The sequence below is a fragment of the Salmo salar genome, chromosome 11 (assembly GCF_965601325.2).
Source record: "Salmo salar chromosome 11, fSalSal1, whole genome shotgun sequence".
In the NCBI taxonomy this organism is placed as follows: Eukaryota; Metazoa; Chordata; class Actinopteri; order Salmoniformes; family Salmonidae; genus Salmo; species Salmo salar.
Genome location: NC_138301.1, coordinates 120,860,817 through 120,932,905, shown reverse-complemented (window position 1 = coordinate 120,932,905; position 72,089 = coordinate 120,860,817). Strand labels below are relative to the sequence as shown.

At 47.3% G+C, this 72,089-nt stretch overlaps 2 protein-coding genes across 2 annotated transcripts in view; both read left to right on the top strand.

Annotated features, from left to right (window-relative positions):
• Positions 1 to 16,916, top strand: part of map3k7cl (map3k7 C-terminal like) — a 43,650-nt gene extending 26,734 nt beyond the window's left edge. Inside the window, exon 5 of the mRNA XM_014129849.3 lies at positions 15,255 to 16,916. Within this exon, the coding sequence (XP_013985324.1) occupies positions 15,255 to 15,447 (193 nt within the window). The 3' untranslated portion in view covers positions 15,448 to 16,916. The remainder of the gene's footprint in view (positions 1 to 15,254) is intronic.
• A 10,424-nt stretch (positions 16,917 to 27,340) lies between these two features.
• LOC106596432 (transcription regulator protein BACH1) lies at positions 27,341 to 71,870 on the top strand. Its single transcript, XM_045690250.2, has 5 exons — positions 27,341 to 27,542; positions 56,569 to 56,823; positions 60,168 to 62,255; positions 66,700 to 66,906; positions 67,673 to 71,870. Exons 2-5 carry the CDS (start codon positions 56,569 to 56,571, stop codon positions 67,913 to 67,915), a joined length of 2,793 nt encoding a protein of 930 aa, XP_045546206.2. The 5' UTR covers positions 27,341 to 27,542; the 3' UTR covers positions 67,916 to 71,870.
• Positions 71,871 to 72,089: the final 219 nt, after the last annotated feature.

Here is a 72,089-nt window from a genome sequence, read left to right as displayed (position 1 = left end):
AAACCTAATGACCCCAGCCCAAACCTAATGACCCCAGCCCATCCCATATCTAATGACTCCACTCCATCCCTAATCTAATGACACCACTTTAAAATCTGTAAAATGTAGGTATTTAGACTGACAAATACGCTTCAATTCACATTGTCATCTTTCCCATCGAAATGAATAGAACCAATTAATACATTTACACAACAACATTATTTTTTAAATTTCTCAGAAAAAGGGTTATACATTGTCCCATACAATAATCTGTAGTCTTATCCTCTCTATTCTTTCCCTAAATGTGGCGACCCCACTGTAAATCCCTGGTTACCCCAACTTTTAATACCACTGCTTTTACAGGGATAGTTGAATATGTGTGGCTTATGGTTTAGTGGGCTACAGTAGCTGTATTACTGGTGCTGTAATCCAGGACATTGAGGTATATATATTACTGGTGCTGTAATCCAGGACATTGAGGTACATATATTAATGGTGCTGTAATCCAGGCATTGAGGTATATATATTACCGGTGCTGTAATCCAGGACATTGAGGTATATATATTACCGGTGCTGTAATCCAGGACATTGAGGTATATATTACTGGTGCTGTAATCCAGGACATTGAGGTATATATTACTGGTGCTGTAATCCAGGACATTGAGGTATATATATTACTGGTGCTGTAATCCAGGACATTGAGGTACATATATTAATGGTGCTGTAATCCAGGCATTGAGGTATATATATTACCGGTGCTGTAATCCAGGACATTGAGGTATATATATTACTGGTGCTGTAATCCAGGACATTGAGGTATATATTACTGGTGCTGTAATCCAGGACATTGAGGTATATATTACTGGTGCTGTAATCCAGGACATTGAGGTATATATTACTGGTACTGTAATCCAGGACATTGAGGTATATATTACTGGTGCTGTAATCCAGGACATTGAGGTATATATTACTGGTGCTGTAATCCAGGACATTGAGGTATATATTACTGGTGCTGTAATCCAGGACATTGAGGTATATATTACTGGTACTGTAATCCAGGACATTGAGGTATATATTACTGGTGCTGTAATCCAGGACATTGAGCTTGGCCCTAGAGCAGGTGTCCGGCCCACGAGGGGGTCCCATCAAGCCAGTGGGTGGTTTGCGTAAAAAAACTCTATATACTTTCAAAATGACTCAAACAAAACTGTGTAGAATTGATAATGTACCTTCCTTCATACCCTTTCTTGACTGTGTCCAGCTCGCTAATAAATCACTGAAATCAAAGTTAGATAGTCAGGGAGTATCCTAAATTCTCAAAATGATGGATAGAGGACTGTCTTTTTCAATTTTGATGGTAAGGAAATGGACCCAATTTTCAGTCCGGCCCCTGGGGGCAAAATTAGTTTGACACCCCTGAATTACCGTTTTACATATGTACCACTTCGCGGCCTGCCAGTAGCGCAGACCGGGAGGCCATGCCAGGTGTGCGCTCATGATCTGAGGAGGGTGGAGGGAGGTGGGGATGTAATAATGTAATATTTAATAATTAAATTCCAAAAATGAATTCTGATTGGGCACCTAGCCATGCAATGTCATAAGATACCGCCTTGTTTGGATCAACCTTATTGGATCTCACCCAGTGAGGGGTCAAATTGACCGTTATTTTCTCTCAAAGAGAGTTTTTTTTTTTTCTCTTCACTTTTCCAGAAAGCTACAGCTAATAATAGACTAGCTACTAGCTTCGTTAAGTTTTGGTAGCGACAAGGTGAATAATTATAGGTGGCTAATCAACATGGATATCCGGAAATGGCTGGGCACTGCCAAGATCAACAACAACAAAAAACAAGAGGATCACCTTGTTGAGTCCGATGCCGAGCTCACCGAGCCTGACCACCCGAGGTTGAGGAGCCTAGCAGCGAATGTAATACCCGCCCATCCCTCACGTCGGCTGCTTACCAACAAGATCAAGAAGAGTCAGGGCCTAGCATCAACAGCACGAGGGTAACATCACAACAAACACCTGCACCTCCGTTACCCCAAGGCACTAGCACCTGACGACCTGTTGGATCTAACCAGAACTGAACCAGTGGAAACAGAGTTGATTGATTCTTGAAAAGTGAAATCGCAATCACAGCCCAAAAAAAATCTTTAAAATGGACACCATTCAGTGTTCTTCAAAGATATGGCAGGCCTTTGTCAGCAATGACGACTGTGCCGACTGGCATAACATTTGGGACATCTACAGTCTCCAAAAAAATTCCTTCTCCACTCTGAAGAACGTGTTCAGCATGTGACATTAATGAAAAAGACAACAAGTTTGTCCAGCTGGCATTTTAGAGGGACATGACAAGTACATTTAGCCAGGAAAGAGAATGGAATCAGAAACTTCTCATGGGAAGTTTCAACACAGCATGGAAGAGGTTGTAACAAAATGGTAAAGTACAACATTATGGCCCTGGACACAACTCCAGATTTATTAATGTGTTGGTTTCCCCCCATGTAAGCCTACTGGTTGTTTGGCTGATTTCTGAATGCATTGTCTACTTTTTTATTAGGTAACAACACATCCGCCCCGCTGATCCTCAACACGGGGGCCCCCCAGGGGTGCGTGCTCAGTCCCCTGCTGTACTCCCTGTTCACTCATGACTGCACAGCCAGGCACGACTCCAACACCATCATTAAGTTTGCCAATGACAAGACAGTGGTAGGCCTGATCACTGACAATGACAAGACAGCCTATAGGGAGGAGGTCAGAGACCTGGCCTTGTGGTGCCAGGACAACAACCTCTCCCTCAACGTGAGGACATGATTGTGGACTACAGGATAAGGATGACCGAACACACTCCCATTCTCATCGATGGGCTGTAGTGGAGCAGGTTGAGAGCTTCAAGTTCCTTGGTGTCCTCATCACCAACAAACTAACATGGTCCAAGCACACCAAGACAGTCGTGAAGAGGGCATGACAAAACCCCCTTAGGAGACTGAAAAGATTCGGCATGGGTCCTCAGATCCTCAAAAGCTTCTACAGCTGCACCATCGAGAGCATCCTGACGGGTTGCATCACTGCCTGGTATGGCAACTGCTTGGCCTCCGACCGCAAGGCACTACAGAGGGTAATGCGTACGGCCCAGTACATCAATGGTGCCAAACTTCCTGCCATCCAGGAAGTTTGAGGATGGCCCTAAAAGTTGTCAAAGACTCCAGCCACCCAAGTCATAGACTGTTCTCTCTGCTACCGCACGGCAAGTGGTACCGGAGCGCCAAGTCTAGGTCCAAGAGGCTTCTAAACAGCTTCTACCACCAAGCCACAAGACTCTTGAACAGCTAATCAAATGGCTACCCAGACTATTTGCTTTGTCCCCCCCCGGAACACTGCTGCTACTTTCTGTTATTATCTATGTGTGGTGGTGTCTTAGTAGGGGATTGTCTATGGCACTGCATTGCATTCAGTAATGGTCTATGGCACTGCATTGCATTCAGTAATGGTCTATGGCACTGCATTGCATTCAGTAGTGGTCTATGGCACTGCATTGCATTCAGTAGTGGTCTATGGCACTGCATTGCATTCAGTAGTGGTCTATGGCACTGCATTGCATTCAGTAGTGGTCTATGGCACTGCATTGCATGCAGCAGTGGTCTATGGCACTGCATTGCATTCAGCAGTGGTCTATGGCACTGCATTGCATTCAGCAGTGGTCTACGGCACTGCATTGCATGCAGCAGTGGTCTATGGCACTGCATTGCATTCAGCAGTGGTCTATGGCACTGCATTGCATTCAGTAATGGTCTATGGCACTGCATTGCATTCAGTAATGGTCTATGGCACTGCATTGCATTCAGTAGTGGTCTATGGCACTGCATTGCATTCAGTAGTGGTCTATGGCACTGCATTGCATGCAGCAGTGGTCTATGGCACTGCATTGCATTCAGCAGTGGTCTATGGCACTGCATTGCATTCAGCAGTGGTCTACGGCACTGCATTGCATGCAGCAGTGGTCTATGGCACTGCATTGCATTCAGTAGTGGTCTATGGCACTGCATTGCATTCAGTAATGGTCTATGGCGATGCATTGCATTCAGTAGTGGTCTACGGCACTGCATTGCATGCAGTAGTGGTCTATGGCACTGCATTGCATGCAGCAGTGGTATATGGCACTGCATTGCATTCAGTAGTGGTCTACGGCACTGCATTGCATTCAGTAGTGGTCTATGGCACTGCATTGCATGCAGCAGTGGTCTATGGCACTGCATTGCATGCAGCAGTGGTCTATGGCACTGCATTGCATGCAGCAGTGGTCTATGGCACTGCATTGCATGCAGCAGTGGTCGGGAGTCCCATAGAACGGTGCACAATTGGTCCAGCGTCGTCCGGATTAGGGGGAGGGTTTGGCCCAGCGTCGTCTGGGTTAGGGGAGGGTTTGGCCCAGCGTCGTCCGGGTTAGGGGGAGGGTTTGGCCCAGCGTCGTCCGGGTTAGGGGAGGGTTTGGCCCAGCGTCGTCTGGGTTACGGGAGGGTTTGGCCCAGCGTCGTCCGGGTTAGGGGAGGGTTTGGCCCAGCGTCGTCCGGGTTAGGGGAGGGTTTGGCCCAGCGTCGTCCGGGTTAGGGGAGGGTTTGGCCCAGCGTCGTCCGGGTTAGGGGGAGGGTTTGGCCCAGCGTCGTCTGGGTTAGGGGAGGGTTGGCCCAGCGTCGTCCGGGTTAGGGGAGGGTTTGGCCCAGCGTCGTCCGGGTTAGGGGAGGGTTTGGCCCAGCGTCTTCCGGGTTATGGGAGGGTTTGGCCCAGCGTCGTCCGGGTTAGGGGAGGGTTTGGCCCAGCGTCGTCCGGGTTAGGGGAGGGTTTGGCCCAGCGTCGTCCGGGTTAGGGGAGGGTTGGCCCAGCGTCGTCCGGGTTAGGGGAGGGTTTGGCCCAGCGTCGTCCGGGTTAGGGGAGGGTTTGGCCCAGCGTCGTCCGGGTTAGGGGAGGGTTTGGCCCAGCGTCGTCCGGGTTAGGGGAGGGTTGGCCCAGCGTCGTCCGGGTTAGGGGGAGGGTTTGGACTTTACTTGGCTCATTGTGCTCTAGCGACTCCTTGTGGCGGGCCGGGTGCCTGCGGGCTGGTCCCAGATCAAATCAAATCAAATGTATTGGTCACATACACATGGTTAACAGATGTTAATGCACGTGTAGTGAAATGCTTGTGTTTCTAGTTCTTGTTTTAAATCACACTGCCTACAGACGGAAGGCAGTGCCGTGCAATTTGGGCAGACCGCTCGCACACGTGCGTTCGTCATCATGCACATGTAGATTTTTTTGTTTTTGTCCACCCACACCAGACGCCATCAGGACACGCAGGTTGAAATACCAAAACCAACTCTGAACCAACTATATTAAATTTGGGGACAGGTTAAAAAGCATTAAACATTTATGGCAATTTAGTTAGCTAGCTTGCTGTTGCTAGCAAATTTTTCCTGGGATATCAATATTGTGTTGTTATTTAACCACAAGGTCCTCTACTTCGACAATGAATCCACAAATAAAAGGGGAAGTTAGTTTATAGTCATCGCTCCTCCTTCAGTCTTCTTCGGACTTTATATGGCTGTTGGCAACCAACTTTAAGGTTCCTTACCACCACCGACTCAATCACCCACGTGGTTATATGCTTCTAAAATCCAATGAGGAGATGGGAGAGACAGGACTTGCCGGTCAAGCATCACAAATAGAACCACTCTATTTGTCTCCCATTCTCATTGGTCTATTATATGGACAACATCATATTATATTAGTGTCTCTCCTTCTCATTGGTCCATCATATGTACAACATCATATTATATTAGTGTCTCTCCTTCTCATTGGTCCATCATATGGACATCATCATATTATATTAGTGTCTCTCCTTCTCATTGGTCTATTATATGGACAACATCATAGTGTCTCTCCTTCTCATTGGTCTATTATATGGACAACATCATATTATATTAGTGTCTCTCCTTCTCATTGGTCCATCATATGGACATCATCATATTATATTAGTGTCTCTCCTTCTCATTGGTCTATTATATGGACATCATCATATTATATTAGTGTCTCCCCTTCTCATTGGTCTATTATATGGACAACATCATAGTGTCTCTCCTTCTCATTGGTCTATTATATGGACAACATCATATTATATTAGTGTCTCTCCTTCTCATTGGTCCATCATATGGACATCATCATATTATATTAGTGTCTCTCCTTCTCATTGGTCTATTATATGGACAACATCATAGTGTCTCTCCTTCTCATTGGTCTATTATATGGACATCATCATATTATATTAGTGTCTCTCCTTCTCATTGGTCTATTATATGGACATCATCATATTATATTAGTGTCTCTCCTTCTCATTGGTCCATCATATGGACATCATCATATTATATTAGTGTCTCTCCTTCTCATTGGTCTATTATATGGACAACATCATAGTGTCTCTCCTTCTCATTGGTCTATTATATGGACAACATCATATTATATTAGTGTCTTCCCTTCTCATTGGTCTATTATATGGACAACATCATATTATATTAGTGTCTCTCCTTCTCATTGGTCTATTATATGGACATCATCATATTATATTAGTGTCTCTCCTTCTCATTGGTCTATTATATGGACATCATATTATATTAGTGTCTCTCCTTCTCATTGGTCTATTATATGGACAACATCATATTATATTAGTGTCTTCCCTTCTCATTGGTCTATTATATGGACAATCGTTTTTATTGGTTTTTTGTTGTCATTGTCAGCAGAGTAGGCTACCCTGTAATTTGTCATATTAAAAAAAAGATTATGCTAATGTCTCCAGTCATATAAAGTGTAGTAGATTTGCAATGAAATATATGTTTATAAAATGCAAAGAAAGAAGAAAACATGAGAGATAGACCAGGCCCAAACTTGAAACTCGTGCTCTATGTATACCAGGTAGGCTACACTGGTTATAAAGAGTCGCTCTGGATAAGAGCGTCTGCTAAATGACTTAAATGTAAAATGTAAAAATGTAAATTTAAAGATTTGAGAAATAAATATAGCAGCACGAGAAAGCTGGGATCCTCTTTTTAAAAAGGTGTCCAGTCAAAACGCGATTGCGCAATGACAGGGTTTATAAGAACAACACGTTTCACTAGGCCTTGTGCTCTCTAACCGCGTTTCTTACGTCGGTTGGCCACGGAGAATGAGAGCTTACAGTTCTTGGTAACTGGCCGCATCCGGTAAGCACTTGTGTTATTCTCAAAGCTGGCAAAGGACGTGTTCAGTTTGATCCGAAGCAAGACGTCGATGTCCGCGACATGGCTGGTTTTCCCCTTTTGTAGTCGGTGATTGTCTGTAGACCCTGCCACAATACGTATCGTGTCTGAGCCGTTGAATTGCGATTCTAACCGTGTTCCAGGGGTCCTAGGCCTATATAGGCTAATGTTTTGTAGTTATTTGGTCACTTTAGTTGTGATACAAACCTTATCAAAACATGTAGCTCTATGGGCTTGGCTACATGAGGTGTGCGACTATGATTTGGAAAAGACGCGCTGTTTCTTGCTTTACTGTTCACACTGGGCATCATTCACAAGTGATTCCCGTCCGTCTATTCTTAACTTGATCTTGTCTTTACATATACTAATTAATACATGTGTGAAATTAGTTTTGATTTGGAATGGATCATTATCATGCACCTGTCGGAACAGGGGGGAATACATGTCATCTATGCACTTAAATAGCGAATGGAGGACGCGTTTCCCCTCGGTTATTTTCATGCCAGCCAGGTAGGCTATACTCCTGTTGTAAATCGAAGCAATGTGCTAAAAGAAGAAGAAGAAACAATTCAGCCAAAACCACTCAGATAAATAACACCCAAAATGTGACAACAAATCTTTTTGTTGTTGTTGTGAAAACATTTTTCATTTTGGCGTTATGGGGGGAAACAACATTGGGAAATCTTTGTAGAAATCTGTTGGGAGTTCAAGTCGACTACAAAATCCACAATGCAATGCTCTCTCTATGGGCTAGATAGCAAACGTAACTTCACACAATAATACCAAAGTGAATATCGGCATGTAACGGTAGCCAGTTAGCTGTACAATCACCTAAACAAAAAACCCAACATTCGTACGAATTTCGTCAACAAGAACTACAACATTACACATCTTTTCCTAGATATGAGATAATTAACTTGCTGTCTGTAATATCGTATAGCTTTGGAATCGTGACATTACGTACTTACGAGGAAAATAGGCACGTTTCTGGACATAGTCACTGACTCTGAGAAGAGATTGTGTGACGATTTGCTAATCAACCGCGTGACGCAGCATATCAACGTGAACGCGATTGGTCGACAGTCTTCTGGGGTGGGGCATTATATGTTTCCTTTATTCCTTGGTTTCCTGTCTCCTGTCTATAACATCTCTGGCAACGGCAGGAAAAAATAGGAAGAAATTTGCTAAACCATCCAGTTAAATTGGTAGGAATATCGCACAGATATGATCAATGGTTCATTCGAGAGAAAACATCCTCCTTACTTATGACATTTTTTTCCATTATTGAAATCTGACATGTGTGATAGATAGTTATCGTATTCCTATTAACTTCCAGTGTAGTGAGAGAGACTTTATGCTACGTCATACCGGCTGGATTTCTGCCTGCTTGAATGCCAATAACTAAGATGCATCACTCAGAGATGCACAAAAAACATTATAACGTTCAAAATGGGTGAACCTTTCCTTTAATATTAGGAAAGTTGAGAAATAAATATAGTAGGCCAAGCCTATAGAAAGCTGATGGGATCCTCCTGTTTTTAACAGAGGCCATCACTCTGTTTTCTCACGCAATTGCATAGCCTATAGAAATGTTGCGCAACATGAGCTCATTACCTCTCATCGAGTGTATGATTTGATTTCCGAATACAATTGCATTGATGTCAGAGTGATTAGAGGGACGATAGAGTGCTGAGTACCAGGCCATTAGCGATCAGCAGTTGGCAAGTTTGCTAGGCTACTAATGATCATCAGCAAAACCAGAGCACAGTTTTGGAGAAGCCTAGTTACCGTGACCTCACGTGGGATTTTGACGGGCGGTCATGACTTGTGACCACCGGTGTGGCGGTAATAGTGTCACCATAACAGCCCTAGTCCTGGCTTTATGAATTGGATTGATGTCCTGTATTCAGGTCCCAGGTCAGCTGTATGGACTACTTATCTAGAAAACAGGGAGACCCTATTTCTCCTTTATTGTTTTTGATAGCTTTAGAGCCTCCGGAAATCTCTTTAAGGAGAAACCCAGAGATTCAGGGAGTTTATAATGGAGGGAGAGGAACATTAAATTGTTCTTATATGCTGATGCTGTTGCTGGATTTTTAAAAACCATATGTCATACAATCCCACCACTGCTCAAAACTGTGGAGATATTTTATGTTATGTCTGGGTATAAGGTTCATAGGTATAAATCTGAGGCTATGCCAGTGTAACCGATGTGGAAATGGCTAGTTAGCGGTGGTGCGCGCTAATAGCGTTTGCTCTGCAAGGGGCTGTGGCTTTTGGGTAACGATGCTTCGTGGGTGGCTGTTGTCGATGTGTGCAGAGGGTCCCTGGTTCAAGCCCAGGTTGGGGCAAGGAGAGGGACGGAAGCTATACTGTTACACCAGTCTTTACAATACGCCCGTCAGCCATGGTTACCCCTTTTCATTTCCAGTGGATGTGATCGAGTATGAAGTATCTGGAGATTCTATTGACATCAGAGTTAGATAATATAGTGTATATAATAAATATGCTTTAGGTCTTACATAAAATAAAACATGGACAAGCCTAATTTCTTAAATCTTAGTTTATGGGGGGAAAAATCATTCAATTAAAATAATGGTTGTTCCTAAGTTTAATTATATTTCAATGATGCTACCGATATGCATTCCAGCATAAATGTTTAAGCAGTATAATGGTATTATTAAAGACTTTATATGGGAGGGAAAAAGACAACGCATCAGTATGCAGAAAATGCATGCCCCTAAAGAAAGAGGAGGGTTAGGACTCGGGAGGGTTAGGACTCGGGAGGGTTAGGACTCGGGAGGGTTAGGACTCGGGAGGGTTAGGACTCGGGAGGGTTAGAACTCGGGAGGGTTAGAACTCGGGAGGGTTAGGACTCGGGAGGGTTAGGACTCGGGAGGGTTAGGACTCGGGAGGGTTAGGACTCCCAGATGTGGAACTGTACAATGTGGCTTTCAAGCTATCTAGAATGTCTTAGTACTAGAGATGAGAGGATGTTGAGGAGAGAATCCTGATATATTCTATCCCAAAAAATGGGCCAATGATACAGAAATACAAGGCATCAATCCAATTCTATGCCATTCTAGAGAAGTGTAGTTGTCATTACATAAAACAATCAAAGAGTCTCTCAACAGAAACATAAATGCTTCTAAATGGTATAATCCTTCTATTGGTGTGGGGAATCAAATCAATTCAAATCAAATGTATTTATATAGCCCTTCTTACATCAGCTGATATCTCAAAGTGCTGTACAGAAAACCAGCCTAAAACCCCAAACAGCAAGCAAAGCATGTGAAAGAAGCACGGTGGCTAGGAAAAACTCCCTAGGAAAAACTCCCTAGAAAGGCCAAAACCTAGGAAGAAACCTAGAGAGGAACCAGGCTATGAGGGGTGGCCAGTCCTCTTCTGGCTGTGCCGGGTGGAGATTATAACAGAACATGGCCAACATGTTCAAATGTTCATAAATGACCAGCATGGTCAAATAATTATAATCATAGTAGTTGTCGAGGGTGCAACAAGTCAGCAACTCAAGAGTAAGTGTCAGTTGGCTTTTTCATAGCCGATCTTTGAGAGTATCTCTACCGCTCCTGCTGTCTCTAGAGAGTTGAAAACAGCAGGTCTGGGACAGGTAGCACGTCCGGTGAACAGGTCAGGGTTCCAGCAGGTCTGGGACAGCAGGTCTGGGACAGGTAGCACGTCCGGTGAACAGGTCAGGGTTCCAGCAGGTCTGGGACAGCAGGTCTGGGACAGGTAGCACGTCCGGTGAACAGGTCAGGGTTCCATAGCCGCAGGCAGAACAGTTGAAACTGGAGCAGCAGCACGGCCAGGTGGACTGGGAACAGCAAGGAGTCATCATGCCAGGTAGTCCTGAGGCATGGTCCTAGGGCTCAGGTCCTCCGAGAGAGAGAAAGAAAGAGAGAATTAGAGAGAGCATATTTAAATTTACACAGGACACCGGATAAGACAAGAGAAATACTCCAGATGTAACAGACTGACCCTAGCCCCCGACACATAAACTACTGCAGCATAAATACTGGAGGCTGAGACAGGAGGGGTCAGGAGACACTGTGGCCCCATCCGATGAAACCCCCGGACAGGGCCAAACAGGCAGGATATAACCCCACCCACTTTGCCAAAGCACAGCCCCCACACCACTAGAGGGATGTCTCCAACCACCAACTTACCGTCCTGAGACAAGGCCGAGTATAGCCCACAAAGATCTCCGCCACGGCACAACCCAAGAGGCGGGCACCAACCCAGACAGGAAGACCACGTCAGTGACTCAACCCACTCAAGTGACGCACCCCCCCCAGGGACGGCATGGAAGAACACCAGAAAGCCAGTGACTCAGCCCCTGTAATAGGGTTAGAGGCAGAGAATCCCAGTGGAAGTAGGGTAACCGGCAAGGCAGAGACAGCAAGGGCGGTTTGTTGCTCCAGCCTTTCCGTTCACCTTCACACTCCTGGGCCAGACTATACTTAATCATAGGACCTACTGAAGAGATAAGTCTTCAGTAAAGACTTAAAGGTTGAGACTGAGTCTGCGTCTCTCACATGGGTAGGCAGACCATTCCATAAAAATGGAGCTCTATAGGAGAAATCCCTGCCTCCAGCTGTTTGGAGTCAATAATTATAAATATTTTTTATTTTTTTTTGGGGGGGGGGATGGGTAAGAGAAGGGGTTCATACTCTGGGAGACCTGCACAAGAATGAGGTAATTTTGTCATTTGAAGAAATGGGGAATAAGTATAAACTTTATGATAATGACGTATGGAGAGATGTGCTAATTAATGCTGTGTGATAATGACGTATGGAGAGATGTGCTAATTAATGCTGTAAATTAAACACTAGGTGGTGCCATTATGTCAAAAGGCAACAATGTTGTGGAAGATGCATTTTCACTACTAAGTTCTGTAACCTCTTCAGGTTACACCATTCTGTTAAAGGTTAATAATGACACCTGGGAAAACTTGATAATTGTGGCACAGGGATTTACACTCAGATAGAAGACGAGGTTGTATATTAGTTCAGATATTTGGGCAAAAATGTCAGAGAAGACAAGGGAAAAGGTAGACAAGTTTTTCATAGATTTAATTTCCCTCCCCTAAGGTTCCATCGGAGGGGTTTGTCACAGGATGATGAATGTTAGCGATGTGAAGGGGCGAAAGGAACCTTCCTAAATGCACTGTGGGAATGCCCGGTTGTGCATCCCCCTATGGGACAAAGCTTTACAGTACATGGGAGATGGCCTTGGATCCCAGGTACTTACTGTATGTAGGTCACCAAGACTGTTTCTGCTGAGTGACAAGGCTGAAATAAGAGGGATTAAACAAACAAAATGTAAAATACAAGGTTTAGGTATTGTGTCTGCGTTAAGGCTCGTCCTGTAACATTGGAAGATCTCTATAGTGTTCACGGAGCCAGTGTTCACGGAGTGGATGAATCTGTTGATACGAAACAACAACGTATGTAATCGTGTTAGCGAAGAGGCTGGAGAAAAATAATACAGACTATGGGAACGATTGTTGTGTTTCCTTCCTACATTTAAAGAATATCATGAAATTCAGATGATTAATCTTGGAAACATCTCCCCTATGTATTTTATTTTTTAATTTTTTTTGTTTAATGAGTTGATTGTCTTTTGTAATTTTGTATTTCTTAAATACTTTTCTATACCATATTGTTTATAGCTGTTCACCATATTGTGGCCCCCTTTCACCCTACATTGGTCTCAGAAGTCTGATGGCACTATGGTGTGATAAGAGCGTCTGCTAAATTAACTACACTGACTATACCAAACATTAGGAACACCTAATATTGAGTTGCAACCCCCCCTTTAAGCCCTCAGAACAGCCTCAATTCGTCGGGGAAATGGACTCACAATTTTGCCTAAGAACACAGCCATGAATAAAGAATGGTACCAACACATCCTCCGAGAGCAACTTCTCCCAACCATCCAGGAACAGTTTGGTGACGAACAATGCATTTTCCAGCATGATGGAGCACCTTGCCATAAGGAAAAAGTGATAACTAAGTGGCTCTGGGAACAAAACATCGATATTTTGAGTCCATGGCCAGGAAACTCCCCAGATCTTAATCCCATTGAGAACTTGTGGTCAATCCTCAAGAGGCGAGTGGACAAACAATAACCCACAAATTCGGACAAACTCCAAGCATTGATTATGCAAGAATGAGCTGCCATCAGTCAGGATGTGGCCCAGAAGTTAATTGACAGCGTGCCAGGGTGGATTGCAGAGGTCTTGAAAAAGAAGGGTCAACACTGCAAATATTGACTCTTTACATCAACTTCATGTAATTGTCAATAAAAGCCTTTGACACTTATGAAATGCTTGTAATTATACTTCAGTATTCCATAGTAACATTTGACAAAAATATCTAAAGACACTGAAGCAGCAAACTTTGTGAAAATTAATATTTGTGTCATTCTCAGAACGTTTGACCACTACTATACACTGATTTGAAGTGGATTTAACTAGTGACATCAATAAGGGATCATAGCTTTCACCTGGATTCACCTGGTCAGTCTATGTCATGGAAAGAGCAAGTATTCCCGACGCTTTTATCCAGAGTGACAGTGCATTCAACTGAGATAGATAAACAACAACATATCACAGTCATAGCAAGTAAGATGTTTTTGTAACTGTACTGAGAATGTTGTTGCTGTTCGGGCCGGTTACAAGTATTTTAATTAAATACAATACTTTGCTAAAGTATCGTAGATTTTATTTCGATACATTAGTCTTTTGGGGGTAACTTTAGTTGTATTTTTGTCATTTCTGCCTATCGATGGGTATAGTACAATGCTATAGTGTACAACACAATGTTTATCATATGAGCCTGGTGATGAGAACTGCAGTGCAACTCCTCTTACGGATATTACACAAGAAGATGACACATCACGTATGACTGGTCTGAAAGACTGGTTAACTGTAAACCCCCCTGCAGACGTTTAGACTGAGCCCAGACCTGTGTGTATGTATATATATATACATATTGTATATATATAGAGAGAGAGACACACACAGAGAGACACACAGAGAGAGACAGAGAGACAGAGACACAGAGAGAGAGAGAGAGAGAGACACACAGAGAGAGAGACAGAGACACACAGAGAGAGAGAGAGACAGAGAGACAGAGAGAGAGACAGAGACACACAGAGAGAGAGAGAGAGACACACACACAGAGAGAGAGACACACACAGAGAGAGAGAGAGAGCGAGAGAGACAGAGACACACAGAGAGAGAGACAGAGAGAGAGAGACACACAGAGAGAGAGAGAGAGAGAGACCCGCCTCACATGTTGGCACAGAAAACAACCACACACTCAAACAGAGACATCGATATACACGTTAGGTTCTATCCTCGTAGGGACCTCAAATTAATTTACTTTCAAAATCCTATTTTCCTTAACCCCTCACCCCATACCCCTCACCCCATACCCCTCACCCCTCACCCCAATTCGAACCCTAATTTTATACCTAACCCTAAACTTAGAATAGCCTTTGTCCTCATGGGGAGAATTTCCCTTGTTTAACTACGTATATCCTTTTGTGGACTTCTGGGGATTTTAGATCCCCACAAGGATAAGAGAACCAACACACACACACACACACACACACACACACACCCCACTACCACAGTCCAAAGGCCGTAGTTTGTTTAGAGAGTGAGATGGCGGTCTGCCAGATAAGGTCACAACACTCTGGCTACCAGACTACTTACTTTACTTATCTAACCATTTAAACCAGGAAGTCCTATTCACATAAACATCTGGCTTTGAAGGCACTTCTAGTTGCGTACCAAATGGAACCCTATTCCCTAGATAATGCCTTACATTTGTCCCATGGTCCAGCTTTCAATCTGTGAATTCACCTGGTTCCCAGGGGAGAAGCAGAAGATTTTAAATCAATGTTTTTTTTTACATTTTTGTCGTTAACTTTCTTTTTAAATGTTATCGATTTCATAGATTAATGTTAACCTCCCACTTACTCTCCAGGCGTGAGCTGCTGGCCGAGCTGGTGGAGGACGAGCTTGTTGCCGTGGAGATGGCCTGTCTGGAGGATGAGTTCCGTGTCCTGTCGGAGGAGAACGCCACGCTGCTCAACGTCCACACTGAGCGCGCTCAGCAACTGGAGACGCTCAGCTCCACCAATCGGAATCAGACCAGCCAGGACAGCTCCTCCACGTGACCCCCTGAACTCGACTCGACCCCAAGAGACGATGACCTCGCTCGAGACCTTCACAAACTGACGCTACGGGCCCGTATTCCAAAACTGCTGATCTAGGATCAGTTCCCTTCCGTTCATAAATTCATATTTATTATGATCTAAAAATGCCAAACGGATCCTAAATCAGCACTCTTGCTCTGAGCCTCAACTTGGATATGGGCCCTGAAAACATTACTATCGGTGGCTGTCAAATCCTTGCTTCCTCTGTCCTTGTTTCCTTATCTCCTTTTCTAAGAGCAATGGAGAAGAGGATACAAGGTCCCTCGCTTGTTTGGACCTTCTCTTCCAATGCACTTTGAGAGGAACTCTGAACCAGGGTTTTGGGGCCAGTTCTATTTCAATTCCAGCGATGGGTTCAGATTTCTAAACTTTTTTAAAATATATTGTTAATCATCAGTTATACCAGAGACATGAGGAGTGACATAGTCTGGTTTCTACACCAGAAGTTAATGGGTATCCGTAGGAGTAATGTATAAGGTTGGGGTCAAGGATGTTTGAATAGGAGCCAGGGGACATTTGGGAGGTGCTGAGTAGAGGAGAGGCGATCCCATGATTATGGTGGAGAGCTGTGGATTAGTAAAGAATGTAGAGGTCAGGTCACGTCACGTTAAGGCAGAAGGAACAGTGTGTTGCCCGCATTACTTAACTTCCCGTCTAGTGATAAAGACGTAATGTTTAGAGAGAAGGAGGAGACTTTGTCTTATGCAGCTGTATTGACCCAATGGGTGAATAAACTTGGTTTAAGCTTTACTAATCACCTGTGAGTTTTACTAACAAAACAGTCGTCAATTCAGGAAGTACACTGAAATTCTAACTCAAATTCTTCTTCGTTGCGTTTCAATGAGCGGAATTTGGTTTTCTTTCTCAATTGACTGGAATTGAAATGGAATTAATCCCAACCCTGCTAAGGAAACAAGGACAGGGGATGCAAGGACTTAGTAGTAGTAGTAGTAGTAGTAGTAGTAGTAGTAGTAGTAGTAGTAGTAGTAGTAGGCTCTGTGAGTCTCTGGGCTTTGTGGAGACATACAGGTGGTGTGATGTGGTCCAAAATGTTTTCGGGGGGGGGGCTTCCATGCTCTCTCTTTCTCCCCCTTTCCTGTCCTCCCTCAGTTCCCCAGGTTTATACTATACCACCCAGGATCAACTCTTGAGTTGATGATTCTGTATGAGGTAGAAATGCAAGACACTGTAAGACATTAAATCATCTGGATGTTGTGGAGCAAACTGGCTAGATATTCTGTAGTGAAGTAATGTTAACGTTGACAAAGAAAATGGTATTTGTTATTAAAAGAAGGAGTGGGCTAGTGAGAATGACAATGTTGGTTTTTATGGTAATTCCCTGTAGTAACTGTTATTAACTGTTGTAAGGAAAACACAATATGACAATGACAGAATTCTGTATGTGGCACAATAAAGTTCTCTATTATGAATTTAATTTTTTTTTAAAAAATACATTTTAGGTGGATGTCCTTCAGCATGATCCTTTAGTTTCATTTCCTGTAGAATGTCTGCTTATTATGACCTCACTACATGGCAACACTCCACTACCACGGAATAGGGAACTGTCTTGTTTCACAATGACATTTAATCACTCCAGGGTTGTGAAACCAAACATCAGCTGTTAACATTATGTCTGACTCTCGCCCCCCTTCATTGACTCTCACTTTTGCTCTCTCCCCCTTGTTGTCTCTCTCTCACTCTCTCACTCTCTCACACTTTTGCTCTCTCTCTCTCTCTCTCTCTCTCTCTCTCTCTCTCATATATATATATCTCTCTCTCTCTCATATATATATATATCTTATATATATATATATTCTACATCTTTCTTTACCTGTCTCCCTATCTCTTTCTTTTCCCTCTCTCTCGGTGGAAGGAAGGATAGTAGCAGGTGACTACCGGTACTATGATTCCCCATTGTAGCCAATTCAATTGCAGTAATTCCGTTACAGATTTGTCGGTAAATCCGTTACCGATTTGTTAACAGAATTACGAGTTTGAATCACTTAATTCATAAAGAAACTTGTGAAAATATCTTCAAGATATGTGGGTTTTTTGGTAATGGAATTTCAAGGCATTTCAAGGTTTCCATTCAATTGGCGACAGATTTTCATGCCAATATTTATAGATCTGCATAAAAACTCTGCTCATTTCCCCACCCGAGATGTTTTGTTGCAGATAAAAAGGCTGTGCTTGACGACTTAGTACACATAAAAATACCTTTAACGGTTAAATTCCCATTTGATCTAATAAAACATTTATAGTTATGTGGGTTTCCATCAAATCTTCAACTCAAAAAAACAAAACATTTTGTATTATATTGCGTACGTCCACTCTAGTACTGGCGTGTGTGCTCCAGCCAACAGCACCACGGGTGTAGATACAGTACTGTTCCCCAGAGCGCACGCATATAGCCTTCATGATGAGATTATTATGGACTAAAGAGCAAAATTATTTTTATTTGTCAAACGGACAGCCAAACATCGAAGATCATGTCATCAGAATAAGACCCTCGATATTTATTGGAAAGGAACATCAAGCTCATCACCGTGACCTTTCACCCCACCCTGTGAAGTTCATCATAATTTAATTTAATCTGTAACCTAATAAACTGCATGTTTTCCCTGAGTCATGCTGAGGAGGACCACACAACGTCATCACCTAACTCCATGTTTACTTCAATAGGATGGTTATTATATTAATATTTGCTTATAAAAGCGTTTCCGATGACATTTCTCACATAATTAATTTTACCAACACTAAAAAAAATCCCACTTTATCTAACGTTTTTTGTTGTTGTTGTTGTTGTTGTTGTTGTTGTTGTTGACATTTGGAAAGTTTACCGAAACATTTTTCTGTTTCCATCAGGCCTGTTATGACATTTGTTATTTTTTTTAATTTTTTTTTACCCAACATGAACTTTGCATACATAAAAAGGTTGGATGGAAACCTGGTTACTAGCTTGGTTTCTATCCAATTGGAAGCAGATTTTCATGCTAATATTTTAAAAAAAATCTGCATTAAGAAAATATGCAAATCTTCCCTCCAGTGGTGTGTTTCCACTAAATTGAATTGTTGCGGATAAAAATCAGTGTTGATGACATAGTGCACACAACATGTATTTTCCACTTAATATTTCATGCACCGAATAACAATCTAAAGTTCAATGTGTTTCCATTTTACACTATACTGATAGTTTTGTCACTGTTGCATTAAATAGTGAATATTCCCACTCTGGTCTTGGTGCCTGTGCTCTGGCTAACAGCTACTCTGGTCTTGTTGCCTGCACTTTAGCAAACAGCTACTCTGGTCTTGTTGCCTGCGCTCTAGCTAACAGCTACTCTGGTCTTAGTGCCTGCGCTCTAGCTAACAGCTACTCTGGTCTTGGTGCCTGCGCTCTAGCTAACAGCTACTCTGGTCTTGTTGCCTGCGCTCTAGCTAACAGCTACTCTGGTCTTGTTGCCTGCGCTCTAGCTAACAGCTACTCTGGTCTTGGTGCCTGCGCTCTAGCTAACAGCTACTCTGGTCTTGTTGCCTGCGCTCTAGCTAACAGCTACTCTGGTCTTGGTGCCTGCGCTCTAGCTAACAGCTACTCTGGTCTTGTTGTCTGCGCTTTAGCAAACAGCTACTCTGGTCTTGTTGCCTGCGCTCTAGCTAACAGCTACTCTGGTCTTGTTGCCTGCGCTTTAGCAAACAGCTACTCTGGTCTTGTTGCCTGCCCTCTCTAGCCAACAGCTTACACATAGTGTACAGTGCTGGGTAGGCTAGTCTACATAATGAGATTATTATGGATAAGAGCGAGAATATTTGTATTCGTCAAACCTCTGTCAAGCATTGATCATCATGTCACTGGAATAAGACCCTCAATATTTATTTGAAAGGAGCATTCAAGCTCATAGCTGTACTTACAACACCCCCGTGAAGTTCATCACTAGTTGCTTCATCTGTATCCTAATAGTAGAGTATCCATCATAATACCCATCAAACTTAGTGGGCCAAACATAAATTACTGTATGGAGAAGAAATTAGCTACACTAACGATGTTTGCTATTATTAGCTAATGTTATAAAGGCTAGTCAACATAGCTAGCTAACAATGTTGATGATAAGGATAACAGCTAGTTAAATAACAATAGCTAGCTAACTTGAAGATAATAAACATAGCATGCAATTTAGCAACACATTAGCCAGCTAGTTAGCTAGTTAGCTAATACATTACTTTCAAGCTCCAAGACTGTCCCCGTCATCATCATCCTCATCATCGGTGTCTGCGCTATCCAGGACCACCGATTGATGGATTGTTAGTCGATCGGCTAACACACTGTCCAGCATATAAAAAAAGTGGACATGCCACCCTTCCATTCTCGCTCCGATTGTTATCATCTTTTGCCTTCTTGTACACCCCTTTCAAATGTTGAATATTTCGCACCGGAGCCAGATACGCAGGTATCCTTTCCCCTCCAATCTTCCTGCCCTCCCCCTCCAAACTTCCTGCCCTCCCCCTCCAAACTTCCTGCCCTCCCCCTCCAAACTTCCTGCCCTCCCCCTCCAAACTTCCTGCCCTCCCCCTCCAATCTTCCTGCCCTCCCCTCCAAACTTCCTGCCCTCCCCCTCCAAACTTCCTGCCCTCCCCCTCCAAACTTCCTGCCCTCCCCTTCCAATCTTCCTGCCCTCCCCCGCCAAACGTCCTGCCCTCCCCCTCCAAACTTCCTGCCCTCCCCCTCCAAACTTCCTCCAAACTTCCTGCCCTCCCCCTCCAAACTTCCTGCCCTCCCCCTCCAATCTTCCTGCCTTCCCCCTCCAAACTTCCTGCCCTCCCCCTCCAAACTTCCTGCCCTCCCCCTCCAATCTTCCTGCCCTCCCCCGCCAAACTTCCTGCCCTCCCCCTCCAAACTTCCTGCCCTCCCCTTCCAATCTTCCTGCCCTCCCCCTCCAATCTTCCTGCCCTCCCCCTCCAATCTTCCTGGCTATGCCCTCATATATGGCCTTTTTTTCAAGGTAGCTACTGTAAAGTAATATTTGACCACAATGCCAGCAAACATTTTGGTCTCCAACTTTATCCAAGGCTCCTACCCCTGTCGTCCACTTTATTAGCTAGCTAGCGGGACTTCAAGCAGAAAGGAAGAGACGCTCTTTCAAGTGCAACAGGTAAAGTTGGCGGTAGAAAAGATTACGGAAGTTGTCCTTTTAAAAAAAAAAAATGGCATTACACACTGTTGGACCTGTATGGACTTTCAGTAGCCTGATTCCATCCAGACTGAGGAGAAATCTGCACACAATGTGTCAAGCCCTGACCATAGAGAGCCTTTTATTCTCTATGTTGGTTAGGTCGGGGTGTGACTAGGGTGGGTTATCTAGGTTATTCTATTTCTATGTTGGCCTGGTGTGGTTCCCAATCAGAGGCAGCTGTTTATCGTTGTCTCTGATTGGGGATCATATTTAGGCAGCCATTTCCCCACTGTGTTTTGTGGGATCTTGTTTCTGTGTAGTTGCCTGTGAGCACTGCTTGAGCGTCGCGTATCGTTTATTTATGTGTGAGTTTCATTGATTAAACATGTGGAACTCTACGAACGCTGCGCCTTGGTCCGTTAAATCACACGACGATCGTGACACAATGAGTCACTGACCAGCTAGATCTGAACACAATCAGACCACAATGCAACTTTTGTGCATCTAGACCTGTCTTTTCATCGCAGAAGTTGCATGTACACTGAGTGTACAAAACGTTATGAACATTGTTAGTGTCCATGCCCCGATGAATTGAGGCTGTTCTGAGGGCAAAAGGGAGGGCTGCAACTTCTTTATTTATTTTATTTCACCTTTCTTTAACCAGGTAGGCAAGTTGAGAACAAGTTCTCATTTACAACTGCGACCTGGGCAAGACAAAGCAAAGCAGTTCGACACATACAACAACACAGAGTTACACATGGAGTAAAACAAACATACAGTCAATAATACAGTAGAAAAATAAGTCTATATACAATGTGAGCAAATGAGGTGAGATAAGGGAGGTAAAGTCAATAAATAGGCCATGGTGGCGAAGTAAACACAACATTGCAAGTAAAACACTGGAATGGTAGATTTGCAGTAGATGAATGTGCAAAGTAGAAGTAGAAATAATGGGGTGCAAAGGAGCAAAATACATAAATACAGTAGGGGAAGAGGTAGTTGTTTGGGCTAAATTATAGATGGGCTATGTACAGGTGCAGTGATCTGTGAGCTGCTCTGACAGCTGGTGCTTAAAGCTAGTGAGGGAGATAAGTGTTTCCAGTTTCAGAGATTTTTGTAGTTCGTTCCAGTCATTGGCAGCAGAGAACTGGAAGGAAAGGCGGCCAAAGGAGGAATTGGCTTTGGGGGTGACCAGTGAGATATACCTGCTGGAGCGCGTGCTACGGGTGGGTGCTGCTATAGTGAACAGTGAGCTGAGATAAGGGGGGACTTTACCTAGCAGGGTCTTGTAGATGACCTGGAGCCAGTGGGTCTGACGACGAGTATGAAGCGAGGGCCAGCCAACGAGAGCGTACAGGTCGCAGTGGTGGGTAGTATATGGGGCTTTGGTGACAAAACAGATGGCACTGTGATAGACTGCATCCAATTGATTGAGTAGGGTATTGGAGGCTATTTTGTAAATGACATCGCCGAAGTCAAGGATCGGTAGGATGGTCAGTTTTACGAGGGTATGTTTGGCAGCATGAGTGAAGGATGCTTTGTTGCTGAAATAGGAAGCCAATTCTAGATTTTACTTTGGATTGGAGATCAAATCTAATTTATTTATATAGCCCTTCTTACATCAGCTGATATCTCAAAGTGCTGTACAGAAACCCAGCCTAAAACCCCAAACAGCAAGCAATGCAGGTGTAGAAGCACCTGTTTGAGATGTTTGATGTGAGTCTGGAAGGAGAGTTTACAGTCTAACCAAACACCCAGATATTTGTAGTCGTTCACATATTCTAAGTCAGAACCGTCCAGAGTAGTGATGCTGGACGGGCGGGCAGGTGCAGGCAGCGATCGGTTGAAGAGCATTTAGTTTTACTTGTATTTAAGAGCAGTTGGAGGACACTCCATTCACAAAATCCAAACACCGACTAGTGTATGCCCTGAAAATGCAGAAGTGAACTCTTATAGAGTTGAAGGCATTAAATCTGTCATGGTTCGTTGGACAATGTCTATGGGGAAATGAATGGCTGTTTTAGTATTAAACGCTAAAAATAAGATCTGTGGTAAACATTGGAGAGATGTTATACGTTTTACACACACACACACACGCACACGCACACGCACACACACACACACACACACACACACACACACACACACACACACACACACACACACACACACACGGCACTGAGGACTGATGGTAGGGAATAGTGATTTTCTGTTGGACAGAAGGAACAGGGGATATATATATTACAACAGTATGACGGCAGTGTTGGCTATAAAGCAGTAATAGCAGTGATGCAATATAAACAAAGCAGCAGTGAGCTAGCACACGATTGTAATGGCTATAGTAGCGTTAGCGGTGCTAGCATGTTAATATTATTGGCTGGTAATAAATATACACAGGGGCTAGTAGGCTAAACTGCTACAGAGCAGTAACGCAGGTGTACAGGCTACATAACCCAAATGATGGCATACTGTAGTAAGGGCTAGAATAGCATAGGCAGTATAAAACACAATGCAATTAGTGACTAGCATAGTATACGATATGTTCAGGGGGAGCTAGCATGCTAGGCTAGCAGACCAAGGGCTAGTAGGCCTAAGGCTATAGGGAAAAGCACAGAGTAGTATAGACAGTAACGGCAAGTTATCATCAGTGTTGGCGGCTACAAAGGCTAGGATGCTAACAAGCGGCCATGTTGGATGTGGCTATGACCATATCAGGAAGTGACCGGGTTGTGAGGATGTCACTGGTCGGCCATTTTAGGAAAGGATATAGAATGACATGACTGGCAGCCGTCTTGGGCCATAGAAAGCAATGGGTAGATTTTCCCTCATGGCTGAACATAAAGGTAAACAGAACTATGTCAAAGGACAGACTGTGTGAAGTATGTAACATCGGATTACAGAAGGAGGCATTCCCGACATAGAAACATGTTAAGGAAGCATATAGCATATACTAACAAAGCAATAACAGAATACTCTGTTTCACGTAAACATGGCTTTCTCGGGATATGCTGTCGGAGTCGGTAAAGCCACCTGGATTCTTGGTGCGTCACGCCGACAGGAAGAAGAAGAATGGCGGGGGTGTTTGTTTCATGATTAACCACTCATGGTCTGATTGTAACAACATTCAGGAATTCAAGTCCTTTTGTTCACCTGACCTAGAATTCCTCACAATCAAATGCCGACTGTATTATCTCCCAAGATGATTATCTTCCGTTACTGTCACAGCCATGTATGTCCCCGCCCCTCAAGCCGATACCACGACGGCCCTCAAGGAACTTCACTGGACTTTATGCAAACTGGAAACCATATATCCTGAGGCTGCATTTATTGTAGCTGAGGACTTTAACAAAGCTAATTTGAGAACAACGCTACCTAAATTCTACCAGCATATTGATTGGAAAACTCTGAAAAACTCTGGATCACTGCTACTCTAACTTCCACGATGCATACAAGGCCCTTCCCCGTACTCCTTTCGGCAAATCTGACCACGACTCCATTTTGCTCCTCCCTTCCTATAGGCAGAAACTCAAACAGGAAGCACCCGTGCTAAGGACTATTCAATGCTGGTCTGACCAATTGGAATCCATGCTTTTGATCATGCGGACTGGGATATGTTATGGGTAGCCTCAGAGAATAACATTGACGTATACGCTGATTTGGTGAGTGAGTTTATAAGGAAGTATATAGGAGATGTTATACCCACTGTGACTATAAAAACCTACCCTAACCAGAAACCGTGGATAGATGGCGGCATTCGTGCAAAACTGAAAGCGCGAACCACCTCATTTAACCATGGAAATGTGACTGGGAATATGGCCGAATATAAACACTGTAGTTATTCCCTCCGCAAGGCAATCAAACAAGCAAAATGTGGGTATAGAGACGAAGTGGGGTCGCAATTCAACGGCTCAGACACGAGAGGTATGTGGCAGGGTCTACAGACAATCATGGACTACAAAAGGAAAACCAGCCGCATCACGGACACCGAAGTCTTGCTCCCAGACAAACTAAACACCTTCTTTGCCCGCTTTGAGGATAATACAGTGCCATCGACGTGGCCCGCTAGCAAGGACTGTGAGCTCTCCTTCTCCGTGGCCGATGTGAGTAAGACATTTAAACATGTTAACCCTTGCAAGGATGCCGGCCCAGACAGGATCCCTAGCCACATCCTCAGAACATGCGCATACCCGCTGGCTGGTGTGTTTACAGACATATTCAATCTCTCCCTATCCCAGTCTGTTGTCAACCACATGCTTCAAGATGGCCACCATTGTTCCTGTACCCAAGAAGGCAAAGGTAACTGAACTAAATGACTGTCGCCCAGTAGCACTCACTTCTGTCATCATGAAGTGCTTTGAGAGACTAGTCAAGGATCATATCACCTCTATTTTACCTGGCACCCTAGACCCACTTCAATTTGCTTCCCGCTCCAATAGGTCCAAGGACAGTGCAATCGGCATCACACTGCACACTGCCCTAACCCATCTGGACAAGAGGAATACCTATGTAAGAATACTGTTCATTTACCACAGCTCAGCATTCAACACCATAGTACCCTCCAAGCGCATCATTAAGCTTGAGGCGCTGGGTCTCAACCCCGCCCTGTGCAATTGGGACCTGGACTTTCTGACGGGCCACCCCCCAGGTGGTAAAGGTAGGAAACAACATCTCCACTTCGCTGATCCTCAACACTGGGGCCCCACAAGGGTGCATGCTCAACCCCTTCCTGTACTCCCTGCTCACCCATGACTGCATGGCCATGCACGCCTCCAACTCAATCATCAAGTTTGCAGACAACACAACAGTAATAGGCTTGATTACCAACAACGACGAGACAGCCTACAGGGAGGAGGTGTGGGCTCTCGGAGTGTGGTGTCAGGAAAATAACCTCTCACTCAACGTCAACAAAACAAAGGAGATGATAGTGGACTTCAGGAAACAGCAGAGGGATCACCTCCCCTATCCACAGTTTTAAGTTCCTCTGTGTACACGTCACGGACAAACTGAAATGGTCCACCCACACAGACAGTCAAGCCAAATTTATTCAGCCTCCTGTCACCTAAAACCCTCACAAACTTTTACAGATGCACAATTGAGAGCATCCTGTTTGGCTGTATCACCGCCTGGTACGGCTACTGCACCGCCCACAACCGCAGGGCTCTCCAGAGGGGGGTGCGGTCTGCACAACGCATCACTGGGGGCAAACTACCTGCCCTCCATGACACCTACAGCACCCGATGTCACAGGAAGGTCAAAAAGTTAATCAAGAACAACCACCACCCAAGCCACTGCCTGTTCACCCTGCTACCATCCAGAAGGCGAGGTCAGTACAGGTGCGTCAAAGCTGGGACCGAGAGACTGAAAAATAACTTCTGTCTCAAGGCCGTCAGACTGTAAAAGAGCCATCACTAACACAGAGAGGCTGCTGCCAACATACTTACTCAAATCTCTAGCCACTTTAATAAATGGATCACTAGTAACTTTAATAATGCCACTTTAAACAATGTTTACATATCTTGCATTACTCATCTCATATGTTTATACTGTATTTTATGTATTTTATCTACTGCATCTTGCCTATGCCTCTCTGTCATCACTCATCCATATATTTATATGTATATATTCTTATTCCATTCCTTTACTTAGATTTGTGTGTATTAGGTAGTTGTGGAATTGTTAGATTACTTGTTAGATATTGCTGCACTGTCGGAACTAGAAGCACAAGAATTTCGCTACACTCACATTAACGTCTACTAACCATGTGTATGTGACCAATACAATACAATTTGATTTGATTTGAAACAACTGGCAGCATCAGGGTACATTTCTGGTAGGTAGAACTGTGAAAGATAACTCATTTTCACTCTTGTTTGTAATTAACACCGCCAGGCATAGAAAACCACACAGGCATGATGATAAACGTTAGTGAAAAAACAAACGCTTAAAAAAAAGAAATGCATAGAGAAGTTTCTGAGATGACTGTGTGTTGGTCGATCGAAGTAAACAACATCATTATCCAAGTTTGTGGGCACGTCCCCATGTACCTAGCGGGGGCGGTATCCACAGCATTACGCTATGATCACTATGAGCAGACGAATACACAGGGAAGTTGAAACTTCCCGATTCTACCAGTGAAATGAAAATGTGCCAGTTGTAGCTTGTGATTTGGATAATTGTGTTGTTAATGTCCAAAAACATAATGTTGCTAGGACATTATGTCATAGCAACATTGACTATATGCCATGGCAGAGACAGGGTAAAATTCCCCTTTAAAAGCCAGCAGCAGGCCTGGCAACACAGTCCCCTTCCAAAACGAACTGTCTTTGTTTAGTAGTAGTACCCTACTGAGTATTTCTCACGTCACTTTAGCCGAGACAGGTCGAAAAGTTATCTTCATCTTTAGATTCTCAAAATACCAGTGTCTCTGTAAAAATCAAATAAACTCAACTCAAACTCAACATAGTACATTTTTCCATTATTGGTCTTTTTTTTTTAAACCATCCTTTTTTTCAGAAATTACTCATTGGCTTTTCTTCTTGTTACAATAAAAGTGCCCATTGATTCAAATTCAATATGTTTTGAATGAGTTATTCACGTTGCAATATTTAGAAACGCAAGCTTTTATTTTGAAGGTTCCTCCCTTATTACCATACAACGTGACGTCATCCTTTTTTCGCTTCTGGCAGAATACTAGTTAGAAAAGTCATATGACTGTGGTTCAGCAGAGTTGACTACGGTCATTTACAGTTGTCAACAACAGTCGAAAGTTGCCGTCCCGAGGTTTAATTAAACTGTGTTCGGAGTCTTTTCACACTGAATAATATGTCAGCCTCATAAACCTGTTCAGGATTTCAGCTCGCCGTCGTTCGTTCCTAGGAGAACCAATGTCAGGTTAGTTCAATTTATAGTTCTACTGTTTGGGAAACGCATGAAGCGTCAGATCTCGTAGTTGATCACAAAGTTGAGTTGTTTTGACATTGGTTGATTTGTCAGTGTTTAGGCTATACAATCTTACATTTGTTGTGTTTTTGTCGTCACATTATTAAACGATGTCCATTATTGGAAATATCACTTACGTTATGTGACAACGTGCTATGGGAAAGGTAGTTCTACGGTAACACTAGTTAACATGAAGTCTAGTTTTGAAACATATGCCAGACGTCGGCTAGACAGGGTGTGACCAAACTCACCCCGACATTGTTACAGATTTGTTGATTTGACAAAAACAGTTGACACCTGTGTAAAAAGGATTCTTTATTCTCAAATGAAAACTAAGTGTATTTTAGAAATAAATATTCAAAACTAGACTTTTTAAAAATATATATATATTTTTTTTTCAATTTCCATTCTAAAAAAAGGGTAGAATAAGTAAAGGTCTTGATTTCTTGTCAAACAGATTGAAAACAGATCTACCAGAAAAATTATTTAAAAAAGGTATTAGAAATACAAGTAGTAAAGACTCCTTGACAAATAATAAACACATTTCATATTGGATATTTTTTATTTTTTAAATGTTAATGTCACATATCCCAGGTCTTACTGACACCTACCCTCTATCCATTTACTCTGTAACAAGCACAGACCGACACCGGACAGCCATTGAAAAGTAGTTGACATTTACTCAGTTCACCCTAGCCGGACCAAATCTGAACCAATCATAGACCGTACAGAACACTACAGTAGAGCATAATGTACTGTACAAAAATGGTAAAACATAGACGTCTATGATTGGTTCAGATGGGGTCTGGCCCGGACCAACGAAATGTGGTCATGTTGTTTGGGGGCCGGAGTGTATTAGAATAATGCTCAAATATGCTAAATAAGGGATATTGCATATTTCTACCTTTGTTTACCTTTTCATGATACTCTTATCCACAGTGACTTAGTCAGTACATTCTAGAGGTCGACTGATGATGGTTTTTCAACGCCGAGGACCAAAAAAAGCCGATACCGATTAAATCGGCCGATTTATAAAAAAAAAAAAAAAAAAAAACGCTTTTATTTTATTTATTTGTAATAATGACAATTACAACAATACTGAATTAACACTTATTTTAAGTTAATATAATACATCAATAAAATCAATTTAGCCTCAAATAAATAATGAAACATGTTCAATTTGGCTTAAATAATGCAAAAACAAAAGTCTTGGAGAAGAAAGTAAAAGTGCAATATGTGCCATGTAAGAAAGCTAACGTTTAAGTTCCTTGAAATTTTAGGTTGTAGTTATTATAGGAATTATAGGACTATTTCTCTCTATACGATTTGTATTTCATATACCTTTGACTATTGGATGTTCTTATAGGCACTTTAGTATTGCCAGTGTAACAGTATAGCTTCCGTCCCTCTCCTCGCTCCTACCTGGGCTCGAACCAGGAACACGTCGACAACAGCCACCCTCGAAGCAGCGTTACCCATGTAGAGCAAGGGGAACAACTACTCCAAGTCTCAGAGCGAGTGACGTTTGAAACGCTATTAGCGCGCACCCGGCTAACTAGCTAGCCATTTCACATCGGTTACACCAGCCTAATCTTGGGACTTGACAGGCTTGAAGTCATAAACAGCGCAATGCATTGCAAAGAGCTGCTGGCAAAACGCACGAAAGTCCTATTTTGAATGAATGCTTACGAGCCTGCTGGTGCCTACCACCGCTCAGACTGCTCTATCAAATCATAGACTTAATTATAATATAATAAACACACAGAAATAAGGTTTAAAAATATATACTTGTGTATTGATTTTAAAGAAAGACATTGATGTTTATGGTACATTGGTGCAACGACAGTGCTTTTTTCGCAAATGCGCTTGTTAAATCACCCGTTTGTCGAAGTAGGCTGTGATTCAATGAGAAATTAACAGGCACCGCATCGATCATATGCAACGCAGGACAGGTTAGATAAACTAGTAATATCATCAACCATGTGTAGTTAACTAGTGATTATGTTAAGATTCCCCCCTGAACAAGGCAGTTAACCCCCGTTCCTAGGCCTCATTGAAAATAAGAATGTTTTCTTAATCTGACTTGCCTAGTTAAATAAAGGTGTTTATTAAAAAAAACTATATATATTTTTTTTTAAATCGGCGGCCAAAAATACCGATTGTTATGAAAACTTGAAAATCGGCCCTAATTAGTCGGCCATTCCGATTAATCGGTCGACCTCTAGTACATTCATCTCCAGATAGCTAGGTGGTCCAGTCATAGTCAGTCCATTCATCTCCAGATAGCTAGGTGGAACAGTCATAGTCAGTCCATTCATCTCCAGATAGCTAGGTGGAACAGTAATAGTCAGTCCATTCATCTCCAGATAGCTAGGTGGACCAGTCATTGTCAGTACATTCATCTCCAGATAGCTAGGTGAGAGCCACATCAGTCATAGTCAGTACATTCATCTTCAGCTAGCTAGGTGAGACAGCCACACCAGTCAGTACATTCATCTCCAGATAGCTAGGTAAGACAACCACATATCACAGTATTTACATTTTTCTTCAATAAAGTACAGCCAGAGCTGGTAAGAGGAGAAAAGTGAAGTGTTAGTTAATGGAACTTAATTTTATTTTGGGGGTAAGGAGGGGGTGTTGTGGGACTATTTAAGATCCTCTGAAGGGGGGGTGGGGTCAGATGTTTTCAGAAGATGGGCAGGGACTCTGCTGTCCTAGCTTCAGGAGGAAGCTGGTTCCACCATTGGGGTACCAGGACAGAGAAGAGCTTTGACTGGGCTGAGTGGGAGCTGACATCCTGTAGGGGTGGGAGGACCAAAACGGAGTATTTGGGCATAGCGTGAGTTCATCTTGCTGCTCCGTAGGTAAACACCATGGTCTTGTAGTAGATGCGAGATTTGATTGAAAGTCAGTGGAGTGTGAGGAGGAGCAGGGTGACATGGGAGAACTTGGGAAGGTTGAACACCAGGCGGGTTGCAGCGTTCTGGGTAAGTTGCAAGGGTTTGATGGCAGAGCCCAACCAACAGATAGTTGTAGTAGTCCAGACTGGAGGAGATGACAAATGCCTGGATAAGAACCGGTGCTGCTTCCTGTGTGAGGTAGGGTCTTCCTGTGTGAGGTAGGGTCTTCCTGTGTGAGGTAGGGTTGTACTCTAAGGATGTTGTACTCTAAGGATGTTGTAGACCATAAACCTGCACTAGCGAGTCACTGCTTTGATGTTTGCAGCGAACGACAGGGTGTTGTCCAGGGTCACGCCAAGGCTCTTCGCCGACATCCAAGCAGAGGTATCTGCCAGGCACGCAGAGATGCATGTTGCCACTGGGTTTCAGAAGGGGGGGGGGAGGAAAGTAGTTGTGTCATCCGCAAAGCAATGATAGGAGAGACCATGTGAGGATGACAGAGTCAAGCGACTTTGTGTATAGAGAGAAGAGGAGAAGGCCTAGAACCAAGCCCTGGGGGACACCAGTAGTGAGAGTACGTGGTGCAGAGACAGATCCTCTCCACGTCACCTGGTAGGAGCGGCCTGCCGGGTAGGATGCAATCCGAGAGTGTGCAGAGCCCAAAGACATCCAGCTCTGAGATGGTGGAGAAGAGGATCATGGTTCACGGTGTCGGGAGGCAGCGGATAGATTTAGGAGGATGAGAACAGAGCATAAAGAGTCTGCTTTGGCAGTGCGGAGAGCCTCCGTGACACAAGAGGAGAGCAGTCTCGGTTAAGTGACCTGTCTTGTAGCCCGACTGGTTCTGAGAGAGATAACGAGAGTGTTGGTCAGTCTCTGCACGCTCATTGTGTTTTGGAAAGAATAGAAAGTGATACTGTAGTTTGACATCAGAGGTTTTGGTTTCTTGATGGGAGGGACTCCAGCCATTTTGAAGTTGGAGAGGACAGAGCCAGTGGTCAGGGATGAGCTGATGAGGGAAGTGAGGAATGGGAGAAAGGTCTCCAGAGATGGTCTGGAGGAGGGGATGGGGGGGGGGGGGCGGGTCGAGCAGGCAGACCTCACTAGTCACAGGATGTCATCTGGAAAGAGAGGGGAGAAAGAACTTAAGGCGTAGGGTAGTTATGTGTGAGTGAGACCAGTGGACTCAATATGCTGAGTGAATTGAAAGCGGATGTTGTCAACCTTTTCAAAGTGGTTGGCAAAGTCTCCTGCAGAAGGGGTGGAGGATTTAGGAGGGAGGAGAAGGTGGAAAATATGTTTCCTAGGATTAGAGGCAGAAGCTTGAAATTTAGATTTGTAGAAAGTGGCTTTAGCAGCAGATAGAGGTAGAGAGGAGGGAGTGGAAGGATGGTAGGTCCTCCAGAAGTTTAGTTTTTCTCCATTTTTCGCTCAGCTGCCCGCAGCCCTGTTCTGTAAGCTCGCAATGAGTCACTCAGCCACGGAGCAGGAGGGGAGGAAGGAACGGGAACAGTGTGAGTCATAGAATGCGGAAAGGGAGGAGAGTAGGGTCAAAGAGGCAGAATCAGGAGACATGATGGAGAAGGATTTAGCAGAAGGGAGAGATGATAGGAGATAAGAGGAGAGAGTAGTGGGAGAAAGAGCTCAGCCCCTACCATCTGGGTGTGTAGGTTTGAGGAGACTGGTGATAGAAATGAGACTGGTGATAGACAGGTGATAGAAATGAGACTGGTGATAGACTGGTGATAGAAATGAGACTGGTGATAGACAGGTGATAGAAATGAGACTGGTGATAGACTGGTGATAGAAATGAGACTGGTGATAGACTGGTGATAGAAATGAGACTGGTGATAGACTGGTGATAGAAATGAGACTGGTGATAGACTGGTGATAGAAATGAGACTGGTGATAGACTGGTGATAGAAATGAGACTGGTGATAGAAATGAGACTGGTGATAGAAATGAGCACATCTCCCTGTAATAATTACTGATTGGCTAGGAGGAGGTGAAGAGCACATCTCCCTGTACTAATTACTGATTGGCTAGGAGAAGGTGAAGAGCCCACCTCCCTGTACTAATTACTGATTGGCTAGGAGGAGGTGAAGAGCACACCTCCCTGTACTAATTACTGATTGGCTAGGAGAGATGAAGAGCACATCTCCCTGTACTAATTACTGATTGGCTAGGAGAGATGAAGAGCACACCTCCCTGTACTAATTACTGATTGGCTAGGAGAGATGAAGAGCACACCTCCCTGTACTAATTACTGATTGGTTAGGAGGAGGTGAAGGGCACACCTCCCTGTACTAATTACTGATTGGCTAGGAGGAGATGAAGAGCACACCTCCCTGTACTAATTACTGATTGGCTAGGAGAGATGAAGAGCACACCTCCCTGTACTAATTACTGATTGGCTAGGAGAGATGAAGAGCACACCTCCCTGTACTAATTACTGATTGGCTAGGAGGAGGTGAAGAGCCCACCTCCCTGTACTAATTACTGATTGGCTAGGAGGAGGTGAAGGGCACACCTCCCTGTACTAATTACTGATTGGCTAGGAGGAGATGAAGAGCACACCTCCCTGTACTAATTACTGATTGGTTAGGAGGAGATGAAGAGCACACCTCCCTGTACTAATTACTGATTGGCTAGGAGGAGATGAAGAGCACACCTCCCTGTACTAATTACTGATTGGCTAGGAGGAGGTGAAGAGCACACCTCCCTGTACTAATTACTGATTGGCTAGGAGGAGGTGAAGAGCACACCTCCCTGTACTAATTACTGATTGGCTAGGAGAGATGAAGAGCACAACTCCCTGTACTAATTACTGATTGGCTAGGAGGAGGTGAAGAGCACACCTCCCTGTACTAATTACTGATTGGCTAGGAGGAGGTGAAGAGCACACCTCCCTGTACTAATTACTGATTGGCTAGGAGAGATGAAGAGCACAACTCCCTGTACTAATTACTGATTGGCTAGGAGGAGGTGAAGAGCACACCTCCCTGTACTAATTACTGATTGGCTAGGAGGAGGTGAAGAGCACACCTCCCTGTACTAATTACTGATTGGCTAGGAGGAGGTGAAGAGCACTCCAATACCTGCACTGATTACCAAAACAAGTCACATGTTTCCCCCCCCCCCCCTTGATTGTGGTTGATGTGTCAACTATCATCTGCAGGTTATGAGCAGTCAGCAAAAGGCTGCTGGGAAGACAGTCAGCAGAAGGCTGCTGGGAAGACAGTCAGCAGTACTAGACCACAACAGATAAATACATAAATGTATAACTCCTGGAGATATCAGAAGTCCTCTAGATATGGAATTAAGCTATAGATTGAAGCACCCATGATGCAATTCTGTTACCGTATGTAAATCAACTTTATCTACTGCAGTTCAATAACTAAAATATATATACTTTCTGCAGTCATCTTTGAATCTGAATTCGGAGCAGATATCTAACGTGGTCGCGTTATAAAACGGACCAGATATCTAACGTGGTCGCGTTATAAAACGGACCAGATATCTAACGTGGTCGCGTTATAAAACGGACCAGATATCTAACGTGGTCGTATTACATTTTTTTTTAATGTATGGAGATTTTTTATCCTGATTCTGTTATAAAACTTTGCTTCTGCATCTCCATTAAATGTGTTGTTGTGAAATGTTCTGTGTAAATTGTTCAAGGTAGTCCTTGTGCAAAGAGTTAGTTTGTTAAACTTTGAAATCAATGTTTTTTTTTGTTGTTGTCTGGTCTACATTTTAAATCAAAGCGTAATTCTGTTTTCGCGATATTGTTAAAGATGGGTGAAGGTTCTTGTTGGGGCGCTTGCCGATAGGAGAAGAGTAGGATAGACAGAGTACTGCTACTAGACACGCATCAGCAGAAGAGACCGACTAGAGTGTAGCCTGTTGGCCAGGTAGCTAGTGGAGACTAGAGGGTAGCCTGTTGGCCAGGTAGCCAGTGGAGACTAGAGGGTAGCTAGTTGGCCAGGTAGCTAGTGGAGACTAGAGGGTAGCCAGATAGCCAGGTAGATAGTGGAGACTAGAGGGTAGCTAGTTGGCCAGGTAGCTAGTGGAGACTAGAGGGTAGCCTGTTGGCCAGGTAGATAGTGGAGACTAGAGGGTAGACTGTTGGCCAGGTAGCCAGTGGAGACTAGAGGGTAGCCAGATAGCCAGTGGAGACTAGAGGGTAGCCTGTTGGCCAGGTAGCCAGTGGAGACTAGAGGGTAGCCTGTTGGCCAGGTAGCCAGTGGAGACTAGAGGGTAGCCTGTTGGCTAGGTAGCTAGTGGAGACTAGAGGGTAGCCTGTTGGCCAGGTAGATAGTGGAGACTAGAGGGTAGACTGTTGGCCAGGTAGCCAGTGGAGACTAGAGGGTAGCCAGATAGCCAGTGGAGACTAGAGGGTAGCCAGTTGGCCAGGTAGCTAGTGGAGACTAGAGGGTAGCCAGATAGCCAGTGGAGACTAGAGGGTAGCCTGTTGGCCAGGTAGCCAGTGGAGACTAGAGGGTAGCCTGTTGGCCAGGTAGCCAGTGGAGACTAGAGGGTAGCCTGTTGGCCAGGTAGCTAGTGGAGACTAGAGGGTAGCCTGTTGGCCAGGTAGCTAGTGGAGACTAGAGGGTAGCCTGTTGGCCAGGTAGCTAGTGGAGACTAGAGGGTAGCCTGTTGGCCAGGTAGCCAGTGGAGACTAGAGGGTAGCCAGTTGGCCAGGTAGCTAGTGGAGACTAGAGGGTAGCCAGGTAGCCAGTGGAGACTAGAGGGTAGCCAGGTAGCCAGTGGAGACTAGAGGGTAGCCAGGTAGCCAGTGGAGACTAGAGGGTAGCCAGGTAGCCAGTGGAGACTAGAGGGTAGCCTGTTGGCCAGGTAGCCAGTGGTAGACTAGAGGGTAGCCTGTTGGCCAGGTAGCCAGTGGAGACTAGAGGGTAGCCTGTTGGCCAGGTAGCCAGATAGCCAGTGGAGACTAGAGGGTAGCCTGTTGGCCAGGTAGCCAGATAGCCAGTGGAGACTAGAGGGTAGCCTGTTGGCCAGGTAGCTAGTGGAGACTAGAGGGTAGCCTGTTGGCCAGGTAGATAGTGGAGACTAGAGGGTAGACTGTTGGCCAGGTAGCCAGTGGAGACTAGAGGGTAGCCAGTTGGCCAGGTAGCTAGTGGAGACTAGAGGGTAGCCAGATAGCCAGTGGAGACTAGAGGGTAGCCTGTTGGCCAGGTAGCCAGTGGAGACTAGAGGGTAGCCTGTTGGCCAGTGGAGACTAGAGGGTAGCCTGTTGGCCAGGTAGCCAGTGGAGACTAGAGGGTAGCCTGTTGGCCAGGTAGCTAGTGGAGACTAGAGGGTAGCCTGTTGGCCAGGTAGCTAGTGGAGACTAGAGGGTAGCCTGTTGGCCAGGTAGCCAGTGGAGACTAGAGGGTAGCCAGTTGGCCAGGTAGCCAGTGGAGACTAGAGGGTAGCCAGGTAGCCAGTGGAGACTAGAGGGTAGCCAGATAGCCAGTGGAGATTAGAGGGTAGCCTGTCGGCCAGGTAGCCAGTGGAGACTAGAGGGTAGCCTGTTGGCCAGGTAGCCAGTGGAGACTAGAGGGTAGCCTGGTCTGTTGGCCAGGTAGCCAGTGGAGACTAGAGGGTAGCCAGGTAGCCAGTGGAGACTAGAGGGTAGCCAGGTAGCCAGTGGAGACTAGAGGGTAGCCAGGTAGCCAGTGGAGACTAGAGGGTAGCCTGTTGGCCAGGTAGCCAGTGAAGACTAGAGGGTAGCCTGTTGGCCAGGTAGCCAGTGGAGACTAGAGGGTAGCCTGTTGGCCAGGTAGCCAGTGGAGACTAGAGGGTAGCCTGTTGGCCAGGTAGCCAGTGGAGACTAGAGGGTAGCCTGTTGGCCAGGTAGCCAGTGGAGACTAGAGGGTAGCCTGTTGGCCAGGTAGCCAGTGGAGACTAGAGGGTAGCCTGGTGGCCAGATAGCTAGTCACAGGACAGGTGTAACCAATAATACCTCACACAATAATAATGATTAGAGGGACTCATAGGCAAGGTCTAAGGCACTGCATAACAGTGCTAGAGGCGTCACTACAGACACTGGTTCGATTCCGGGCTGTATCACAACCGGCCGTGATAGGGGAGTCCCATAGGGCACAGTGTGGTCCTGGTTACAGTTTGGCCGGTGTAGGCCGTCATTGTAAATAAAAATTTGTTCTTAACTAACTTGGCTAGTTAAATAAAAGGTTAAATACAATTTGTAAAAAAAAAGTTAAAACATTGCTGCTTCCATTCAGCCACGAGAGGATTAGTAAAGTCGGCCACTGATGTTGGGTGATTAGGCCTGGCTCGCAGTCGGCGTTCCAATTCATCCCAAAGGTATTCGATGGGGTTGAGGTCAGGGCTTTGTGGAGGCCAGTCAAATTCTTCCACAACGATCTTGACAAACCATTTCTGTATGGACCTCGCTTTGTACACGGGGGAATTGTCATGCTGAAACAGGAAAGGGCCCTCCCCAAAACTGTTGCCATAAAGTTGGAAGCACAGAATCATCTAGAATGTCATTGTATGCTGTAGCGTTAAGATTTCCCTTCACTGGAACTAAGGGGCCTAGCCTGAACCATGAAAAACAGCCCCAGACCATTATTCCTCCACCACCAAACTTTACAGTTGGCACGATGCAGTGGGGCAGGTAGCGTTCTCCTGGCATTCGCCAAACCCAGATTCCTCCATCAGACTGCCAGATGGTGAAGCGTGATTCATCATTCCAGAGAACACGTTTCCAGCGAGCTTTACACCACTCCAGCCGATGCTAGGCGTTGAGCATGGAGATCTTAGGCTTGTGTGTGGCTGCTCGTCCATAGAAACCCATTTCCTATTTCATGAAGCTCCTGATGAATAGTTCTTGTTCTGACGTTGCTTCCAGAGGCAGTTTGGAACTTGGTAGTGAGTTTTGCAATGGAGTGTTGCAAGCTTCAGCACTTGACGGTCCAGTTCTGTGAGCTTGTGTGGCCGACCACTTCGCGGCTGAGCGGTTGTTGCTTCTAGACGTTTCTACTTCACAATAACAGCACTTACAGTTGACCGGGGCGGCTCTAGCAGGGCAGAAATTTGACGAACTGACTTGTTGGAAAGGTGGCATCCTATGATGGTGCCACGTTGAAAGTCACTGAGCTCTTCAGTGAGGCCATTCTACTGCCAATGTTTGTCTATGGAGATTGCATGGCTATGTGCTCGATTTTACACACCTGTCCGCAAAGGGTGTGGCTGGAATAGCCGAATCAACTAATTTGAAGGGGTGTCCACATACTTTTGATTGTGTGTGTGTGTATATATATATATATATATATATATATATATATATATATATATATATATATATATATATATATATATACACTGCTCAAAAAAATAAAGGGAACACTAAAATAACATCCTAGATCTGAATGAATGAAATAATCTTATTAAATACTTTTTTTCTTTACATAGTTGAATGTGCTGACAACAAAATCACACACAAATAATCAATGGAAATCCAATGTATCAACCCATGGAGGTCTGGATTTGGAGTCACACTCAAAATTAAAGTGGAAAACCACACTACAGGCTGATCCAACTTTGATGTAATGTCCTTAAAACAAGTCAAAATGAGGCTCAGTAGTGTGTGTGGCCTCCACGTGCCTGTATGACCTCCCTACAACGCCTGGGCATGCTCCTGATGAGGTGGCGGATGGTCTCCTGAGGGATCTCCTCCCAGACCTGGACTAAAGCATCCGCCAACTCCTGGACAGTCTGTGGTGCAACGTGGCGTTGGTGGATGGAGCGAGACATGATGTCCCAGATGTGCTCAATTGGATTCAGGTCTGGGGAACGGGCGGCCCAGTCCATAGCATCAATGCCTTCCTCTTGCAGGAACTGCTGACACACTCCAGCCACATGAGGTCTAGCATTGTCTTGCATTAGGAGGAACCCAGGGCCAACCGGACCAGCATATGGTCTCACAAGGGGTCTGAGGATCTCATCTCGGTACCTAATGGCAGTCAGGCTACCTCTGGCGAGCACATGGAGGGCTGTGCGGCCCCCCAAAGAAATGCCACCCCACACCATGACTGACCCACCGCCAAACCAGTCATGCTGGAGGATGTTGCAGGCAGCAGAACGTTCTCCACGGCGTCTCCAGACTCTGTCACGTCTGTCACATGTGCTCAGTGTGAACCTGCTTTCATCTGTGAAGAGCACAGGGCGCCAGTGGCGAATTTGCCAATCTTGGTGTTCTCTGGCAAATGCCAAACGTCCTGCACGGTGTTGGGCTGTAAGCACAACCCCCACCTGTGTACGTTGGGCCCTCATACCACCCTCATGGAGTCTGTTTCTGACCGTTTGAGCAGACACATGCACATTTGTGGCCTGCTGGAGGTCATTTTGCAGGGCTCTGGCAGTGCTCCTCCTGCTCCTCCTTGCACAAAGGCGGAGGTAGCGGTCCTGCTGCTGGGTTGTTGCCCTCCTACGGCCTCCTCCACGTCTCCTGATGTACTGGCCTGTCTCCTGGTAGCGCCTCCATGCTCTGGACACTACGCTGACAGACACAGCAAACCTTCTTGCCACTGCTCGCATTGATGTGCCATCCTGGATGAGCTGCACTACCTGAGCCACTTGTGTGGGTTGTAGTCTCCGTCTCATGCTACCATTAGAGTGAAAGCACCGCCAGCATTCAAAAGTGACCAAAACATCAGCCAGGAAGCATAGGAACTGAGAAGTGGTCTGTGGTCCCCACCTGCAGAACCACTCCTTTATTGGGGGTGTCTTGCTAATTGCCTATAATTTCCACCTGTTGTCTATTCCATTTGCACAACAGCATGTGAAATTTATTGTCAATCAGTGTTGCTTCCTAAGTGGACAGTTTGATTTCACAGAAGTGTGATTGACTTTAAGTGTTCCCTTTATTTTTTTGAGCAGTGTGTATGTATATATATATATATATACATACATACATACATACATACATACATACATACATACATACATACATACATACATGCAAATCACAATAAGCTTCACAACAGTGTTGCTAACAGTCTATGAGATTCATGGAATGAACGTTCCCAGCAGAAACTCGTAGTAGAGTGGTACATGGCGATTTGACTTGACTAAACCTTCCTAAACTAAGCACGCAGCAAACAAACAAGACTTCTGCAGAGTTACAGACACCATCAAAACTGCCGCGCCAACAGGGAGAGCTCTCCCACAGAGACTGAAGAGCCAAATGTACTTCCTTCTTCCTGACAGCCGGTGCAATCTGAACACTACATGCTGGATTTTTGCCACAACGTTACTGTGGAATCGCCCGATATTCTATTCTAATATGGAAGAGTTACGGAAACATTCAACTGACTTAAAATTCATCGTATCATGAAATGGGATGAAAACGGCATCGCCTATTTAATTCCGAGGAGATCAGAGGTTGGAAATACAATTTGATCTCATAAACCAGGGGTATTCAACTCACTTACCCGACGAAGTACGAGGCCTGATGGTTTTCTGTTCTACCTGATAATTAATTGCACCCACCTGGTGTCCCAGGTCTAAATCAGTTGCTGATTAGAGGGGAACAATGAAAATACACAGTGGGACTGGCTTGGAGGTTCAGAGTTGAGTTTGAGGGACCATTGACTAACAGCATGAACACCTGCCATCCATGTAGGCTAGGCCAGGGGCTCTCAAAGGTACATCTTAAATTACTTTTGGCCAAGGGATCCATGGAATAAGTTAAAATTGTGTAATACAATAACAATACATTATATTATTATTAATCTACAATGTATGTTCTTATTGTTTATTTAACCTTTATTTAACCCCTATTTAACCTTTATTTAACTAGGCAAGTCAGTTAAGAACAAATTCTTATTTACAATGACGGCCTACCAAAAGGCAAAAGGCCTCCTGCGGGGATTTAAAAAACAAGAGAGACAACACAACACTACATGAAGAGAGACCTAAGACAACAACACAGCATGGTAGAAACACAACAACAACATGGTAGCAACACAACATGACACCAACATGGTAGCAACACAACATGGTAGCAACACAACATGACACCAACATGGTAGAAACACAACATGACAGCAGCACATGGTAGAAGCACAAAACATGGTACAAACATTATTGGGCACAGACAGCACAAAGGGCAAGAAGGTAGAGACAACAATACATCACGGGAAGCAGCCACAACTGTCAGTAAGAGTGTCCATGATTGAGTCTGTGAATGAAGAGATGGAGATAAAACTGTCCAGTTTGAGTGTTTGTTGCAGCTCGTTCCAGTCGCTGGCTGCAGCGAACTGAAAAGACGAGCGACCCAGGGATGTGTTTGCTTTGGGGACCCTTAACAGAATGTGACTGGCAGAACAGGTGTTGTATGTGGAGGATGAGGGCTGCAGTAGATATCTCAGTAGACACAAACGATTATTGACAAGTTTTTCCAACACTTGATAAACAGGGCAAAATAGAAACCTGGGCAACATAAGTCTGGGAGGATCACAAGGATATTGGTTTCCACAGTACTATGCCAATTATAATTTTTTAAACATCAATACATTTATTTTATTTTTTTTACATAAATGCACTGTAATTTAAGCTTTTAAACTGGAAAGTTTTCTCTCTGCCTCATGGGAATTTTTTTGTAGAATTGCAGGATATTAGCTTGAAAACGGCATGTACTGCAGACGTCATAGAAAAAGTCCTTGTAGGCTATTTTTTTTATATTTTAATTTCACTCGTGTTGTGTTCTGATCATGAAGGGGTCTCTGATGAATTTGCTGACACAGAAGGGGTGCCGGCCCCAAAATGTTTGAGAACCCCTGGGCTAAGCTTGCACAACTCACACACACACACACACACACACACACACACACACACACACACACACACACACATTTATATATTACACGCTGTGCATGACTTGACTGATCCAAGCTAAGTTGAGTTCCGTCATTGGTCGGGAGAGATAATGGTTAGGGAGGGTAGGACACGTAGCCTAGACACAATTTACTATACGAATGTCAGATTTGAGATTTAGGACATTTTAAGCACAAGCAAACTTGTTATAAAAATATTTCCTTTGGATTTATGATGGCGACGGGCTGAGTGAGAGGAAGGTAGGAAGGTAAGAGTGGCAGACAGGTGACTGGATACGAGTGGCAGACAGGTGACTGGATACGAGTGGCAGACAGGTGACTGGATACGAGTGGCAGACAGGTGACTGGATACGAGTGGCAGACAGGTGACTGGATACGAGTGGCTGACAGGTGACTGGATACGAGTGGCAGACAGGTGACAGGTGACTGGATACGAGTGGCAGACAGGTGACTGGATACGAGTGGCTGACAGGTGACTGGATACGAGTGGCTGACAGGTGACTGGATACGAGTGGCTGACAGGTGACTGGATACGAGTGGCTGACAGGTGACAGGATACGAGTGGCAGACAGGTAACTGGATACGAGTGGCAGACAGGTGACTGGATACGAGTGGCAGACAGGTGACTGGATACGAGTGGCAGACAGGTGACTGGATACGAGTGGCTGACAGGTGACTGGATACGAGTGGCTGACAGGTGACTGGATACGAGTGGCTGACAGGTGACTGGATACGAGTGGCTGACAGGTGACTGGATACGAGTGGCAGACAGGTGACTGGATACGAGTGGCAGACAGGTGACAGGTGACTGGATACGAGTGGCAGACAGGTGACAGGTGACTGGATACGAGTGGCAGACAGGTGACTGGATACGAGTGGCAGACAGGTGACTGGATACGAGTGGCAGACAGGTGACTGGATACGAGTGGCAGACAGGTGACTGGATACGAGTGGCAGACAGGTGACTGGATACGAGTGGCCGACAGGTGACTGGATACGAGTGGCCGACAGGTGACTGGATACGAGTGGCAGACAGGTGACAGGATACTAGTGGCAGACAGGTGACAGGATACGAGTGGCAGACAGGTGACTGGATACGAGTGGCTGACAGGTGACTGGATACGAGTGGCAGACAGGTGACTGGATACGAGTGGCAGACAGGTGACTGGATACGAGTGGCAGACAGGTGACTGGATACGAGTGGCAGACAGGTGACTGGATACGAGTGGCAGACAGGTGACTGGATACGAGTGGCTGACAGGTGACTGGATACGAGTGGCTGACAGGTGACTGGATACGAGTGGCTGACAGGTGACTGGATACGAGTGGCTGACAGGTGACTGGATACGAGTGGCTGACAGGTGACTGGATACGAGTGGCTGACAGGTGACTGGATACGAGTGGCTGACAGGTGACTGGATACGAGTGGCTGACAGGTGACTGGATACGAGTGGCAGACAGGTGACTGGATACGAGTGGCTGACAGGTGACTGGATACGAGTGGCTGACAGGTGACTGGATACGAGTGGCTGACAGGTGACTGGATACGAGTGGCAGACAGGTGACTGGATACGAGTGGCAGACAGGTGACTGGATACGAGTGGCTGACAGGTGACTGGATACGAGTGGCTGACAGGTGAAAGGATACGAGTGGCTGACAGGTGAAAGGATACGAGTGGCAGACAGGTGACTGGATACGAGTGGCTGACAGGTGACTGGATACGAGTGGCTGACAGGTGACTGGATACGAGTGGCTGACAGGTGACTGGATACGAGTGGCTGACAGGTGACTGGATACGAGTGGCTGACAGGTGACTGGATACGAGTGGCTGACAGGTGACTGGATACGAGTGGCTGACAGGTGACTGGATACGAGTGGCTGACAGGTGACTGGATACGAGTGGCTGACAGGTGACTGGATACGAGTGGCTGACAGGTGACTGGATACGAGTGGCTGACAGGTGACTGGATACGAGTGGCAGACAGGTGACTGGATACGAGTGGCAGACAGGGGACTGGATACGAGTGGCAGACAGGTGACTGGATACGAGTGGCTGACAGGTGACTGGATACGAGTGGAAGACAGGTGACTGGATACGAGTGGCAGACAGGTGACTGGATACGAGTGGCAGACAGGTGACAGGTGACTGGATACGAGTGGCAGACAGGTGACTGGATACGAGTGGCTGACAGGTGACTGGATACGAGTGGCTGACAGGTGACAGGTGACTGGATACGAGTGGCTGACAGGTGACAGGTGACTGGATACGAGTGGCAGACAGGTGACTGGATACGAGTGGCTGACAGGTGACTGGATACGAGTGGCTGACAGGTGACTGGATACGAGTGGCAGACAGGTGACAGGTGACTGGATACGAGTGGCAGACAGGTGACTGGATACGAGTGGCTGACAGGTGACTGGATACGAGTGGCAGACAGGTGACTGGATACGAGTGGCAGACAGGTGACTGGATACGAGTGGCAGACAGGTGACTGGATACGAGTGGCAGACAGGTGACTGGATACGAGTGGCTGACAGGTGACTGGATACGAGTGGCTGACAGGTGACTGGATACGAGTGGCTGACAGGTGACTGGATACGAGTGGCTGACAGGTGACAGGTGACTGGATACGAGTGGCAGACAGGTGACTGGATACGAGTGGCTGACAGGTGACTGGATACGAGTGGCTGACAGGTGACTGGATACGAGTGGCAGACAGGTGACTGGATACGAGTGGCAGACAGGTGACTGGATACGAGTGGCAGACAGGTGACTGGATACGAGTGGCTGACAGGTGACTGGATACGAGTGGCAGACAGGTGACTGGATACGAGTGGCAGACAGGTGACTGGATACGAGTGGCAGACAGGTGACTGGATACGAGTGGCAGACAGGTGACTGGATACGAGTGGCAGACAGGTGACTGGATACGAGTGGCTGACAGGTGACTGGATACGAGTGGCTGACAGGTGACTGGATACGAGTGGCTGACAGGTGACTGGATACGAGTGGCAGACAAGTGACTGGATACGAGTGGCTGACAGGTGACTGGATACGAGTGGCAGACAGGTGACTGGATACGAGTATACGAGTGGCAGACAGGTGACTGGTTACGAGTGGCAGACAGGTGACTGGATACGAGTGGCAGACAGGTGACTGGATACGAGTGGCAGACAGGTGACTGGATACGAGTGGCAGACAGGTGACTGGATACGAGTGGCAGACAGGTGACTGGATACGAGTGGCAGACAGGTGACTGGATACGAGTGGCAGACAGGTGACTGGATACGAGTGGCAGACAGGTGACTGGATACGAGTGGCTGACAGGTGACTGGATACGAGTGGCTGACAGGTGACAGGTGACTGGATACGAGTGGCTGACAGGTGACAGGTGACTGGATACGAGTGGCTGACAGGTGACTGGATACGAGTGGCAGACAGGTGACTGGATACGAGTGGCAGACAGGTGACTGGATACGAGTGGCATACAGGTGACTGGATACGAGTGGCATACAGGTGACTGGATACGAGTGGCAGACAGGTGACTGGATACGAGTGGCAGACAGGTGACAGGATACGAGTGGCAGACAGGTGACAGGATACGAGTGGCAGACAGGTGACAGGATACGAGTGGCAGACAGGTGACAGGATACGAGTGGCAGACAGGTGACAGGATACGAGTGGCAGACAGGTGACAGGATACGAGTGGCAGACAGGTGACTGGATACGAGTGGCAGACAGGTGACTGGATACGAGTGGCAGACAGGTGACTGGATACGAGTGGCAGACAGGTGACTGGATACGAGTGGCAGACAGGTGACTGGATACGAGTGGCAGACAGGTGACTGGATACGAGTGGCAGACAGGTGACAGGATACGAGTGGCAGACAGGTGACAGGATACGAGTGGCAGACAGGTGACAGGATACGAGTGGCAGACAGGTGACAGGATACGAGTGGCAGACAGGTGACAGGATACGAGTGGCAGACAGGTGACTGGATACGAGTGGCAGACAGGTGACTGGATACGAGTGGCTGACAGGTGACTGGATACGAGTGGCTGACAGGTGACAGGGTACGAGTGGCAGACAGGTGACAGGATACGAGTGGCAGACAGGTGACAGGATACGAGTGGCAGACAGGTGACTGGATACGAGTGGCAGACAGGTGACTGGATACGAGTGGCAGACAGGTGACTGGATACGAGTGGCAGACAGGTGACTGGATACGAGTGGCTGACAGGTGACTGGATACGAGTGGCTGACAGGTGACTGGATACGAGTGGCTGACAGGTGACTGGATACGAGTGGCAGACAGGTGACTGGATACGAGTGGCAGACAGGTGACTGGATACGAGTGGCAGACAGGTGACTGGATACGAGTGGCAGACAGGTGACTGGATACGAGTGGCTGACAGGTGACTGGATACGAGTGGCTGACAGGTGACTGGATACGAGTGGCAGACAGGTGACTGGATACGAGTGGCTGACAGGTGACTGGATACGAGTGGCAGACAGGTGACTGGATACGAGTGGCAGACAGGTGACTGGATACGAGTGGCAGACAGGTGACTGGATACGAGTGGCAGACAGGTGACTGGATACGAGTGGCAGACAGGTGACTGGATACGAGTGGCAGACAGGTGACTGGATACGAGTGGCAGACAGGTGACTGGATACGAGTGGCAGACAGGTGACTGGATACGAGTGGCAGACAGGTGACTGGATACGAGTGGCTGACAGGTGACTGGATACGAGTGGCTGACAGGTGACTGGATACGAGTGGCTGACAGGTGACTGGATACGAGTGGCAGACAGGTGACTGGATACGAGTGGCAGACAGGTGACTGGATACGAGTGGCAGACAGGTGACTGGATACGAGTGGCAGACAGGTGACTGGATACGAGTGGCAGACAGGTGACTGGATACGAGTGGCAGACAGGTGACTGGATACGAGTGGCAGACAGGTGACTGGATACGAGTGGCAGACAGGTGACTGGATACGAGTGGCAGACAGGTGACTGGATACGAGTGGCAGACAGGTGACTGGATACGAGTGGCAGACAGGTGACTGGATACGAGTGGCAGACAGGTGACTGGATACGAGTGGCAGACAGGTGACAGGATACGAGTGGCAGACAGGTGACAGGATACGAGTGGCAGACAGGTGACAGGATACGAGTGGCAGACAGGTGACTGGATACGAGTGGCAGACAGGTGACTGGATACGAGTGGCAGACAGGTGACTGGATACGAGTGGCAGACAGGTGACTGGATACGAGTGGCAGACAGGTGACTGGATACGAGTGGCAGACAGGTGACTGGATACGAGTGGCAGACAGGTGACTGGATACGAGTGGCAGACAGGTGACTGGATACGAGTGGCAGACAGGTGACTGGATACGAGTGGCAGACAGGTGACTGGATACGAGTGGCAGACAGGTGACTGGATACGAGTGGCAGACAGGTGACTGGATACGAGTGGCAGACAGGTGACTGGATACGAGTGGCAGACAGGTGACTGGATACGAGTGGCAGACAGGTGACTGGATACGAGTGGCAGACAGGTGACTGGATACGAGTGGCTGACAGGTGACTGGATACGAGTGGCTGACAGGTGACTGGATACGAGTGGCTGACAGGTGACTGGATACGAGTGGCTGACAGGTGACTGGATACGAGTGGCTGACAGGTGACTGGATACGAGTGGCTGACAGGTGACTGGATACGAGTGGCAGACAGGTGACAGGTGACTGGATACGAGTGGCAGACAGGTGACTGGATACGAGTGGCTGACAGGTGACTGGATACGAGTGGCAGACAGGTGACTGGATACGAGTGGCAGACAGGTGACTGGATACGAGTGGCAGACAGGTGACTGGATACGAGTGGCTGACAGGTGACTGGATACGAGTGGCTGACAGGTGACTGGATACGAGTGGCTGACAGGTGACTGGATACGAGTGGCTGACAGGTGACAGGTGACTGGATACGAGTGGCAGACAGGTGACTGGATACGAGTGGCTGACAGGTGACTGGATACGAGTGGCTGACAGGTGACTGGATACGAGTGGCTGACAGGTGACTGGATACGAGTGGCAGACAGGTGACTGGATACGAGTGGCAGACAGGTGACTGGATACGAGTGGCTGACAGGTGACTGGATACGAGTGGCAGACAGGTGACTGGATACGAGTGGCAGACAGGTGACTGGATACGAGTGGCAGACAGGTGACTGGATACGAGTGGCAGACAGGTGACTGGATACGAGTGGCTGACAGGTGACTGGATACGAGTGGCTGACAGGTGACTGGATACGAGTGGCTGACAGGTGACTGGATACGAGTGGCTGACAGGTGACTGGATACGAGTGGCAGACAAGTGACTGGATACGAGTGGCTGACAGGTGACTGGATACGAGTGGCAGACAGGTGACTGGATACGAGTATACGAGTGGCAGACAGGTGACTGGTTACGAGTGGCAGACAGGTGACTGGATACGAGTGGCAGACAGGTGACTGGATACGAGTGGCAGACAGGTGACTGGATACGAGTGGCAGACAGGTGACTGGATACGAGTGGCAGACAGGTGACTGGATACGAGTGGCAGACAGGTGACTGGATACGAGTGGCAGACAGGTGACTGGATACGAGTGGCTGACAGGTGACTGGATACGAGTGGCTGACAGGTGACAGGTGACTGGATACGAGTGGCTGACAGGTGACAGGTGACTGGATACGAGTGGCAGACAGGTGACTGGATACGAGTGGCAGACAGGTGACTGGATACGAGTGGCAGACAGGTGACTGGATACGAGTGGCATACAGGTGACTGGATACGAGTGGCATACAGGTGACTGGATACGAGTGGCAGACAGGTGACTGGATACGAGTGGCAGACAGGTGACAGGATACGAGTGGCAGACAGGTGACAGGATACGAGTGACAGACAGTTGACAGGATACGAGTGGCAGACAGGTGACAGGATACGAGTGGCAGACAGGTGACAGGATACGAGTGGCAGACAGGTGACTGGATACGAGTGGCAGACAGGTGACTGGATACGAGTGGCAGACAGGTGACTGGATACGAGTGGCAGACAGGTGACTGGATACGAGTGGCAGACAGGTGACTGGATACGAGTGGCAGACAGGTGACTGGATACGAGTGGCAGACAGGTGACTGGATACGAGTGGCAGACAGGTGACTGGATACGAGTGGCAGACAGGTGACAGGATACGAGTGGCAGACAGGTGACAGGATACGAGTGGCAGACAGGTGACAGGATACGAGTGGCAGACAGGTGACAGGATACGAGTGGCAGACAGGTGACAGGTGACAGGATACGAGTGGCAGACAGGTGACAGGATACGAGTGGCAGACAGGTGACTGGATACGAGTGGCAGACAGGTGACTGGATACGAGTGGCTGACAGGTGACTGGATACGAGTGGCTGACAGGTGACTGGATACGAGTGGCTGACAGGTGACTGGATACGAGTGGCAGACAGGTGACAGGGTACGAGTGGCAGACAGGTGACAGGGTACGAGTGGCAGACAGGTGACTGGATACGAGTGGCAGACAGGTGACTGGATACGAGTGGCTGACAGGTGACTGGATACGAGTGGCAGACAGGTGACTGGATACGAGTGGCAGACAGGTGACTGGATACGAGTGGCAGACAGGTGACTGGATACGAGTGGCTGACAGGTGACTGGATACGAGTGGCTGACAGGTGACTGGATACGAGTGGCAGACAGGTGACTGGATACGAGTGGCAGACAGGTGACTGGATACGAGTGGCAGACAGGTGACTGGATACGAGTGGCAGACAGGTGACTGGATACGAGTGGCTGACAGGTGACTGGATACGAGTGGCTGACAGGTGACTGGATACGAGTGGCAGACAGGTGACTGGATACGAGTGGCAGACAGGTGACTGGATACGAGTGGCAGACAGGTGACTGGATACGAGTGGCAGACAGGTGACTGGATACGAGTGGCAGACAGGTGACTGGATACGAGTGGCAGACAGGTGACTGGATACGAGTGGCAGACAGGTGACTGGATACGAGTGGCAGACAGGTGACTGGATACGAGTGGCAGACAGGTGACTGGATACGAGTGGCTGACAGGTGACTGGATACGAGTGGCTGACAGGTGACTGGATACGAGTGGCTGACAGGTGACTGGATACGAGTGGCTGACAGGTGACTGGATACGAGTGGCTGACAGGTGACTGGATACGAGTGGCAGACAGGTGACAGGTGACTGGATACGAGTGGCAGACAGGTGACTGGATACGAGTGGCAGACAGGTGACTGGATACGAGTGGCAGACAGGTGACTGGATACGAGTGGCAGACAGGTGACTGGATACGAGTGGCAGACAGGTGACTGGATACGAGTGGCAGACAGGTGACTGGATACGAGTGGCAGACAGGTGACTGGATACGAGTGGCAGACAGGTGACTGGATACGAGTGGCAGACAGGTGACTGGATACGAGTGGCAGACAGGTGACTGGATACGAGTGGCTGACAGGTGACAGGATACGAGTGGCAGACAGGTGACAGGATACGAGTGGCAGACAGGTGACAGGTGACAGGATACGAGTGGCAGACAGGTGACAGGATACGAGTGGCAGACAGGTGACTGGATACGAGTGGCAGACAGGTGACTGGATACGAGTGGCAGACAGGTGACTGGATACGAGTGGCAGACAGGTGACTGGATACGAGTGGCAGACAGGTGACTGGATACGAGTGGCAGACAGGTGACTGGATACGAGTGGCTGACAGGTGACTGGATACGAGTGGCTGACAGGTGACTGGATACGAGTGGCTGACAGGTGACTGGATACGAGTGGCTGACAGGTGACTGGATACGAGTGGCTGACAGGTGACTGGATACGAGTGGCTGACAGGTGACTGGATACGAGTGGCTGACAGGTGACTGGATACGAGTGGCAGACAGGTGACTGGATACGAGTGGCAGACAGGTGACTGGATACGAGTGGCAGACAGGTGACTGGATACGAGTGGCTGACAGGTGACAGGTGACTGGATACGAGTGGCTGACAGGTGACAGGTGACTGGATACGAGTGGCTGACAGGTGACAGGTGACTGGATACGAGTGGCAGACAGGTGACTGGATACGAGTGGCAGACAGGTGACTGGATACGAGTGGCTGACAGGTGACTGGATACGAGTGGCTGACAGGTGACTGGATACGAGTGGCTGACAGGTGACAGGATACGAGTGGCAGACAGGTGACAGGATACGAGTGGCAGACAGGTGACAGGATACGATTGGCAGACAGGTGACTGGATACGAGTGGCAGACAGGTGACTGGATACGAGTGGCAGACAGGTGACTGGATACGAGTGGCAGACAGGTGACTGGATACGAGTGGCAGACAGGTGACTGGATACGAGTGGCAGACAGGTGACTGGATACGAGTGGCAGACAGGTGACAGGTGACTGGATACGAGTGGCAGACAGGTGACAGGTGACTGGATACGAGTGGCTGACAGGTGACTGGATACGAGTGGCAGACAGGTGACTGGATACGAGTGGCAGACAGGTGACTGGATACGAGTGGCAGACAGGTGACTGGATACGAGTGGCTGACAGGTGACTGGATACGAGTGGCTGACAGGTGACTGGATACGAGTGGCTGACAGGTGACTGGATACGAGTGGCAGACAGGTGACAGGATACGAGTGGCAGACAGGTGACTGGATACGAGTGGCAGACAGGTGACTGGATACGAGTGGCAGACAGGTGACTGGATACGAGTGGCTGACAGGTGACTGGATACGAGTGGCTGACAGGTGACTGGATACGAGTGGCTGACAGGTGACTGGATACGAGTGGCAGACAGGTGACTGGATACGAGTGGCAGACAGGTGACTGGATACGAGTGGCAGACAGGTGACTGGATACGAGTGGCTGACAGGTGACTGGATACGAGTGGCAGACAGGTGACTGGATACGAGTGGCAGACAGGTGACTGGATACGAGTGGCAGACAGGTGACTGGATACGAGTGGCAGACAGGTGACTGGATACGAGTGGCAGACAGGTGACTGGATACGAGTGGCAGACAGGTGACTGGATACGAGTGGCAGACAGGTGACTGGATACGAGTGGCAGACAGGTGACTGGATACGAGTGGCAGACAGGTGACTGGATACGAGTGGCAGACAGGTGACTGGATACGAGTGGCAGACAGGTGACTGGATACGAGTGGCAGACAGGTGACTGGATACGAGTGGCAGACAGGTGACTGGATACGAGTGGCAGACAGGTGACTGGATACGAGTGGCAGACAGGTGACTGGATACGAGTGGCTGACAGGTGACTGGATACGAGTGGCTGACAGGTGACTGGATACGAGTGGCTGACAGGTGACTGGATACGAGTGGCAGACAGGTGACAGGTGACTGGATACGAGTGGCAGACAGGTGACTGGATACGAGTGGCAGACAGGTGACTGGATACGAGTGGCAGACAGGTGACTGGATACGAGTGGCAGACAGGTGACTGGATACGAGTGGCAGACAGGTGACTGGATACGAGTGGCAGACAGGTGACTGGATACGAGTGGCAGACAGGTGACTGGATACGAGTGGCAGACAGGTGACTGGATACGAGTGGCAGACAGGTGACTGGATACGAGTGGCAGACAGGTGACTGGATACGAGTGGCAGACAGGTGACTGGATACGAGTGGCAGACAGGTGACAGGATACGAGTGGCAGACAGGTGACAGGATACGAGTGGCAGACAGGTGACAGGTGACAGGATACGAGTGGCAGACAGGTGACAGGATACGAGTGGCAGACAGGTGACTGGATACGAGTGGCAGACAGGTGACTGGATACGAGTGGCAGACAGGTGACTGGATACGAGTGGCAGACAGGTGACTGGATACGAGTGGCAGACAGGTGACTGGATACGAGTGGCAGACAGGTGACTGGATACGAGTGGCAGACAGGTGACTGGATACGAGTGGCAGACAGGTGACTGGATACGAGTGGCAGACAGGTGACTGGATACGAGTGGCAGACAGGTGACTGGATACGAGTGGCAGACAGGTGACTGGATACGAGTGGCAGACAGGTGACTGGATACGAGTGGCAGACAGGTGACTGGATACGAGTGGCAGACAGGTGACTGGATACGAGTGGCAGACAGGTGACTGGATACGAGTGGCTGACAGGTGACTGGATACGAGTGGCTGACAGGTGACTGGATACGAGTGGCTGACAGGTGACTGGATACGAGTGGCTGACAGGTGACTGGATACGAGTGGCTGACAGGTGACTGGATACGAGTGGCAGACAGGTGACTGGATACGAGTGGCAGACAGGTGACTGGATACGAGTGGCTGACAGGTGACAGGTGACTGGATACGAGTGGCTGACAGGTGACAGGTGACTGGATACGAGTGGCTGACAGGTGACAGGTGACTGGATACGAGTGGCTGACAGGTGACAGGTGACTGGATACGAGTGGCAGACAGGTGACTGGATACGAGTGGCAGACAGGTGACTGGATACGAGTGGCTGACAGGTGACTGGATACGAGTGGCTGACAGGTGACTGGATACGAGTGGCTGACAGGTGACAGGATACGAGTGGCTGACAGGTGACAGGATACGAGTGGCAGACAGGTGACAGGATACGAGTGGCAGACAGGTGACAGGATACGAGTGGCAGACAGGTGACTGGATACGAGTGGCAGACAGGTGACTGGATACGAGTGGCAGACAGGTGACTGGATACGAGTGGCAGACAGGTGACAGGTGACTGGATACGAGTGGCAGACAGGTGACAGGTGACTGGATACGAGTGGCTGACAGGTGACTGGATACGAGTGGCAGACAGGTGACTGGATACGAGTGGCAGACAGGTGACTGGATACGAGTGGCAGACAGGTGACTGGATACGAGTGGCTGACAGGTGACTGGATACGAGTGGCTGACAGGTGACTGGATACGAGTGGCTGACAGGTGACTGGATACGAGTGGCAGACAGGTGACAGGATACGAGTGGCAGACAGGTGACAGGATACGAGTGGCAGACAGGTGACAGGATACGAGTGGCAGACAGGTGACTGGATACGAGTGGCAGACAGGTGACTGGATACGAGTGGCAGACAGGTGACTGGATACGAGTGGCTGACAGGTGACTGGATACGAGTGGCAGACAGGTGACAGGTGACTGGATACGAGTGGCAGACAGGTGACAGGTGACTGGATACGAGTGGCAGACAGGTGACAGGTGACTGGATACGAGTGGCAGACAGGTGACAGGTGACTGGATACGAGTGGCAGACAGGTGACAGGTGACTGGATACGAGTGGCAGACAGGTGACAGGTGACTGGATACGAGTGGCAGACAGGTGACTGGATACGAGTGGCTGACAGGTGACTGGATACGAGTGGCAGACAGGTGACTGGATACGAGTGGCTGACAGGTGACTGGATACGAGTGGCTGACAGGTGACTGGATACGAGTGGCTGACAGGTGACTGGATACGAGTGGCTGACAGGTGACTGGATACGAGTGGCAGACAGGTGACTGGATACGAGTGGCAGACAGGTGACAGGTGACTGGATACGAGTGGCAGACAGGTGACTTGATACGAGTGGCTGACAGGTGACTGGATACGAGTGGCTGACAGGTGACTGGATACGAGTGGCAGACAGGTGACTGGATACGAGTGGCGACAGGTGACAGGTGACTGGATACGAGTGGCTGACAGGTGACTGGATACGAGTGGCAGACAGGTGACTGGATACGAGTGGCTGACAGGTGACTGGATACGAGTGGCTGACAGGTGACAGGTGACTGGATACGAGTGGCAGACAGGTGACAGGTGACTGGATACGAGTGGCAGACAGGTGACTGGATACGAGTGGCAGACAGGTGACTGGATACGAGTGGCTGACAGGTGACTGGATACGAGTGGCAGACAGGTGACTGGATACGAGTGGCAGACAGGTGACTGGATACGAGTGGCAGACAGGTGACTGGATACGAGTGGCAGACAGGTGACTGGATACGAGTGGCTGACAGGTGGCAGGTGACTGGATACGAGTGGCTGACAGGTGGCAGGTGACTGGATACGAGTTGCAGACAGGTGACTGGATACGAGTGGCTGACAGGTGACTGGATACGAGTGGCAGACAGGTGACTGGATACGAGTGGCAGACAGGTGACTGGATACGAGTGGCAGACAGGTGACTGGATACGAGTGGCAGACAGGTGACTGGATACGAGTGGCAGACAGGTGACTGGATACGAGTGGCAGACAGGTGACTGGATACGAGTGGCAGACAGGTGACTGGATACGAGTGGCAGACAGGTGACTGGATACGAGTGGCAGACAGGTGACTGAATACGAGTGGCAGACAGGTGACTGGATACGAGTGGCAGACAGGTGACTGGATACGAGTGGCAGACAGGTGACTGGATACGAGTGGCAGACAGGTGCCTGGATACGAGTGGCTGACAGGTGACTGGATACGAGCGGCTGACAGGTGACAGGTGACTGGATACGAGTGGCAGACAGGTGACTGGATACGAGTGGCAGACAGGTGACTGGATACGAGTGGCAGACAGGTGACTGGATACGAGTGGCAGACAGGTGACTGGATACGAGTGGGTGACAGGTGACTGGATACGAGTGGCTGACAGGTGACTGGATACGAGTGGCAGACAGGTGACTGGATACGAGTGGCAGACAGGTGACTGGATACGAGTGGCAGACAGGTGACTGGATACGAGTGGCAGACAGGTGACTGGATACGAGTGGCAGACAGGTGACTGGATACGAGTGGCAGACAGGTGACTGGATACGAGTGGCAGACAGGTGACTGGATACGAGTGGCAGACAGGTGACTGGATACGAGTGGCAGACAGGTGACTGGATACGAGTGGCAGACAGGTGACTGGATACGAGTGGCTGACAGGTGACTGGATACGAGTGGCAGACAGGTGACTGGATACGAGTGGCAGACAGGTGACTGGATACGAGTGGCTGACAGGTGACAGGTGACTGGATACGAGTGGCTGACAGGTGACTGGATACTAGTGGCAGACAGGTGACTGGATACGAGTGGCAGACAGGTGACTGGATACGAGTGGCAGACAGGTGACTGGATACGAGTGGCAGACAGGTGACTGGATACGAGTGGCAGACAGGTGACTGGATACGAGTGGCAGACAGGTGACTGGATACGAGTGGCAGACAGGTGACTGGATACGAGTGGCAGACAGGTGACTGGATACGAGTGGCTGACAGGTGACTGGATACGAGTGGCTGACAGGTGACTGGATACGAGTGGAAGACAGGTGACAGGTGACTGGATACGAGTGGCTGACAGGTGACAGGTGACTGGATACGAGTGGCTGACAGGTGACTGGATACGAGTGGCTGACAGGTGACAGGATACGAGTGGCTGACAGGTGACTGGATACGAGTGGCAGACAGGTGACTGGATACGAGTGGCAGACAGGTGACTGGATACGAGTGGCTGACAGGTGACAGGTGACTGGATACGAGTGGCTGACAGGTGACTGGATACGAGTGGCTGACAGGTGACTGGATACGAGTGGCTGACAGGTGACAGGTGACTGGATACGAGTGGCTGACAGGTGACTGGATACGAGTGGCAGACAGGTGACTGGATACGAGTGGCAGACAGGTGACTGGATACGAGTGGCAGACAGGTGACAGGATATGTGACGGATTTGGAAGTGTATTATGCTAAATAATGACATTGAGATGTGGTCATCTAGCTGTTAAATCTGTTGGTTACCACTAGATGTTTCTGTTTACAAGTCCGTTTTTACTGCTGGAGGGATTTTGATTTGACTAGTTGCGATTAGATTTGTTTTAATTTACCATGATAGCCTGCAGCTCAGTAGTAGGTTTGGCTACAGCTGTTTGACTGACACCACTACAGGAAGTAGTAGGTTAGGCTACAGGAAGTAGTATATGTTTGTCATCTTCTTTTCTCTCTCTCTCTTTGTGTATGTACTCACCTCTGTGTGTGTGTGTGTGTGTGTGTGTGTGTGTGTGTGTGTGTGTGTGTGTGTGTGTGTGTGTGTGTGTGTGTGTGTGTGTGTGTGTGTGTGTGTGTGTGTGTGTGTGTGTGTGTGTGTGTGTGTGTGTGTGTGTCTGTCTGTCTGTCTTCCACAGATGTCCGTTGCCATGTCTAGTCTGGAGAGCCCACGGTCCTCTGTGTTTACCTTTGAGTCCTCAGTGCACAGCTGCCATGTGCTGCGTTGTCTGGACGACCAGCGGAGGCGTGACCTGCTGTGTGACATCACTGTGCTGGCCGAAGGGAGGAGTTTCAGGGCCCACCGTTCTGTGCTGGCCTCCTGCAGCGACTACTTCACACACAGGGTCTCCTCCCACGCACCACAGGGACTTGTCGTCACCCTGCCTCAAGAGGTGAGAAGGGGCCATAAAGCCTAGGAGTCCAGGATCACGTTAGTCCACTAAGGCCAGGAGTTTTTCCAATCTTACCATACGAGGTCCGGAGTACTGATGGTTTTCTGTTCTACCTGATAATTCATTGCTTCCACCTGGTGTACCAGGTCTAAATCAGTCCCTGATTTAAAGGATAATAATGAAAATCAGTAGTGGAACTGGCTTCCAGGTCCAGATAGGAATTTGACTGGTTTAGGTGTTAGCCAACTGAGTTAAAGCCTATTTAACACAAATATTAGTATTTGTATTTATTATGGATCCCCATTAGTTCCTGTCAAGGCAGCAGCTACTCTTCCTGGGGTTTATTATGGATCCCCATTAGTTCCTGCCAAGGCAGCAGCTACTCTTCCTGGGGTTTATTATGGATCCCCATTAGTTCCTGCCAAGGCAGCAGCTACTCTTCCTGGAGTTTATTAGGGATCCCTGTTAGTTCCTGCCAAAGCAGCAGCTACTCTTCCTGGGGTACAGAAAAATTAAAGCCATTTATACAATTTTAAAAAACATTACAATACATTCACAGATTTCACAACACACTGTGTGCCCTCAGGGCCCCTACTCCACCACTACCACATAGCTACAGTACAAAATCCATGTGTGTGTGTGTATAGTGCGCATGTTATCGTGCGTGTGAATGCATGTGTCTGTGTCTATGATTGTGTCGCTTCACAGTCCCCGATGTTCCATAAGTAGTTTTTTATATGTTTTTTAAATCTCATTCTACTGCTGCATCAGTTACTTGATGTGGAATAGAGTTCCATGTAGTCATGGCTCTATGTAGTACTGCGCCATGGCTCTATGTAGTACTGTGTCATGACTCTATGTAGTACTGCGTCATAACTCTATGTAGTACTGCGTCATGGCTCTATGTAGTACTGCGCCCATGGCTCTATGTAGTGTTGTGCCATGGCTCTATGTAGTACTGTGTCATGGCTCTATGTAGTACTGTGTCATGACTCTATGTAGTACTGTGTCATGGCTCTATGTAGTACTGCGCCATGGCTCTATGTAGTACTGCGTCATGACTCTATGTAGTACTGCGTCATAACTCTATGTAGTACTGCGTCATGGCTCTATGTAGTACTGCGCCCATGGCTCTATGTAGTACTGCGCCATGGCTCTATGTAGTACTGCGTCATGACTCTATGTAGTACTGCGTCATAACTCTATGTAGTACTGCGTCATGGCTCTATGTAGTACTGCGCCCATGGCTCTATATAGTACTGTGTCATGACTATGTAGTTAAATAAAGGTTAAATAAAAATATGTAAAATGTGCACCTCACATAGTCTGTTCTTCAATTGGGGATTGTGCAGGGACCTCTGCATGTCTTGTGGGGTATGCATGGGTGTCTGATCTGTGTGCTAGTCTTATGAACAGACAGCGCAGTGCTTTCAACATGTCAATACCTCTCACAAATACAAGTAGTAATGAAGTCAATCTCTCCTCTACTTTGAGCCAGGAGAGATTGACACGCATGTCATTGATGTTAGTTCTCCGTGTAGCCTAGTGGTTAGAGCGTTTGGGCCAGTAACCGAAAGGTTGCTTGATCGAATCCCCGAGCTGACAAGGTAAAAAAAAATCTGTCGTTCTGCCCCTGAACAAGGCAGTTTAACCCACTGTTCCCCAGTAGGCCGTCATTGTAAATAAGATTTTGTTCTTTAGTTAAATAAAGGATAAATGAAGCATGTATGGGCCAGCCGTGCTGCCCTGATCTGAACCAATTGTAATTTTCAGAGGTCGCTCTTTGTGTCACCTGACCACATGACTGAACAGTAGTCCAGGTTTAACAAAACTAGGGCCTGTAGGACCTGCCTTGTTGATAGTGTTGTTAAAAAGGCAGAGCAGCGCTTTATTATGGACAGACTTCTCCCCATCTTAGCTACTGTTGCATCAATATGTTTTGACCATGACAGTTTACAATCCAGGGTTATTCCAAGCAGTTTAGTCACCTCAACTTGCTCAATTTCCACATTATTCATTACAACATGTGGTTTAGGGTTAAGTGAATGATTTGTCCCAAATACAATGCTTTTAGTTGTAGAAATCTTTAGGACTAACTTATTTCTTGCCACCCATTCTGTAACTGACTGCAGCGCTTTAAGTGTTGCAGTCATTTCAGTCGCTGTAGTAGCTGACCTATATAGTGTTGAGTCATCCGCATACATAGACACTCAGGCTTTACTCAAAGCCAGTGGCAATGTCAATGGTAAAGATTGAAAAATATTAAGGGGCCTAGACAGCTGCCCTGGGGAATGCCTCACTCTACCTGGATTACGCTGGAGAGGCTTCCATTAAAGAACACCCACCGTGTTCTGTTAGACAGGTAACTCTTTATCCACAATACAGCAGGGGATGTAAAACCATAACACAAGTTTTTCCAGCAACAGGTCGATAATGATCAATAATGTCAAAAGCTGCAGTCTAACAAAACAGCCAATCATCAGTAATTTGTGTTAATGGCGGACATGTTGAATGCCCTTTCCTATAAGCGTGCTGAATATCTGTTTGCTGTGAAATAGCATTGTATCTGGTCAAACATAATTTTATTCCCCAAAAAAGGTTGTTAACGGGCTGATTTTGTTCGGCTGTTTGAGCCAGGAAGTAAAGGGTGCTTCGCTATTCTTTGATAGCGGAATGACTTTATACTAAATATTTTGAAATATAGTCTGCTACCATGCTCAGTAAATGTCCATCCAAGTTGTCAGACCCAGGTTGATAGACAACAACAATTTTTTTTGTTCACCTCTTCCACACTGACTTTACAGAATTCATAATTACACTGCTTGTCTTTCATAAGTTGGTCAGTTATACTTGGATGTATAGGGTCTGTGTTTGCTGCTGGCATGTTATGCCTAAGTTTGCTAACTTTGCCAATAAAAAAAAAAAGAATTAAAATAGTTGTCAGGCAACTGGAAGTCAACTGAGTGGTTGTCAGGCAACTGAGGGGTTGTCAGGCAACTGAGTGGTTGTCAGGCAACTGAGGGGTTGTCAGGCAACTGAGGGGTTGTCAGGCAACTGAGGGGTTGTCAGGCAACTGAGGGGTTGTCAGGCAACTGAGGGGTTGTCAGGCAACTGAGTGGTTGTCAGGCAACTGAGTGGTTGTCAGGCGACTGAGTGTTTTTCATCACGTGAGCATAGTTTCTCTAAAGAGATGAGATGAACTCAGTTCTGTCAGTTAGGAAAGATATGGTATACGCTGAATCAACAGTAGTGTTGAGTGTGTGAATAGGTTGTATATATCGGCCAAGCTGGACTGCTGTGTCATAACCATCTGTTTTTCCCTTTCTTTCCATCCCTCTCGAAAGGTGACGGTGAGTGGCTTTGAGTCCCTGTTGCAGTTTGCCTACACATCCAAGCTGCTCTTCACTAAAGATACCGTCGTGGAGATCCGACACTGTGCCTCTATTCTGGGTTTTAGAGATCTGGACTCGGCCTGTTTTGACTTCCTCCTGCCCAAGTTCTTCAGCAGCAGTACGTCCTCCTTCCAGAGGAAGACCTGCTGTAAGACACGGTGTAGGAGACAGTCCACCAGGGCAGAGTTTAGCGACATAGACACTAACAAGGATGTCATAGATGATGACAAACGAGTCAAGGTGGTTTCTGATTCGCCCGTTGAACAGGATGTGGGTGGCCAACCGGCAAATGACGAGATGGGACGTAAAAGCAAACATTTCACCCATCCTCCTGAAGCCGATATCCAATCAGACGGCCAGACTGACTACTCTCTACAGTGCCCCAAGTACCGTAAGTTCCAGCAGGCTTGTGGGAAGGTGAGGCTGTGCGTGGAGGCCTGTGTCCCAGAAACAACCCCAGACTCCCTAGTGGTGAGAGAGGAGGGATGCCCTCTACCCCTGCCCCTTACCCAGTCCTTGCGACCCTGCTCCAGTGGTGGAGGCTTTAGGGAAGGTCCTGCAGTGGAGACTTCTGGAGAAAACTCTTCACTTCTCTCACAGACACAGACTGACCAGGCAGGACAGGGAGAGGTGGAGCAGAAGGCTGACCAGGCAGGACAGGGAGAGGTGGAGCAGAAGATTGACCAGACAGGACAGGGAGAGGTGGAGCAGAAGGCTGACCAGACAGGACAGGGAGAGGTGGAGCAGAAGATTGACCAGGCAGGACAGGGAGAGGTGGAGCAGAAGATTGACCAGGCAGGACAGGGAGAGGTGGAGGAGAAGATTGACCAGGCAGGACAGGGAGAGGTGGAGCAGAAGGCTGACCAGACAGGACAGGGAGAGATGGAGGAGAAGATTGACCAGGCAGGACAGGGAGAGGTGGAGCAGAAGACTGACCAGGCAGGACAGGGAGAGGTGGAGCAGAAGACTGTCCAGACAGGACAGGGAGAGGTGGAGCAGAAGACTGACCAGGCAGGACAGGGAGAGGTGGAACAGAAGAAAGGAGAAGAGGATGATGAGGAGAAGAGAGATACGAATGAGGGGAAGAGAAAGATGGATGAGAGAAGTAGAGAGGCAGATGAAGAGAACACAGAGAAGTATGAGAGGAGAGGAGAGACAGAAGAGAGGAGGAGAGGAGAGACAGATGGGTGGAGGAGAGGAGAGACAGAAGAGAGGAGGAGAGGAGAGACAGATGGGTGGAGGAGAGGAGAGACAGAAGAGAGGAGGAGAGGAGAGACAGATGGGTGGAGGAGAGGAGAGACGGAAGAGAGGAGGAGAGGAGAGAGGGTTTCTGGAGTCGACTGTCATAGCTCTATCCTTCCTCTCGTGGAGGTGTCTAGTGGTCGGCTTGTCAGCTGTGAAGAGAGCCCAGGGCTGGGTACAGCACCACATCGATGCCCCCTGGAGGCACCTGGGCTGGACAAGCAGACCCCTGGAGGTGTGGGGGAAGAAGGTTGTGTTCTAGGACGTAGAGGACACCATGAATGGATAGATCCAGCTGTCTCCAGCCAGCCACAGACAGAACAAGAGCAGGGAGGGAGAGCGAGGAGAAAGGTGGGGAGAAGGATAGAACATGGAAGAAGTGAAAGCGGACAGGGAGAGAGGAGAGAGCGAGGATGGGAAGAGAGGAGCAGCGTGGAAAGAGATTTGGCTCAGCTCTCCTCTTCTCCTCCCCTCCTCCAGGACTTCCTCCCTGGGACTGAGTCTGGGAACCTACGGAGCAGCAGCCCCACCTTGGACTGGCTTCACCAGCTTGACATCAGCTCCAGTACTGGGGACTGTCCCTTCCTCCACAGCTTGGACAGGGAGACAGACAGAGGGACAGGGGAGGGGACGGACAGGGGGATAAAGAGCACGACTGGGCTGGAGTGTGAGGGGTCATCCCAGTTAGAGAAGAGTCCCTGTGTGTCCTCCCTGACATCTGGAGACGATGGAGACTCCGACTGTTTCGATACGGAGGGAGACAGCGAGTCCTGTTCTTACAGCCAGAGAGTCAAAGAGGTGAGTTAAACTAGAGGAAGACAGGGAGTCCTGTTCTTACAGCCAGAGAGTCAAAGGTGAGTTAAACTAGACAGGGAGTCCTGTTCTTACAGCCAGAGAGTCAAAGAGGTGAGTTAAACTAGAGCGACACAGGGAGAGACTAGGACTGGGCTGAACTAGAGGAACACAGGGAGAGACTAGGACTGGGCTGAACTAGAGGGACACAGGGAGAGACTAGGACTGGGCTGAACTAGAGGAAGACAGGGAGAGACTAGGACTGGGCTGAACTAGAGGAAGACAGGGAGAGACTAGGACTGGGCTGAACTAGAGGGAGACGGGGAGAGACTAGGACTGGGCTGAACTAGAGGGAGACAGGGAGAGACTAGGACTGGGCTGAACTAGAGGGAGACAGGGAGAGACTAGGACTGGGCTGAACTAGAGGAAGACAGGGAGAGACTAGGACTGGGCTGAACTAGAGGAAGACAGGGAGAGACTAGGACTGGGCTGAACTAGAGGAAGACAGGGAGAGACTAGGACTGGGCTGAACTAGAGGGACACAGGGAGAGGACTGGGCTGAACTAGAGGAAGACAGGGAGAGACTAGGACTGGGCTGAACTAGAGGAAGACAGGGAGAGGACTGGGCTGAACTAGAGGAAGACAGGGAGAGACTAGGACTGGGCTGAACTAGAGGAAGACAGGGAGAGACTAGGACTGGGCTGAACTAGAGGAAGACAGGGAGAGACTAGGACTGGGCTGAACTAGAGGGACACAGGGAGAGGACTGGGCTGAACTAGAGGAAGACAGGGAGAGACTAGGACTGGGCTGAACTAGAGGAAGACAGGGAGAGACTAGGACTGGGCTGAACTAGAGGAAGACAGGGAGAGGACTGGGCTGAACTAGAGGAAGACAGGGAGAGACTAGGACTGGGCTGAACTAGAGGAAGACAGGGAGAGACTAGGACTGGGCTGAACTAGAGGAAGACGGGGAGAGACTAGGACTGGGCTGAACTAGAGGGAGACAGGGAGAGACTAGGACTGGGCTGAACTAGAGGGACACAGGGAGAGGACTGGGCTGAACTAGAGGAAGACAGGGAGAGACTAGGACTGGGCTGAACTAGAGGAAGACAGGGAGAGACTAGGACTGGGCTGAACTAGAGGGAGACAGGGAGAGACTAGGACTGGGCTGAACTAGAGCGACACAGGGAGAGACTAGGACTGGGCTGAACTAGAGGAAGACGGGGAGAGACTAGGACTGGGCTGAACTAGAGGGACACAGGGAGAGACTAGGACTGGGCTGAACTAGAGGGACACAGGGAGAGACTAGGACTGGGCTGAACTAGAGGAAGACAGGGAGAGACTAGGACTGGGCTGAACTAGAGGGAGACAGGGAGAGACTAGGACTGGGCTGAACTAGAGGGAGACAGGGAGAGGACTGGGCTGAACTAGAGGAACACAGGGAGAGACTAGGACTGGGCTGAACTAGAGGAAGACGGGGAGCGACTAGGACGTGGCTGAACTAGAGGAAGACAGGGAGAGACTAGGACTGGGCTGAACTAGAGGAACACAGGGAGAGACTAGGACTGGGCTGAACTAGAGGAAGACGGGGAGCGACTAGGACGTGGCTGAACTAGAGGGAGACAGGGAGAGACTAGGACTGGGCTGAACTAGAGGAAGACAGGGAGAGACTAGGACTGGGCTGAACTAGAGGAAGACGGGGAGCGACTAGGACGTGGCTGAACAGGGCGAGAGCTACTGAGTGTGCATAGTGCATGCTTTTGTTCCAGCCCTGCTCTAACAGAACTGATTCTACTTCTCATCTGGACCAGGTGTGTTAGAGCAGGGCTGGAACAAAAGCATGCACAGGGCTGTCACCCTGGGTTGTCCTGCTTTAATAAGACCAGAGAAAACCTCTGGTGTGACCATTATAAGGAGACAGGTATGCATATATTTGGGTTTGTCTTATTAACCAAAAAGTAAAATCTCTCTGTACGTTTAAAACATACATACTGTTATGTTGTCTTTCCTACTGGCTCTAACTTTGCTGCTAACTTCTTTATTGAGGAAAAATGGACTGACTATGACTGGTCCACCTAGCTATCTGGAGATGAATGTACTGACTATGACTGGTCCACCTAGCTATCTGGAGATGAATGTACTGACTATGACTGGTCCACCTAGCTATCTGGAGATGAATGGACTGACTATGATTGGTCCACCTAGCTATCTGGAGATGAATGTACTGACTATGACTGGTCCACCTAGCTATCTGGAGATGAATGGACTGACTATGACTGGTCCACCTAGCTATCTGTAGATGAATGGACTGACTATGACTGGTCCACCTAGCTATCTGGAGATGAATGGACTGACTATGACTGGTCCACCTAGCTATCTGGAGATTAATTTACTGACTATGACTGGTCCACCTAGCTATCTGGAGATGAAAGGACTGACTATGACTGGTCCACCTAGCTATCTGGAGATTAATGGACTGACTATGACTGGTCCACGTAGCTATCTGGAGATGAATTTACTGACTATGACTGGTCCACCTAGCTATCTGGAGATGAATGGACTGACTATGACTGGTCCATCTAGCTATCTGGAGATTAATTTACTGACTATGACTGGTCCACCTAGCTATCTGGAGATGAATGGACTGACTATGACTGGTCCACCTAGCTATCTGGAGATGAATGGACTGACTATGACTGGTCCACCTAGCTATCTGGAGATTAATTTACTGACTATGACTGGTCCACCTAGCTATCTGGAGATTAATTTACTGACTATGACTGGTCCACCTAGCTATCTGGAGATGAATGGACTGACTATGACTGGTCCACCTAGCTATCTGGAGATGAATGTACTGACTATGACTGGTCCACCTAGCTATCTGGAGATGAATGGACTGACTATGACTGGTCCACCTAGCTATCTGGAAATGAATGGACTGACTATGACTGGTCCACCTAGCTATCTGGAGATGAATGGACTGACTATGACTGGTCCACCTAGCTATCTGGAGATGAATGTACTGACTATGACTGGTCCACCTAGCTATCTGGAGATTAATGTACTGACCTATGACTGGTCCACCTAGCTATCTGGAGATGAATGGACTGACTATGACTGGTCCACCTAGCCATCTGGAGATGAATGGACTGACTATGACTGGTCCACCTAGCTATCTGGAGATGAATGGACTGACTATGACTGGTCCATCTAGCTATCTGGAGATTAATTTACTGACTATGACTGGTCCACCTAGCTATCTGGAGATGAATGGACTGACTATGACTGGTCCACCTAGCTATCTGGAGATGAATGGACTGACTATGACTGGTCCACCTAGCTATCTGGAGATTAATTTACTGACTATGACTGGTCCACCTAGCTATCTGGAGATTAATTTACTGACTATGACTGGTCCACCTAGCTATCTGGAGATGAATGGACTGACTATGACTGGTCCACCTAGCTATCTGGAGATGAATGTACTGACTATGACTGGTCCACCTAGCTATCTGGAGATGAATGGACTGACTATGACTGGTCCACCTAGCTATCTGGAAATGAATGGACTGACTATGACTGGTCCACCTAGCTATCTGGAGATGAATGGACTGACTATGACTGGTCCACCTAGCTATCTGGAGATGAATGTACTGACTATGACTGGTCCACCTAGCTATCTGGAGATGAATGGACTGACTATGACTGGTCCACCTAGCTATCTGGAGATTAATTTACTGACTATGACTGGTCCACCTAGCTATCTGGAGATTAATTTACTGACTATGACTGGTCCACCTAGCTATCTGGAGATGAATGGACTGACTATGACTGGTCCACCTAGCTATCTGGAGATGAATGTACTGACTATGACTGGTCCACCTAGCTATCTGGAGATGAATGGACTGACTATGACTGGTCCACCTAGCTATCTGGAGATGAATGTACTGACTATGACTGGTCCACCTAGCTATCTGGAGATTAATGTACTGACCTATGACTGGTCCACCTAGCTATCTGGAGATGAATGGACTGACTATGACTGGTCCACCTAGCCATCTGGAGATGAATGGACTGACTATGACTGGTCCACCTAGCTATCTGGAGGTTAATTTACTGACTATGACTGGTCCACCTAGCTATCTGGAGATGAATGGACTGACTATGACTGGTCCACCTAGCTATCTGGAGATGAATGTACTGACTATGACTGGTCCACCTAGCTATCTGGAGATGAATGTACTGACTATGACTGGTCCACCTAGCTATCTGGAGATGAATGTACTGACTATGACTGGTCCACCTAGCTATCTGGAGATGAATGTACTGACTATGACTGGTCCACCTAGCTATCTGGAGATGAATGTACTGATTGTAAGTCATTCTGGATAAGAGCGTCTGTTAAATGACTAAAATGTAAAATGTCTGATCCCGTGCCCCATGTTTTCAAGGTGCAGCTCCCGTTCCCTGTGGGTCGTATCGTGGCGTTGAGCAGGAATGACTTTCAGCTGATGTTGAGGCACCAGACTCTGACCAGAGAACAGCTGGACTTCGTCCACGACGTCCGACGCAGGAGTAAGAACCGCATCGCAGCGCAACGCTGTCGCAAGAGGAAGCTGGACTGTATACACAATCTGGAGTGTGAGATAGACAAACTGGTAAGGTGGAAATGACTTCCTAAAAATGACTTCCTAAGAAGAGTAGTTTTTTATTTTTTTATTCTCCAGCACTTCACAGCTGCCTCCAATAATCATTGTATTCGTCAAACTACTGATTAGTGGAATCAGGTGTGTAGTGCAGAAACACTCCTCTACAAACATCTATAGTACTGTTACTGATTTGGAACATTCAGCAGAGAGTGTTATGAATAGAATGAGATGTATTACTCTCTTTATCTGTCTGTCTGTCTGTCTGTCTGTCTGTCTGTCTGTCTGTCTGTCTGTCTGTCTGTCTGTCTGTCTGTCTGTCTGTCTGTCTGTCGGGCTGTCTGTCGCGTCTGCTGTCTGTCTGTCGTGTCTGTCTGTCTGTCTGTCTGTCTGTCTGTCGGTGTCTGTCTGTCTGTCTGTCTGCCTGTCTGTCTGTCTGTCTGTCTCACTGTCTGTCTGTCTGTCTGTCTGTCTGTCTGTCTGTCTGTCTGTCTGTCTGTCTGTCTGTCTGTCTGTCTGTCTGTCTGTCTGTCTGTCTCACTGTCTGTCTGTCTCACTGTCTGTCTGTCTGTCTGTCTCACTGTCTGTCTCACTGTCTGTCTGTCTCACTGTCTGTCTCGCTGTCTGTCTGTCTCGCTGTCTGTCTCGCTGTCTGTCTTTCACTCTGTTTGTCTCTCTCTCTCTGTCTGTGTGTCTCTCTGTTTGTGTGTGTCTGTGTTTGTGTAATGTCTTCGTGTTTGTGATTTCTGCATGGTGTCTCTGTGTGTGTGTCTCCCAGAGGACAGAGAAGAACCAGCTGATATCAGAGAGGAGCCATCTGAACCAGATGAAGCTGAATACTTGGCACAGTGTGTCCGCTCTTTGTCAGAGGGTCTGCAGCGAGGCCGCCCTGAGACCAGAACAACTCCAGGTCCTAGCCAAGTACACCTCCCCAGACTGCCCGCTCTCTGCTCTCATCTCCCCTACAGACCCAACCTCCCCTGGGCTAGGAGAACTACTACAATCCAAGGCCTCTCTCTAGGCCTGCTCCTCCTCAGGCCTAGCCTCAGATACCTGTCAGGAAACCTTCGGAGCCCTCGGCCAGCTGCTCCAGGGACACACCCACAGGGGAGGAGCTCTCAGGTGATTAAACAAGCCCTCAGGTATATAGATGTGATCAGGTGACTGATGCCCTGCCCATGGATGAGTGTGAGTCTGGACACCTTCATCATCATCATCATCATCACCATTTCATAGACTTTCTTCTACAGGCAAAGACACTGTGGTTGTGTTCCAATAATCTCTCCTTCCTCAGAGGTGCACTCAGTTACTCACTAAAGCATCAGATTGGTGTAGGCACTGAGCAGGGATGAAGGAAGCAGGAAAGTATTTTCCCGCGATTGACACGGTTACATACAAGCTGACAGTATTTCAACCACATTAAAATATGCATGCAAGATGAACTGAAATCTACCACCAGAGATAAACTGTGTGTGTGTGTGTGTGTGTGTGTGTGTGTGTGTGTGTGTGTGTGTGTGTGTGTGTGTGTGTGTGTGTGTGTGTGTGTGTATATATATATATACAGTACCAGTTTGGACACACATACTCATTCAAGGGTTTTTCTTTATTTTGTCTATTTTCTACATTGTAGAATAATAGTGAAGACATCAGAACTATGAAATAACATATGGAATCATGTAGTAACCAAAAAAGTGTTAAAGAAATCAAAATATATTTTAGATTCTTCAAAGTAGCCACCCTTTGCCTTGATGACAGCTTTGAACACTCTTGGTATTCTCTCAACCAGCTTTGAGGAAGTCACCTGGAATGCATTTAAATTATCAGGTGGGCCTTGGTAAAAGTTAGTTTGTGGAATTTCTTTCCTTAATGTGTTTGAGCCAATCATTTGTGTTGTGACAAGGTAGGGGTGGTTTACAGAAGATAGCCCTATTTGGTAAAAGATCAAGTCCATATTATGGCAAGAACAGCTCAAATAAGCAAAGAGAAACGACAGTCCATCCTTACTTTAAGACATGAAGGTCAGTCAATCTGGAACATTTCAAGAACTTTGAAAGTTTCTTCGAGTGCAGTCGCAAAAACCATCAAGCGTTATGATGAAACTGTCTCTCATGAGGACCGCCACAGGAAAGGAAGACCCAGAGTTACCTCTGCTGCAGAGGATAAGTTATTTAGAGCTACCAGCCTCAGAAATTGCAGGCCAAATAAATGATTTACAGAGTTCAAGTAACAGACACATCTCAACATCAACTGTTCAGAGGAGACTGCGGGAATCAGACCTTCATGGTCGAATTGCTGCAAAGAAACCACTACTAAAGGACACCAATAATAAGAAGAGACTTGCTTGGGCCAAGAAACATGAGCAATGTACATTAGACCGGTGGAAATCTGTCCTTTGGTCTGATGAGTCCAAATATGAGGTTTTTGGTTACAACCGCCGTGTCTTTGCGAGACAGAGTAGGTGAACGGATGATCTCTGCATGTGTGGTTCCCACCGTGAAGCATGGAGGAGGAGGTGTGATGGTGTGGGGGTGCTTTGCTGATGACACTCTGTGATTTATTTAGAATTCAAGGTACACTTAACCAGCATGGCTACCACAGCATTCTGCAGCGATACACCATCCCATCTGGTTTGTGCTTAGTGGGACTTTAATCTGTTTTTCAACTGGACAATGACCCAACACACCTCCAGGCTGTGTAAGGGCTATTTGACCAAGAAGGAGAGTGATGGAGTGCTGCATCAGATGACCTGGCCTCCACAATCACCCGAACTCAACCCAATTGAGATGGTTTGGGATGAGTTGGACCACAGAGCGAAGGAAAAGCAACAAGTGCTCAGCATATGTGGGAACTCCTTCAAGACTGTTGGAAAAGCATTCCAGATGAGAGAATTCCAAGAGTGTACAAAGCTGTCATCAAGGCAAAGGGTGGCTACTTTGAAGAATCTCAAATATATATTCATTTGTTTAACACTTTTTTTGGTTACTACATGATTCCATATGTGTTATTTCATAGTTGATGTCTTCACTATTATTCTACAATGTAGAACATAGTAAAAAAGAATGAAAAACTCTTGAATGATTAGGTGTGTCTAAACTTTTGACTGGTGCTGTATATACACACATGAGAAGTGCTATATTTAGTCTAGGGCTACAGGTTATGACAGAAGAGAAGTTGCATGTAGGCTATACCATAGACGAATAGCCAACAATATGTCGGAAATTAGAAGCAGAACTATACTGATGTCATCTAGATTATCGAGGCGAACATTCTATCGATTCATGACACCAGTCTTTTCCTTTCAAATCCACGAAGGGAAGTGAACAAGTGCACACTTTGGGAGAAAGGAGTTTTATAGTTGGGACGTAACCTGTGTGAAATAAGACCACATGACAATACAATCACAACAACCTATGCAACTTAATGAATATGAATATTCGTTGCGCATGAAGAATGTAATTACTACAAAAGTTATATTTCTCCTGTGTCTTCTTTGACTGCTTCACACCTCCAACTGCTAATTTTAATGTTTTGTAATCGTACCTTATTTTTGTTATAAATGAGCATTCCTTTGTTGAGAAGTTAATCAGAATTGTATGCCGTGTTTTTCCAAGAACTTTGAAAGGCATTCCGCTGGATTTTCCTCTGGACATGTTCAATAGCACACAAAGCCAAGGGTAACTACTTTTAGTCAACTTCAGGTGAACTTTTTGGTTAAGTTAAAGTCAGCTGTGGTTAACCTGTGGTCATTGATCAGAGTGTATGATCGTTCAGTAGCCGTCAGAAGACTGGCTACATTTATCTCAGGAGACGGTTATGTTAAACGCTGGACCGACCGCGTGTTCTAGAACTCTGAAGGATTCCGGAAACATGATACTTCCTCTCATCCGGTCAAACTCTGATGAACTGGGGGACAATACTATTTTAAATTCAGGAAAATTCTGGTACGCTCCGAAAACATACCAAACACATCTCATGGAGAGAGTGCCTTCTCAGGTATAGCAATGCAATGTACAGTACTCACATTTTTTTTTTCTTCCTCTGTCTTTGTCCCTCTCTCTCTCTCTCTTTCTCTCTCTCTGTCTATATCTCAATCTCTTTTTCCTTAATCTTCACCTCTGACCTCGACCTACTTCCGGTCTCTGTGTTTACTGTGTAATGCCACAGTCACGTGCTAGTCGGGAACTAGGAAACTCAGTCACGTGCTAGTCAGGAACTAGGAAACTCAGTCACGTGCTAGTCAGGAACTAGGAAACTCAGTCACGTGCTAGTCAGGAACTAAGGAAACTCAGTCACGTGCTAGTCAGGAACTAGGAAACTCAGTCACGAGCTAGTCAGGAACTAGGAAACTCAGTCACGTGCTAGTCAGGAACTAGGAAACTCAGTCACGTGCTAGTCAGAACTAGGAAACTCAGTCACGTGCTAGTCAGGAACTAAGGAAACTCAGTCACGTGCTAGTCAGGAACTAGGAAACTCAGTCACGAGCTAGTCAGGAACTAGGAAACTCAGTCACGTGCTAGTCAGGAACTAGGAAACTCAGTCACGTGCTAGTCAGGAACTAGGAAACTCAGTCACGTGCTAGTCAGGAACTAAGGAAACTCAGTCACGTGCTAGTCAGGAACTAAGGAAACTCTGAAATTTCCCGACTTGCTAACTCGTTATAAAACGATGAGTCTCGAGTTTCCCAATTGATAAGTATCAAGTGTTAACCAATAGGAAGCTCTACGTAAATAACTTGCATTCATTTTAACTCGGAGGCCCCTAATTCCGACTAGCATGTGAACATGGCAAAAGTGGCCGCGTTCGAGAGCATAAACAAACGTGACCTTTGAACCTCCTGTCTGTGTTTACTGGCCGCGATGGGGTCAACAGAGGAACCAACCACCAACAGCACCTTTTAAACTTATTTTGTATCTCTGAATGGTATGTCTTTTTAAAATGATTGATGTGGAATAAATCAATGTAATTTTTTCAATTGACCTAACATTATCGGGATTTATTTTTAAATCAGGAGGAGAGATTGGAGAATTCGTCCTCCTCTTTTATCATTTGTATGCATTCTCCCATTCAGTCATTCAGCTGTTCAGTCACTCTTCCGTTCTGCCGTTCAGTCATTCTGTCGTTCAGTCATTCTGTCGTTCAGTCATTCTGTCGTTCAGTCATTCAGTCATTCTGTCGTTCTGTCATTCTGTTGTTCT

What these genes read in the sequence shown, in the direction of transcription:
- LOC106596432 (XM_045690250.2), top strand. Translation starts at nt 56,569, where the DNA reads ATGTCCGTTGCCATGTCTAGTCTGGAGAGCCCACGGTCCTCTGTGTTT. An exon ending in ACAGCCAGAGAGTCAAAGAG is followed by an intron (nt 62,256 to 66,699) that starts GTGAGTTAAACT and finishes CATGTTTTCAAG; the next exon opens with GTGCAGCTCCCGTTCCCTGT. An exon ending in AGTGTGAGATAGACAAACTG is followed by an intron (nt 66,907 to 67,672) that starts GTAAGGTGGAAA and finishes TGTGTCTCCCAG; the next exon opens with AGGACAGAGAAGAACCAGCT.